Here is a 72,089-nt window from a genome sequence, read left to right on the forward strand (position 1 = left end):
ACTTCACTCTTGGAGGGCACACATAAAGTAGTGTGCACAACAGGACCCAGGGGAAGGAGCAGTGACCCCATAGGAGAATGAACTAAACCTACCTGCTAGTGTCAGAGGGTCTCCTGCAGAGGCAGGGGGTGGTTGTGGCTCAGCACAGGGACAAGGACACTGACAGCAGAAGTTCTGGAAAGTACTCCTTGCCGTGAGCCCTCCCGGAGTCCACCATTAGGCCCACCAAAGAGCCTGTGGTTTGCAGTGTTGGGTGGCCTCAGGCCAAACAACCAAGAGAGAGGGAACTCAGCCCCACCCACCAGCAGACAAGCACATTAAAGTTTTACTGAGCTCTGCCCACCAGAGCAACACCCAGCTCTACTCACCACCAGTCCCTCCCATCATGAAGCTTGCACAACCCTCTTAGATAGCCTCATCCACCAGAAGGCAGACAGCAGAAACGGAAAGAACTACAATCCTGCAGCCTGTGGAAAGAAAACCACATTCACAGAAAGATAGACAAAAGGAAAAGGCAGAGGACTATGTACCAGATGAAGGAACAAGATAAAACCCCAGAAGAACAACTAAATGAAGTGGAGATAGGCAACCTTCCAGAAAAAGAATTCAGAATACTGATAGTGAACATGATCCAGGACCTTGGAAAAACAATGGAGGCAAAGATCGAGAAGATGCAAGAAATGTTTAACAGAGGTCTAGAAGAATTAAAGAAAAAACACCTAGAAGAATTAAAGAACAAACAGATGAACAATACAATAACTGAAATGAAAAATACACTAGAAGGAATAAATACCAGAATAATTGAGGCAGAAGAATGGATAAGTGACCTGGAAGATGGAATGGTGGAATTCACTGCTGGGGAACAGAACAAAGAAAAAAGAATGAAAAGAAATGAAGACAGCCTAAGAAAACTTTGGAACAACATTAAACGCACCAACATTCACATTATAGGGGTGCCAGAAGGAGAAGAGACAGAGAAAGGACCCGAGAAAATATTTGAAGAGATTATAGTTGAAAACTTCCCTAACATGGGAAAGGAAATAGCCACCCAAGTCCAGGAAGTGCAGAGAGTCCCACGCAGGATAAACCCAAGGAGAAACAGGCCAAGATCATAGTAATCAAATTGGCAAAAATGAAAGACAAAGAAAAATTATTGGAAGCAGCAAGGGAAAAATGACAAATAACATACAAAGGAACTCCCATAAGTTTAACAGCTGGTTTATCAGCAGAAACCCTACAAGCCAGAAGAGAGTGGCACGATATATTTAAAGTGATGAAAGGGAAGAACTTAAAACCAAGATTACTCTATAAGGATCTCATTCAGATTCGATGGAGATATCAAAGCTTTACAGACAAGCAAAAACTAAGAGAATTCAGCACCACCAAACCAGCAATACAACAAATGCTAAAGGAACTTCTCTAAGTGGGAAACGAGAGAAGAAAAGGACCGACAAAAACAAACCCAAAACAATTAAGAAAATGGTAATAGGGACATACATATCAATAATTACCTTAAATGTGAGTGGATTAAATGCTCCAACCAAAAGACACAGGCTTGCTGAAAGGATACAAAACTAAGACCCATATATGCTGTCTACAAGACACCCATTTCAAACCTAGGGACACATACAGACTGAAAGGAGGCGATGGAAAAAGATATTCCAGGCAAATGGAAATCAAAAGAAAGCTGGAGTAGCAATAATTATATCAGATAAAATAGACTTTAAACTAAAGAATGTTACAAGAGACAAGGAAGGACACTACATAATGACCAAGAGATCAATCCAAGGATAAGGTATAACAGTTATAGATATATATACACCCAACATAGGAGGACCTCAATACATAAGGCAAATGCTAACAGCTATAAAAGAGGAAATTGATAGTAATACAGTAATAGTGGGGGGCTTTAACACCTCATCTATACCAATGGATAGATCATCCAGACAGAAAATTAATAGGGAAACACAAGCTTTAAATGACACAGTAGACCAGACAAATTTAATTGATATTTATAGGACAGTCCATCCAAAAACAGCAGGTTACACTTTCTTCTGAAGTGCTTGTGGAACATTCTCCAGGATAGATCACATCTGGGGTCACAAATCAAGGCTTGGTAAATTTAAGAAAATTGATATCATATCAAGCATCTTTTCCAACCACAAAGCTATGAGATAAGAAATGAATTACAGGGAAAAAAGCATAAAAGAACACAAACACATGGAGGCTAAACAATGTGTCACTAAATAACCAAGAGATCACTGAAGAAATGAAAGAGGAAATCAAAAACTACCTAGAGGGCCTCCCTGGTGGCGCAGTGGTTGAGAGTCCGCCTGCCGATGCAGGGGATACGGGTTCGTGCCCCGGTCTGGGAGGATCCCATATGCCGCGGAGCGGCTGGGCCCGTGAGCCATGGCCGCTGGGCCTGCGCATCCGGAGCCTGTGCTCCGCAACGGGAGAGGCCACAACAGTGAGAGGCCCGCATACCGCAAAAAGAAAAAAAAAAAAAAACTACCTAGAGAAAAATGACAATGAAAACATGACGATCCAAAACCTATGGGATGCAGCAAAAGCAGTTCTAATGGGGAAATTTATAACAATACAATCCTACCTCAAGAAACAAGAAAATTTTCAAATAAATAATCTAACCTTACACCTTAAAGGAACTAGAGAAGGAAAAACAAACAAAACCCAGTTAGTAGAAGGAAAGAAATCATAAAGATAAGAGCAGAAATAAGTGAAATAGAAACAAAGAAAACATAGCAAAGATCAATAAAACTAATAGCTGGTTCTTCGAGAAGATAAACAAAATTGATAAACCTTTAGCCAGACTCATCAAGCAAAAGAGGGAGAGGACTCAAATTAATAAAATTAGACATGAAAAAGGAGAAGTTACAACACTGCAAAAATACAAAGCATCATGAGACTACTGCAAGCAGCTCTGTGCCGATAAAATGGGCAACCTGGAAGAAATGGACAAATTCTTAGAAAGATATAACCTTCCAAGACTGAACCAGGAAGAAATAGAGAATATGAACAGACAAATCACAAGTAATGAAATTGAAAGTGAATAATAATATTCCAGCAAACAAAAGTCCAGGACCAGATGGCTTCACAGGTGAGTTCTATCAAACATTCAGAGAAGAGCTAACACCCATCCTTCTCAAAAACTTCCAAAAAATTTCAGAGGAAGGAATACTCTCAGCCTCATATTATGAGGCCGCTATCAACCTAATAACAAAACCAGGCAAAGATGTTACAAAAAAAGAAAATTACAGACCAATATCACTCATGAATATAGATGCAAAATTCCTCAACAAAATACTAGCAAACAGAATCCAACAACGCATTAAAAGGATCATACACCATGATCAAGTGGGATTTATCCCAGGGATGCAGGGATCCTTCAATATATGCAAATCAATCAATGTGGTACACCATATTAACAAATTGAAGAATAAATCTATATGATCATCTCAATAGTTATAGAAAAAACTTTGGAAAAATTCAACACCCACTTATGATAAAAAGTCTCCAGAAAGTGGCATAGAGGGAACCTACTTCAACATAAAGGCTATATATGACAAACCCACAGCAAACATCATTCTCAACAGTGAAAAACTGAAACCATTTCCTCTAAGATCAGGAAAAAGACAAGGATGTCCACTCTCACCACTATTATTCAACATAGTTTTGGCAGTCCTAGCCATGGCAATCAGAGAAGAAAAAGAAAGAAAATGAATCCAAATTGGAAAAGAAGAAGTAAAACTGTCACTGTTTACAGATGACATGATACTATATGTAGAGAATCCTAAAGATGCCACTAGAAAACTACTAGAGCTAATCAATGTATTTGGTAAAGTTGAAGGCTACAAAATTAATGCACAGGAGTCTCTTGCATTCCTATATACTAACAATGAAAGATCAGAAAGAGAAACTAAGGAAACAATCCCATTCACCATTGCAACAAAAAGAATAAAATACTTAGGAATAAATCTACCTAAGGAGGTAAAATACCTGTACTCAGAAAACTAAGACACTATGAAAGAAATGAAAGATGACACAAGAGATGGAGAGATATACCATGTTCTTGGATTGGAAGAATCAATATTATGAAAATGACTATACTACCCAAAGCAATCTACACATTCAGTGCAATCCCTATCAAATTACCAATGGCATTTTTTTTTTTACAGAACTAGAACAAAGAATCTTAAAATTTGTATGGAGACACAAAAGACCCTAAATAGCCAAAGCAATACTGAAGGAAAAAAATGGAGCTGGAGGAATCAGACTCCCTGACTTCACACTATACTACAAAGCTACAGTAATCAAGACAATATGGTACTGACACAAAAACAGAAATATAGATCATTGGAATAGGATAGAAAGCCCAGAGATAAACCCAGGTACCTATGGTCAACCAATCTATGACAAAGGAGGCAAGGATATACAAAGGAGAAAAGACAGTCTCTTCCATAAGTGGTGCTGGGAAAACTGGACAGCTACATGTAAAAGGATAAAATTAGAACACTCCCTAACACCATACACAAAAATAAACTCAAAATTGGGCTTCCCTCGTGGCGCAGTGGTTGAGAGTCCACCTGCCGATGCAGGGGACACGGGTTCGTACCCCGGTCTGGGAAGATCCTGCATGCCGGGGAGCGGCTGGGCCTGTGAGCCACAGCTACTGAGCCTGCACATCCGGAGCCTCTGCTCTGCAGCGGGAGAGGCCACAATGGTGAGAGGCCTGCGTACCACAAAAAATAAATAAATAAATAAAATAAACTCAAAATGAATGAAAGACCTAAATGTAAGACCAGACATTATAAAACTCTTAGAGGAAACCATAGGAAGAACACTCTGACATAAATCACAGCAAGATCTTTTTCAACCCACTTCCTAGAGTAATGCAAATAAAAACAAAAATAAACAAATGGGACCTAATGAAACTTCAAAGCTTTTGCACAGCAAAGGAAACCATAAACAAGACAAAAAGACAACCCTCAGAATGGGAGAAAATATTTACAAATGAATCAGTGGACAAAGGAGTAATGTCCAAAATATATAAACAGCTCATGCAGCTCAATATTAAAAAAACAAGCAGCCCAATCAAAAAATCGGCAGAAGACCTAAATAGACAGTTCTCCAAACAAGACATACTAATGGCAAAGAGGCAGATGAAAAGATGCTCAACATCACTAATTATTAGAGAAACGCAAATCAAAACCACAATGAGGTATCACCTCACACCAGTTAGAATGGGCATCACCAAAAAATCTACAAACAACAAATGCTGGAGAGGGTGTGGAGACATGGAACCCTCTTGCACTGTTAGTGGGAATGTAAATTGATACAGCCACTATGGAGAACAGTATGAAGGTTCCTTAAAAAACTAAAAATAGAATTACCATATGACCCAGCAATCCCACTACTGGGCATATACCCTGAGAAAACCATAATTCAAAAAGACACGTCCACCCCAATGTTAATTACATTAGCCGGGTCATCAAAGCAACCTAAATGCCCATCGACAGACGAATGGATAAAGAAGATGTGGTACATATATACAGAGGAATATTACTCAGCCATCAAAGAGAATGAAATTAGGTCATTTGTAGAGATGTGGATGGACCTAGAGACTGTCATACAAAGTGAAGTAAATCAGAAAGAAGAACAGATATATATTAACGCATATATGTGGAATCTAGAAAAATCGTACAGATGAACTGGTGTGCAAGGCAGAAATAGAGACACAGATTTAGAGAACAAACATATGGACACCAAGGGGGGAACGTGGGGGGTGGTGGGGGTGATGGTGGTGGGATGAATTGGGAGATTAGAATTGAGGTATATACACTAATATGTATAAAATTGATAACTAATAAGAACCCGCTGTATAAAGAAATAAAATTCAAAAATATATTGAGATGAAAACATGAAGATCAAAACATCTCTTTAGAACTGGATCTTTACCTTAAAGATGGAAATACCTACATATATGGCTGGGCTTGCCATTTTGCTTATATTCCAGTATCAGCTGTTGAGTATCAGCACAAACCAATGATTGAAGATCTTCTTTTATGTGAATGCTTGGCAACAACAGAAATGGTGCGGAAGTAGTCAAAGGATTGAATATCTTCTTTTGAATCATGTGATTTCTTTGGAAACAACTGTGTTGATATTTGTTCTGATGGTGCAAAAGCATTTGCTGAGTTAAACTGCTGGCACATATAAAAGCCATGGGTCCAAACCATGTTAATAGTCATCAAATTCTCCACCGTTACATATTGGCAAAAAAAAAAAAAAAAATTGCCAGTTTTATTTAAGAATGTCCTTGAAAAAGCAGTAAAAAGTATTTTTTTAAGTTAAATCTTAACCCTTGAGTACCTTTTTTATTATTTGGTGTGATAAAATAGGAAGTATGCATAAGCACTTCTACTGCAAACTGAAGTGTGATGTTTGTCAAGGGGAAGAGCGCTCATGCAGTTGTTTCAGTTGTAAGCTGAACTGGTCGCTTTTTTTCATGGAACACTATTTTTGCTTGAAAGAATGACTGACAGACAAAATTATAGTTATTTAGACTTGGGTGTTCAGTAGATATTTTATCAAAATACATCAAATGATATTTAAAAGCAAATATGAATTTTAAAAAATTATATAATGAAATGTTTCAACACTTAGAAGATCTGCACAACTCAGTGAACTGACACTCTAAATAATCAGTAAGGATGCTACAAAATGGCACATGGATGAATGATCCACTTCAAGTACAAGAGGGACCAATGGATTTTAATGTCACAGAGTACAGAAAGTTAATTGGCATTGCATCTAACCTTTAAGAAGCTACCACTTGTTGAGTTTTGGTGTACTAATAAAGAAGAATTTCCAGAATTATCTGCAAAGATTACTGAAATACCATTCCTTTTCCAAAAAGTTCCTTCGGGTTTTTCTGTAAAATGTTACAGAACGACCCGAAGGAACTTTTTGGCCAACCCAATATACGTGTGGTTAAATTTTCTCTATACACTTCACAAGCAACGTATGGCAACAGATTCCATATAGAAACAGATATGATGATTCACCTGTCTTCCTATAAGTCAGACATAAAAGAGATTTGCAAAAATATAAAATGATATTTTTCTCACTTTTTTGTTTAGAAGAAAATAAATTTATTTTCATTAAAAATGTTATTTATGGTAACATGTAAGGTACTTATTTTTATTTTAAAAGAAATTAACAAATAAATATTGTTTTTAAAAAGAACAAATGGGAATTTTTCTTACTTAGCATCCAGCGTTCAGCACTGTCACAGCTAGTCCCATAATCTCAAACATCCACCCTTGCCATTTAAACTGTTCAGGCTCCAGGGAAATGCTTCTTCACGTCTCTTGACTTACCTTTTTGACCCAAAAGGCAACTTCTCTGAATGCCTTGAAAATGTGTGCTTTCTGCAACTGTCAGTATTGGTGGTGGACACAGAATTGAAATAGAGGGAGGATCTGAACAGCAAGAGTGCTTAGGGGTAAAAGAAAAGACAAATTAATTAGCTTGTCAAATCCTTCCTCTCAGCACTCACATAGTAGAGTCTTACATATTAAACTATGGTGTCCTACCAATACTCAGTATCCATTTCTTCCTTCTCTTCATATTCTATTTTATTGTTTCAGAAGTAATCACAAATTTTTATGGTTATTGTAGCCATTGTACACGCTTGCTGACCATTTAGCCCTATGAAAACAGCCGTAGTAAATAATTTATATTATTCTTAAATTCTTATATAATTATAGACATAAGTGAAGGGTGATACTGAGTTTACATTATTGTATGGATCCAGACATTGCTTTAAAAGAAGGGTGAAGATTGGTGAAGCAGTAGTAATTTGATAAAATTTTTATTTGATGAAATTTGAAATATCTTGTAACATTTCTGTGATTACAAGTATTTATGATCCATTTTAATATTAAAGGAGGTCCTGAGTTTCCACTGACCCATCATCTGTCCCTAGCCTACAAATGAAAGACAGAGTTCACTTAGAGCAGGGGTCCCCAACCCCCGGCCAAGGACCGGTAGGAACTGGACCGCACAGCAGGAGGTGAACGGCTGGCCAGCGAGTGGAGCTTCGTCTGCCGCTCCCCATCACTCCCTACTGCTCTCATTACCACCTGAACCATCCCCACCACCGCCCCACCACCAACCCCCGTCTGTGGAAAAGTTTTCTTCCATGAAACCCGTCCCTGGTGCCAAAAAGTTGGGGACCACTGGCTTGGAGAGCAAAGATGTGGTAACGGATTTTTTTTCTTGAGGGAGCATATGTAGTGTACTGTGTGTTCCTTCTATCCTGCTGTCGGGAAGAAGTGATAGGGAGCATTCTCCTCAGTTCAGACTAACCAAGGGAGACTTCAAGATATGTCCCATTTGGTGGTGCGAGGTACATAAGGACTGATATCTGACTCTTGCCTATCAAACCTAAGAGCTGGATCAAACAGCCTGGCAGCAGAGCAACAAGATACCATAGTGAGAGTCAAGTGCATTTATAGTAGGGGAGGGGAAAAGTGGATGTTTCCCCAAACCGATGTGGATCCCACAAACATAGCTGGCCTGAGGTTGTCTTAAAAGGGAACCCACCCTGTAGGGCCTATAGGGGAGAAGGGACCCTAACAGAAAAAATGGGTTGCCATAAACCAAGAGCTGAGGGAGAAATCAATAGTGGCATCCAGAGGATACATTTCCAGTATCAAGGGAAGTGATGTCAGAGTTCCCCAGCAGGCAAATCCTTGAGGAACCCACAACTGTCCATCATGAGAGGAAGGACATGAACCTCTGCATCTAGTATAAATCAACACCAGATTTCAAATGCACCAACCAAGAGAGTAGGGTGGGAGATAAAGCCAAGACACAACTGTCATCCTGTCTTCCACCCCCTCTTCCTCTATCTCCATCAGTATCCTAAGTCCAATGCTGTCCCATGCTACAGGAAAGGAGAACCTTTCAGCTAGATTGGAGTTCTAATATCACAGAGAACAGGACTTTATAATACTTTGAAAAGGAGAATATCCATCAATTATTTATGTTATTATTTTTTAAACATTTTTATTGGAGTATAATTGCTTTACAGTGGTGTGTTAGTTTCTGCTGTACAACAAAGTGAATCAGCTATATATATACATATATCACCATATCTCCTCCCTCTTTCATCTCCCTCTATAAGTTATTATTAAAGCTATGAGAAATCCTTCAAGATTTCGCTTAAGGGCAGAGAAAGAACTATTTGTCAAAATGAGTTTAACAGGAAGTTTTAAGAAGGAATGTAGTTGCTTTTTGCTTGTCTTCTACTGAGTACATTGTGTTCAATAAAATTATTTTGCAGGAAACATCAGCTTGGAAAATGTATTAAAGGAAATAATGATTTTTTTTGCATTATGTTGAAAAAAACTTGGAATGTAAGGCAAATTTTGAGTTTTGCTTGTGAAAACATTTTAAAAAACCTATAAATAATACTATAAAGTTAATAAAATATCTCAACATGGACATTTTAGTATGAGTAAAACATGGACCAGGTAGAAGAAGAAACGCAGAACTTGAAGAATATTCAAGGCAAAATCTAGAATGAACCCAAACAGAATATTTACTCTTAAAGTGTTTGAAGATATTTATGAATTAATCAATAAGGGGAACTAAAAATGCAAATCAGAACTTCTCTATACAATATGCAAAGTTTGTAGCATATATTTCTGTGGTGGTTAAATCTAGAGTAAAATAAATTTCATGGTTGTATGCTTTTGTTTATCTACTGCTGTGGAACCAATGATACCCAAACGTAGTTTCTTAAAACAACAACCATGTTATTATCTTTAAACATTCTGTGGATTGACTGGGCTCAGTTGTGTTGTTCTGCTGTTCTATGTGATGTCTCCTGATGCTGCAGTTATCTTGGAGTTCAACTGAGCTAGAACATACAAGATGCTCACTCACATGGCTAGTTATGGAGGCTGGCTGGAAACTCAGTGGGGACTGTCAACTTGAGTGACTCCATTCTCTGCAATATGGCTTTTCCTTCTGCCTTTGGCTTCTCATGGCAAGTCCGTTGGGCCCACGTGGTAGTGGGAGGGTTTCCCAAGAGCAAGAATTCCAAGAGGAAGGAAACAGAAGCTGCCAGTCTTAAAGTCTAAGGTCAGAAGTCCCAGATTATCACTTGTATGGCATTCTGTTTGTCACATCAGTACATGGTCAGCCCAGAATCAAATGAAGGAGAAATAAACTTCACCTCTCCATAGGGGAGTGGCATGTACAGATAGAGAATAGCAGCCATCTTGGGAGTACAGAAACTACAGAGTGCAATTATTCTCAGAATCCTTCTTTGTTTTCATAAAGTTGTACCCCAGAGCCCCACAGGGTCCTGCTCAGTTCTAATCTCATTGACCATATTTCTGGATCTATAGCATTTAATTTAAAAACTTGTCTTCTTTACTGGAAGTTAAAATTCACATGTCTAACATTTGACAAACAACCAGGTAAAGTACATGTTGACCAAATTGTCGAGGCTGGCTAGAATCAAAATCCAGATGGAAAAAAATGGCCTAAAGTTACTTTATGCAGGCCTCTTTATGGACCAAGCATCATAAAATTAAAATCTGAGACAGTGTGTAAATTCTTTGCAGGCACTGGCCCTTCCTTGTTTTCTCCTTCCCTGGATTCTGCCTTTATGTATTAGTCATGGTTCTCCAGAGGAATAGAACCGTAAGACACATATGTGTATGTGTATTCATTCATTCATTCATTATAAGGAATTGGTTCATTTGATTATGGAGCCTGAGAAGTCCCACAATCTTCTGTCTGTAAGCTGAAGATTCAGGAAAGCCAGTGGTATAATTCAGTCCATGTCAAAAGGCCTCAGAGGGCTTCCCTGGTGGCGCAGTAGTTGAGAGTCCGCCTGCCGAGGCAGGGGACATGGGTTCATGCCCCGTCCGGGAAGATCCCACATGCCGTGGAGTGGCTAGGCCCGTGAGCCATGGCTGCCGAGCCTGCGCATCCGGAGCCTATTCTCCGCAATGGGAGGGGCTACAACAGTGAGAGGCCCGCATACCGCAAAAAAAAAAAAAAAAGGCCTCAGAATCAGAGGAGCCAGTGGTTTACATCCCAGTCTGAAGGACAGAGAAGATGAGATGTCCCAACTCAAGCAGGTAGGCAGGAAGCAAAAAAGGTGAATTCTTCCTCTGCTTTTCGTTCTATTCAGGTCCTCAGTGGATTGGATGTTGCCCATCCACACTGGGGAGGGCAGTATATTTTACTGAGTCTACCAATTCAAACGCTAATGACATCCAGAAACACCCTCATAGACACACCTGGAAATAACCTAGGCACGCCATGGCCAGTCAAGTCGGCACATAAAACTTACCATCACACTCTATGCTCCCACTAGCTGCTATTTGAGTTCAGCTTCTCTGATTTTCTTCCCTGGACCTTTGACACTTGCTTGAGATCAGTTTTAAACATGATTTTCCACTTGGTGATTGAATCCTTATATATAACATTTGATAATTGCCCTCTGGTTTCACACAACAGAACATGGCTAACAGGCACTCAATTTTTCCTCCAATTTGTTCTTCCTCCTTTTCTTCCTTCCTTCCTTTTCCCACTCCTTCCATTTCTCTCTTTTCTCCCTTCCCCTTTTCTTATTTTCTTTCTCTGCCACTCTTTATCCCTCTCTCCCTCCTTCTCTAGCTACTTTCCTTCCCTCTCAAATAATTTTTCACGCACTTAAGTATTCAGTGCACTACTTTTGGTACTTAGGACCCAATGACCAACAAGACAGATATCAGGCTTTAAGAAACCTACACTCAAACAATAAATAAATAATTTCAAAATTAATGATTTGGTTCTAAACGTAAGTACTATAAAGAAGCAAAGAACATAATGAAAGAACATGATAGGATTCTTGAGACAGTCTTGATGGGGGGGTCGTCTTCATGGAGTGAGTGACATAGAAATTAAAATCTGAACAATGCATTCATGCAAATTAACCAGGTGAACTCTAATGGAAATGGTTGTTCAGGCAGAGGGAGTAACATGCTAATATCCTAAGAAGACAGACTACGGGAGCATTTGGAACTGAGATTCAGTGTGGCCGGGGCTCATTAGAGAAAGGAGAGTGCTGAGAGTTGAGGCTTCAAAGGGTGGTAGGGGCTAAACAATGCAGTGCCTTGTAGGTGATGATAAAGCATCTGAAGGGAATTAAGTGGAGAGGGATTAAGAAGTACTTTGGCTGCGTAGTACTGAATGACCAGGCCTGACCATTAGTGGAAGGAGGAAAAGAAATGAAAGGATGAAACTCCCAATTTAAATGAAACTTTGAGATAATCTATAATCTGTGCTTACTCATTTCATACCCATTAGTGAATAATAGTTTTAAATCTTTCAAATTGAACACAACTGTGTTTTGTTTGTTTTTACTCTTACCTAGAGTATGCTCTGCCTCTATTCTTGACATATGAATCCCTGTCTGTGTTCTGAATTGAATTCAGAAGCCTCCTTTAACTGATGCATTTTTGGACTTCACATAAAAGAAAAGGAGGATCAAGAGAATGCTGCAGTACTGTTTGTAGTTCTCTGTTTATAAGAACATATAGCAATCAATGTTTGTACCCCATGGAAGTATGGTTTCAATTTTGTTCTTGAAATCGGAGAAGAGATGTGTTGCCAGCACATATTTATTCCTGCAAAGCATCTTCTTATTTCTAGCATGTACAGACGTCCTATGAAGTTTTGCTTTCGATTTTTTCAAGTTTAGTTTCATTTTGATGTGATGAACACCTGATAAATGACAGCATTTGTTACGATGAGAATATCAGCTGGAATGCTGTGCCAACAGAGATGGTGGATAGATACCAATTGTGATGAGTCTACTACGAATATCAGCTGCTGAGTTATTTATTGAGATTTTATTTGAACATACTGGCTGACTTTCAAAACTGAAAGTTGAGTCAAAGCAAGGGGCCAAGATTTTGAGGCTGAGTGTTTAGAACTTGTTGCATTTTGAACTGTGTAGCTTATAACCAGCTTATTGAATTATACAGCAGAAAAAGATGATTAATAATTATAACTTTGAAAATTCCTTATAAATGTGACAGACTCATTTACCAAAAGTTTAAAGTCTTGAAGTTTACTTATGACCAAAAATGTAGCCTATAGTCCTTTGTTGGAATTCGTGTTCATACTTTTATTTTTTATCGAGCAATTGTGGAGAAACAATAATATACAATCCAGCATTGCTACAAAGAACACTAAAATTTGAAATATATCATTTTGGTGAATGCACTCTGGGATACAAATGTTCTATCATGATAAATGGGTTAAGGTCATCAAAGTTGGCCTTGATATTTGGGTTTCTTCTAACTACTATTGTATTCAATCCTACTGTTTCTCTTTTATCAACAACACATTTTATTATTGTTCCACTTTATTCAACTACAGTACCCATACATTTGGAAGTCCCAGAAAAAAATTCCTGTATGGCAATTTGATATCGAGAACTCAAGTTCTCGATATCAAATTCACTGTGTGAAAAACATTTAGAAAAGCTTAGAATCTGAGTGGATATGAAGACTTTGTTAAGCTTATCCACCACAGTATTTCTTACTATTTCTCCAAAGGTTATGATGTTCATATTGCTGCACAACTGAGGATTGATCTTCAGTTAAGGTTAAAGAAATGTCTCCTCAAATCTGAATTCTGTTCTCATTACTCCACTGAGGTTGTTTTCATAAAGTTCATCAATAATAGTCTATTTGTAAAATCCATTGAATTTCATAATTTTTAGCAGCATTTTTCAGTGTTGACCACTTTCCTGTCCACTCCTTCCCTTTTTCCTACTCTGTTCTCTCATATAGAAAATGGGGTTGTTGTTAGATTTAAACAAGTTAATATACGTAATCTTAAAGTAGTATCTAGCACATAGTAAGCACATAATACCTTTTAGCTATTATCATTGTTTTATTATTACTTGACTTCCTATCATGCCTGTGTTTCCCTGGAAGCAGAGCTGGTATGAAGGCAGTTTATTGTGAAATGATCCCAGGGAAGGAGTGAGGAACCAGAGGAATAAAACAAAAAATGAGGAAAAACTAACACAAAGATATATTATCAGGTTGGCCATCTCTTTGGGAGCTTAGGTAATACATTTTTAAACTGACTACATTTGTGCATTGTCTGTCATACCTTAATGGTCAAGATATCTCCATGAACGTTAACTTCTTTACACTTTTGGGCAGAGAAATTGTTAGTGCCAATCTGGTTTAGTGTGTGTCAGAGTAAGCAAGAAATTATAGGACCAGAGCACAGGCTGAAGTGAGGAGCTTTCAGGTTGCAACTTGAAAAGCTGGTCAAACACTGTGCAGAGCTGGTCACTGCTACAGTGGCTGTAGTAAGAGGCGTGGCCAAGAGTATTTTAGGTGACGTTCAAGAGGTGTCCAATACACACATTCTCCTGGGTTTTCTCTTACCTCCTTGGTTACCCTTCCTCCCCCTCTTCACATTATAGATTCCTTATTTTGTAATGTTTTTTTAAAAACCAAATTTTGCAATACAATTCACAAAAAATCAAATATACCTATTTGAAGTATACAGTTGGTTGGTTTTGACAAATGCTTACACATCTATGTAGCCACCATTCTAATTGAAGTCATAAAACACATCAGTTCTCCCCCAAATTCTCTCTTGCCCCTTTGTAATCAATATCCCAGCCCTACCTCCAGGCTATCGCTGATGAATAAAGATGTTGAGCATTGTTTTGTGTACATATTGGTGATTATTTTCTTTTGTGAAATATTTGTGCAAATATTGTGTCCACTTTCACTTCAGTTATTTGTTTTCTTATTACTGAGTTGTAAGGAGTCTTTATGTATTCTGGATATAAGTCCTTTGAATATTTCCTATTGTGGCTTGCCTTTTTATTTATTTTTAGCAACGTTTTTCAAAGAGCAGAAGTTTAAAATTTCAATAAAGTCTGATTTATCAATCTTTTATCTTATGGTTCTCCTTTTTGTGTACAATCTAAGAAGTCTTTGCCTAGCCCAATAGAGCAAATGTTTCTCCTCTTTTCTCCTAAGAGGAAAGTTTTAGCTCTTATAATAGGCCTATGAAGCATTGCCAGTTAATTTTATATATGGTGTGAGGTAAGAGTCAATACTCCCTTATTTACTGTTTTTTTTTAAATATGGCTATTCCATTGTTCCAGTACTGTATTTTGAAAAGATTACCCTTTCTGCATTGAATTGCCTTGGAATCTTTGCAAAAAAAATCAATTGACCATAAAATGTGGATTTATTTCTAGATTCTTTATTTTGTTTCATTGGTCTATATGTCTAATCTTACATCAATACCACACTGTCTGTATTACTGGAGTTTTATAGTAAGTGTAGAAGTCAGGTAGAGTAAATCTTTTAACTTTGTTGATCCTTTAAAAAATTGTTTTGGCTCCACTAGTTTAGTTCCTTTATGTTGTCAGAAGAATTTTAGAATTTGTTGATTTTTACAAAAAGCTGGCTGGTATTTTGGTTGAGATTGCATTGACTCTATAGACCAATTTGGGCAGATTTGACATTTTAACAGTAGTAAGTCTTCCTGTCAATAAATGTGGCATGCCAATCCATTTACTTCATGTTTCTTTAATTTCTCTCAGCAGTGTTTTATAATTTTCAGGTACAGGTCTTTTATATATTTTGCTAACCTTATCCTAGCTATTTTATGGTTATGCTACTATTATAAATGATATTTTATAATTTTGAATTTCCACTTTTTTGATAGCATATACTCATACAATTGATTTTATATATTCTGATTTTGTTTCATAGGACTTATATCTTATAGCCTTACTAAATTCACTTATTCTCATAGTTTTCTTTCTACATACTCAATTATTTCATTTGTGAATAAAGACAATTTTGCCTTTTCCTTTTATATTTGTATTCTTTAAATTTCTTTTTCTTGCCTTATTTTCCTAAGACTTTTAGTACAGTATTTATTAGAAGGAGTAAGATTGGGCACGCTTGGTTTGTTCCTGATCTTGGGGTGGGGGAGAATTGAGTTTTTCACCATTAAGTTTATATTAACTATAAGATTTTTTTAGACTGTCTTTATCTGGTGAGGGAATTTTCCTTTTAGTTCTAGCTTATTGAGAGTTGTAGCATTAATGGGTGTTGAATTTTGTCACAAATTCAACTGCAATTTATAGGCAATGCCCAATTTCAATACTGGCTTTCCCTTTTGTTTTTAAATAAAATAGTTACTTAATAGTTATATTATTTAGATATTAAAAAGTACTAAGTACTCCAATTCTTTATCTTCCCAGTTCCCACTCTTTCTCCATAGATAGATACTTTTATTAGTTTCCAGTATAAGCTTTCTGAGTTTCTAAAATGTATATTCTAATTTTGCTCAACTTTTTAAACACACAGCAGTCTATAAAGTGGTTTTGCACATTGCTTTTGTTCACTAAATAGATCTTGGAAAGCTTTCCTTATGTAGTCCTGCTAGGGACTGAATGTTGTGCTCCCTGTTTCATATGTTGAAGCTCTAACCCCCAATGTGATGATATTTGGAGGTGGAGCCTTTGGGGGTAATTAGGTTTAGATGAGGTTATGAGGGTGGAGCTTCCATAATGGATGGTGTCCTAGTAAGAAGCAGAAAGACCAGAGGTCACTCTCTCTCTCCACCTTGTGAGGATACAGCTAAAAGATGACTGTCTACAGGCCAGGAAAAGGGCTGTCACCAAGAACCGAATCTACTGGCACCTTGTTCTTGGACTTCCCAGCTTCCAAAACTGTGAGAAATAAATGTCTATTGTTTAAGCCACCCAGTCTGTGGCATTTTGTTATAACAGCCCAAGTTGACTAAGACAGTGCATAGAGAGATTCCTTACTATTTCTTATAGCTACTAGTGTTCTACTGTATGCATACAGAAGATGAGTGCCCTTTGATGGAAATGTGGTTTGTTTCCAATCTTTTGTTGTTTCAGGAATACCGCAGTGGATAACCATGTATATATGTCAATTCCTATAATTAGTAGCCCAGTTCAAAGGGTACAAACACTTGTAATTTTGATAGTACAAATTTGTATTAACTTTTAATTTTTCATTACCATGAAATGATGAGACTTTTGTTTGGATGTGTTATGAGAGAGCTCTGTCCTACTCGTGTCTAGATTCCACCCTTCATTTATCATTCTGCCTCCAAGTCATGTACTCTTTCTCTTTTAGTTTCAAAAATGTGTCTCAGGCTAGACAATGTCAGAATGATTACATTATTTTATCATGATTTTATAGTTACTGTAAAGAATTCATAATCCCTTGATCTGCTATTGCTTGGAGTTCAATATCAGTCACATTTAATTGCATTTTTATGACTAAAGCTACTATTGTTCCCAGATTGCTACAGAAAATATATGTGCAAAATTACAACATAAAAAGATTTGTACTCTTCTCCAACACTCAAGTTGGAAAATATCTGCTATGAAATTTAACCTTCTTTCTTTGCACTGCTTTCTCTCTTTGCATGATTTCTCTCTGTCCTTGAGAAAAGGATTATATAGATTCACTTGGAGTAGAGCAAGGAAGAAGAAGAGTTACAAGTTCAGTACTATTTAGTTGATTTCCCACATTTTGAAAAAAGAATTGACTCTATCTTATTCTGTCAAAAACAATCTCATTGGCTGTAGAATCAAAGTATGTTTTATTGACCTGTTTATGTACGCTGGGTGAAGATCACACCTACTTTTGTTGTCTAATAAAAAGGAATGATGGGGCTTCCCTGGTGGCTCAGTGGTTGAGAGTCCGCCTGCCAATGCAGGGGACACGGGTTCGTGCCCCGATCCGGGAAGATCCCGCATGCTGCAGAGGGGCTGGGCCCGTGAGCCATGGCCGCTGAGCCTGCGCGTCCGGAGCCTGTGCTCCGCAAGGGGAGAGGCCACAACAGTGAGAGGCCCGTGTACCACAAAAAAAAAAAAAAAGGAATGATGATGGGAACTTTAACAAGTCCAGTAGATTGGAGCTTCAAATACTACTTGCCTATGTGAAGGGCTGACTCTGGATTTACTTATATTAAAATAAATGCTGGCTTCATTTTCTTTTACTCCCTCTGGAAAAGAACTAGAAATGGTTATGCTGGAAACAACACTACAGATGACCAGTAAATCCAAACAAATAACAAACTTTGGTAATACTTTATTCTGCTTTCTCGAAGTTTATGGTAATCAGCCCTTTTCATTCCATTCCTATCTTTTCTATCTTTGGATGCACCTCTGAAGAGAGTACAAAAGGCAGAAGGGGAAATATATGACAGAAGAATAGAACTCACTGACAGAAATTAAATGTGTGTTGCAATCTCTTGAAGGAACAGTATGCAAAGCATTCTTGGGTGACTTTAACTTGAGCAAATAACAATGCTGTAGAAATTTAAATAATTAATAATATTTAAAGAAATACTATAGGAATGTAAAGCATCAAAGTAGCTCAGACCCTATGATAGATTTAAATTTCTCTCAAATATTTTTGGATGTTGGTGTGAGGGAGCAGGAAGACATTTAGGGCTGGAGACTCAGTAGAGCAATACATTCCCTCCTACTGCATTTAGTTAGAATGAATGTGTTCTATTCATTTATTACAATCTTTTAATGAAACATACTTAATTGGAATCTTTTGTATATCCCTTTTGTGCTAATATATTGAGTTAGTTGATTGGTTAGCTGACTTGAAAGAAATACTGGTTAAGAGCAGTGGCTTTGGAACTAGAGCCTGAATTTGAATTTTGACTTCCCTACTTATTAACTAATCAGTTGTCTCACATATTCTCCAGTTTCTCAGGTGCACAATTTCCTCATTGGTGAAACAGACATAAAAATACCACCTTCATAAGGTTATTGTAATGATTAAGTGAGATAATATATATTAAACATTCAACATACTTTCCTGGCAAATAATAAGCACTTAATGAATGTTAATGAAAATGAAAAGAACAAAAATTATTTTTGATCCCAGTATAGGTACACTAATTGAATATGAGGAAATATGCTTAGAGATAATTACTTTAACTAAAACAGTAGAATACATGGCAAAACTTTATATATATATATATATACACACAGAAACACATATACAATTATGCATATATACAAAGTAGTGGAGAAAAAATGCTTTTGGTAGCATGAAATGAATACACTTAATCCATTTATCTATGTTTTACAATTACTGATTCTAATATTTGTATCTGTCTCTATATTAGCACATTCCAGAAGGATAAGCAATATTTCTAGCTATGCATAATCAGAAAAATACATCTGCATGTACTTTAAGAATCCATTGGGGTGCCTGGTTCCCTGTGGTATAATGCTGTGTGTACAGCTTAGACTAGAAATCTTTCAGGGATAGCATCATAACACATCCCATGATTTAATTCATTTTCTGGCTGGCATCGTTCCCAGTGGAGCAGGATAGACACACACACTAACATGGCTATTGAAACAGGTTAAGATGAATCATCTGAAAATATATTAAGGCTAGGATTAGTGAGGATTAGTAAGGCTAGGATTAGTGAGAAAACCTACTAATTTTCATTTAAATGTTTTGTAACATCACGATATTAGACTGTCTGTTCAGGAACATACCACCTGCAAATTATATTTCTTTTTTAAAATCCAAAAAGTTTAACTTTGGAGTAGATGATAGAGAGCTAAAAGGAAGTGGGGAAAACTAAAAACTTATAAAGAATAAGTTTTAAATGAGATGACTGAAATTATCCAGAGAATAATTTTTATCAGTAAATATACTTTTCACCCTTTCCTCTTGATTCACATAAATTTAATAAAGAGAGTTTAAAAAATGTATGCTGGCCTGCATTTTATTATGTAATAACGTTTGCATGGTACCGCTTTTCTGTTTCTCACTTCATCAGAACTGTTTTTCATTTGGTTGGACCTCCTCAGCTGTGACAGTGTCGGAAAAAAGCATCTGTAGTTGTGCAATCATCTACTGAAAGCTGTTCTGTTTCCATGTAGCTATACATCTCTTTGAGACCAAATGGGAGATGCTTAATGTTAATAAATAGGCAGTTTCTGCATAAATAAACACCAGGCCCTGCAATCCACAGACTTAATTATTTTTTTTCTGTGCCAAGCCAAATGGACTCATAAAACAAGTGATAAAGCTGTAAATTGTGTACTTAGTTACAAATGTATTCAGAATAAATATGGTTTCTATTTGTAAATACAAATATCGTAGTGCTATGGGATTCAAACTTAATCCATTACAATAGAGAAAAATACAAATATATGACCCTTGTGCATAAAGTACATTCCTAGCAAAGTACTGCAGCAATGGATAATACGTTTGTCTTTGTTTTAGATGCCAAAAATGTGGTTCAGAGTTCTGGGAGATATGTCCAACTCACCTCCTTTCTGGCCTCTCGCTGTCCCCCTACAAACTTCAATATTTAATCTGATCAAATGGGAACATTATATGATGATTTTCATACAAGTTGCATATATTTGCACGTATTTAAGAATACGGTCTTTAAAAAAGTGATGGTGCTAATTTTTAAAAAGAGGATGTTTTATTCTTCTATGAATATAGAAACTCAGGACTAAAATAAAGAAGCAGCCATGTTAGCTATTATTTTCTTTTGCTATGAGAATAATGTTTTACTGCTGTTAGAACAATTTGTACAAATACTCTCTTTTGTGCATTTTTTTCTTATTTCTTACAGTGAGATCATAAAATCGTGATTGACCACAATAATAAATGGTTGCCCTAGATTGGGTTTTGATGTCACAAATTCACCATTTCACTTTAGGATCAAATAGATGGAGAACTCAAACTAGGAGGAAGCAAAACCCTGTTTAAATATAAATAGCTTTGACAATTGTCTCGGATAGTTAAAAGGATTATGAGAAACATATGAAAGGTAATAGATACATGTTTGTTTGACAATAGAGTTTGAAGTTTCTTCTGTTCTGAATGTTCTACTTTGCAAAGAGAAAATGTAAATTTGAAAGATAAATTATTATATTTGATTTAAGGAATTTTTTTCTATTTAACAACAAAAGCTACTTTATAATGATAAGATTCTGGCAAACTATTGTCTTCTTTCCAAAAATAAACTACTTTAAAATAAATGTCTAATAAAAATACTTTTTAATTTTAGCAGTATATTTGGACAAATTAGCACTTCAAGAATATCCATTTATAATTAACATAAAATATAATTTAAAAAATTAAGTGCATTAAGAAATGTAAGGTCCCCATTAAGAAGCCCCACATGTTTTATGAAGTCCTGGTAGACTTCAAGTGGCTCAGCTGGCAACCACCTTCCACTCAGCCTATACTGGATACTTACTATTTACATTGAACTATCCCCCTCCAACCAGAATCCAGCATCCTTCCCGCTAACTATGTAAATATAACTATAGCGACTCCTAAAAAGTAGTTTGGTCACTAAAACCACTTCTGCACCAGCCATAAGCTTTTCATGCCTAAACTGAAAATTGAATTCATTTCTCAAATCAAATGTTACTTCTTCTGTGTAGCTTTCTTCAATTTTCTAATCCCACCTCAACTGAGTTAAATTTAGGTCTCCCTCCTGTACAATCCTATTACATTTTCCCTGGACACACACACACACACACACACACACACACACACACACACACACACACTTTCACTGGAGCCATGCCCATATTTTAGTGTATATCCTGAGTTTGCCTGGTCATCTCCTGTATGTGATCATGGAATGACATGGAAAATTTCTTATTGTACACTCATTAAATAAAAAAATCCAATTAATATGTGATGAGTAAGTGAGTGAGTAAATGAACTGATGAAAAGCAGTTACGAGAAAATTAATTTGGCACCCTAAATCACAGATAAGTTACTCATCCTATGAACTCTTTTTTTAAAATTTAATTTCATTTTTTTAATACAGCAGCTTATTAGTTATCTATTTTATATGTATTAGTGTATATATGTCAATCTCAATCTCCCAATTCATCCCACCACCACCCCCCTCCCTGCTTTCCCCCGCTTGGTGTCCATATGTTTGTTCTCTACATCTGTCTCTATTTCTGCCTTGCAAACCGGTTCATCTGTACCATTTTTCTGGATTCCACATATATACGTTAATATATAATATTTGTTCTTCTCTTTCTGACTTACTTCACTCTGACAGTCTATAGGTCCATCCACATCTCTACAAATGACCCAATTTCGTTCCTTTTTATGGCTGAGTAATATTGCATTGTATATATGTACCATATCTTTATCCATTCGTCTGTTGATGGGCATTTAGGTTGCTTCCATGTCCTGGCTATTGTAAATAGTGCTGCAGTGAACATTGGGGTGCATGTGTCTTTTTGAATTATGGTTTTCTCTGGGTGTATGCCCAGGAGTGGGATTGCTGGGTCATATAGTAATTCTATTTTCAGTTTTTTACGAAACCTCCATACTGTTCTCCATAGTGGCTGTACCAATTTACATTCTCACCAACAGTGCAAGAGGGTTCTCTTTTCTCCACACCCACTCCAGCATTTGTTGTTTGTAGATTTTCTGATGATGCCCATTCTAACTGGTGTGAAGTGATACCTCATTGTGGTTTTGATTTGCATTTCTCTAATAATTAGTGATGTTGAGCATCTTTTCATATGCCTCTTGGCCATCTGTATGTCTTCTTTGGAGAAATGTCTACTTAGGTCTTCTTCCCATTTTTTGATTGGGTTGCTTGTTTTTTTTAATATTGAGCTGCGTGAGCTGTTATATATTTTGGAGATTAATCCTTTGTCCGTTGATTCGTTTGCAAATATTTTCTCGCATTCTGAGGGTTGTCTTTTTGTCTTGCTTATAGTTTCCTTTGCTGTGCAAAAGGTTTTAAGTTTCATCAGGTCCCATTTGTTTATTTTTGTTTTTATTTCCATTACTCTAGGAGGTTCATCCTATGAACTCTTGATCTTCACTCTACGTGAACCTGTTTCTAGACTCACAATCTAAAATTCATTTAATAGCAAAATGAGAAATATAATTCAGTTCAGCTTGCTATTTAAATATGAAACTATATTGCTTATATGATAATGTTTCTAAATTCTGAGAGAATTAAATGGACTTCACCTTTTACTCTTTCTATGAAAAGTATCTGAATCCAGAAGCAAGTAATAATGGAGAAATTATTCATAAGATGATTCCATGAATACAGTGTGTCTTAAGTATTTATGAGGCTCTTTGAAAAGAGTGTTCAAATTGTTGGAAGTTTGGAAAACAAGTGCTTGCTCCTTTGCAACTTCCAGTCTTTTTTTGAATGAGAAGAGTAACAAACAGGTAATAGCAGATATATATTTTTTAAATATTTGGATTTAGGTAATTAATGCTCTTTATGTCCTCTTATGTTTTTGTTTTTGTTGAGAAGACATTTACATATTTTTCTTCCTACTATATATATATTTTATAATTCTCTCATTAACAATTAATTAGTTTATCTGAGTTTGCTACATTGACCTTTAATCCCCCCAAAGACCTAAAAGAAGCAGGAACATCAGTCACTTAGATATCACAAAAATCAAGAAACTGAAAAAATATGCTTATTGTTTTTCATTGCTACTGTCATTTTCATTCCTTTGAACATTTAATAGTGGAATGTCTAGTTTTATTCTTTGTCCATGCCTTTAGAATAATTGTAGCTACTTTTAGTATTAATGGTAGTCTATGCCTTTAAAATTGAGCTTAATCCTATTTATTTGGGTTTAAACACTTTAAGATCCCAGATACCATATACACTTTGTGAAATTAATAATCAAGAATCTGGGCTTCCCTCGTGGCGCAGTGGTTGAGAGTCCGCCTGCCGATGCAGGAGACACGGGTTCGTGCCCCGGTCCGGGAAGATCCTACATGCCGCGGAGCGGCTGGGCCCATGAGCCATGGCCGCTGAGCCTGCGCGTCAGGAACCTGTGCTCCGGAAAGGGAGAGGCCACAACAGTGAGAGGCCCGCATACCGCAAAAAAAAAAAAAAAAAAAAAAAGAATCTATTGTGTTTGATTAAAAGTGATAGAAACAGCTCTCAAACTAGCTTAAGTGAAAAAGGAAATTTATAGGAAAGATGCTGGGATAGATCACATAAAGGAAGGTATCAGGAGCTAGGATAGCCTGAGGGATGTCAGAAACTCTCTGCCTCTAATCTGTGCTTCTTTCTGGGTTTTAGGGACATGGCTGCAGGGAGTTCTGGGGTCTCAGACTTTGAGCTTCACAATCAGGGAGGAAAGAATGATTCTTATCTTCTCTAGCAAAAAAATCCTTGGGAAGAACTCTGACTGGCTCACCTCACCGCATATACCCATCCCTGGACCAATCGCTGTGGCCACAACTAAAGCAAATTATAAGTGATCCAGCCTGGGTCACATGATAACCTCTGTGGTCAAGATATGAGACCGGTTTTCAAAGGATGATGACAGGGATACCAGGCCATCAGTGGCAATAGCCACTACAAAAAGAAACCAGTCACTTTTATTTTATTAACCTTTTATTCCTCATTCTGTAACATCTTACAGAGATTATAGAAAAAATGATGATTTGTATCAGGTGTCAAATATTTGTAATGGTATTATTAATTTAAAGGTAGAAAGATTGTGTCTGTACAACATTTAAATATTTGCTCTGGCTAGGGTTTATTATGAAAAAGAAAAAGAAAAAAAGAAATCACCACTATTGAGGCCAGATGTTAAAGAGAAAATTTAATTGAAACATTAGAATGTAATGGGTTATGTGATTTTAAAGTGAGATGCCAGGCCAAGATGAAATTTTTCAAAGGAAGTGTCTGTAAAAGGATGTCTTGACTGTGAAAACCCCTTATTCTCATTGGAAATATAAACAGTAAAGAAAGCAGAGAGGGAGAGGAGATTAGTGAAAAGGATTTTTTGAACAAAATTATGATTCCCTCTTCATCTTGAGAGAGGATTTCTAACAGGATTACTCAAAAAGGCTGAGCTATGGCCCTGCAGTTAGGGAGTCACAGGGAAATAAAGAGGGTAAGGGAGTGGTTGGCTGCAATAAAAGTCACACTATATTAGGTATGTGGGTTTAAGGATGCCTGAGTGTTTTCTGCACATTGTATGAGGTTGAGAGAGAGAGAGAGCTGGAGCAGATGCTTTATTAGATACTGTACAAGCAACATCCATGAGAGGCCAAACAAGCCTCAAAAGAAGTTAGAGGTGAATCACCAGACTCATTATGGCAGAGAAGTAAGCAACCACTGAAATGGAGCGCATTTGCCCTAGTCAAGGGAACTGCGGATAAGAGACCACCTGGAATGGGGAGAGGTAGGCTAGGGCATTTCAAACAAATATAAAAGTTCCCCGGAGGAGAAAGTGTTGACTTTGAACATCTGCCAGCCCTTGAGAAAGAGAAGGCAAGTTAAGACAGTGGCAGTCAAGTAAGAATTTTCCTGCCCCCAGCTCATCCCCTGTCCTTCCTCTCACATTGTCTCTGGAGGGAAGGTTCAAAATCATGGTTAGCAAGATGGAGGTGTAGGAGAGACCTAAAGGGAAGAATCAGAGATCAAAAGATACAAAATTAGTATCCCTCCCTGCTTTACTGGCTTCTTGCTTATAACAGGCCTACAAGCTCCATCTGGGGGACTGGAAGTAGCTCTAATTTTAAATGTGATCAGATACTTTGACTATAGCAAGAGACTGGTTGTTCTAAGTATCAAATCTAGGGTTTGATTACAGAACCAGACCCGGAGTGGTCATAGTTCTTTTTATTATCTGAAAGTGAGAAGAACAGTCATGGGCTACTTGTGCTTTATTCCAGAGGCAAAGTGAAGAGTTCATATCACTGAATAAATTTTAAGGGAGAGTGGGTGGGGAAAAATGTATATATATATATATATATATATATATATATATATTTTGCGGTATGCGGGCCTCTCACTGTATGGCCTCTCCTGTTGCGGAGCACAGGCTCCGGACGCGCAGGCTCAGCGGCCATGGCTCACCGGCCCAGCCGCTCCGCGGCCTGTGGGATCTTCCCAGACCGGCGTACGAACCCATGTCTCCTGCATCGGCAGGCGGACTCTCAACCACTGCGCCACCAGGGAAGCCCGAAAAATGTATATTTCTGATTACAATCTTTGAGTTCTGTTTTTTCCCCTTTCTTTCTTTCTTTCCTTCCTTCCTCCCTCCCTCCCCCTCCCTCTCTTCCTCCCTCCCCCTCCCTCTCTTCCTCCCTCCCTTTCTTCCTTCCTTCCTCTCTTCCTTCCTCACTTCCTTCCTCTCTCTCCCTTTCTTTCTTTCTCTCTCTCTCTTTCTTTCTTTCTTTCTTCCTTTCCTTTCTTTCTTTCTTTCTTTCTTTCTTTCACAGAGATGGTTCCTTAACTGAATTTTCAGGTTCTTAGGCTATACCTAACCAATCAATTCTTGTGAAGTGGTATCTTTTGTTCTATTTTATCAGGTCTGATACAGATAAATTCTGTGTATTACATTATTTGTGTCTATGTGTATCAGTGCATTTATATTTTATATTCTTTATCATTTAGCTTACCAGGTGTCCCAGTAAAATAATTATAGAAACAGCTTTGTTGAACTTAAAAGTTATTTGAGAGTCAGATTCATATTATAAAAGTAATAGAGAAAAATCAACCACTTATTAGAACTTGCAAAATATATTTTTACAGATTAAAATGAAAAACAAAATGCCATTTAAATGTTTTAATTGGTTTCAGTTTTACAACTGCAAGCCAGATGGTTTCTTTTCAAGTAGTTTATAATGTCTTTGCCAAATAACTGAATTACCAGAGCAGCTGTGATTATTAACATTTACCTAAACAGAAAAACATGTCTGCTATTTGTTTGCTAAGAGAGTACCTGCTTTGTAAAAGTTTGGCAAGCAAATCATGACTCTACTCTGGATAGCATAGTATTTTAATAAAATAGAGAGCAGAGGTAAAAGTGATGCACATATTAACTCATATCCTAAAATGAATGCTGATTTAAAATTTGAACTTATTTATCATGTGTCAAAACCAAACAATCTCTTGTGGATTCTTCCAATTTTATGATTCTACAATTGTAAATTTTATTTACATTTTTAATTTGAAGAAACTGCTTTAGGCTTTTTAAAACTCTGTTAATAATTCTCTTTAACTGCTTGTTAAAATGTTATATTCTGGAAGCAACTGGTCCTTACAGAAATATGTTTCTGATTTAAGCTTAGGTTTTCTAACTCTAAACTTTTAGCAAATGTAAATTTCTAGATACTAATTGTGACTGGAGTACTGAATGCAAATTCAATTGTGTAAAAAAAAAAATGATAAACAGAAACCTCAATTAAATAGAGATGGGAGACCAGAACGGGAAGCTCTCATGCCCTTTGACAAAAACAGAGCCCAACAGGAAAAAGAAAGAATCCTCTTCTTTCCTAGCAAGGACTCAGCCAATGAAAAGCCATGGACTCTGTTTTCTACAGCCCTCCCAACTTCCTTTTTCCCCCTCTATAAAAGTGTTCTCCTTCCCTTGCCCTGAGGGGATTTGCGTGCAGTTCATCATGATTGCAGACCCCAGGTTGCAACTCTCTGCTCATTCCAAAGAAATCCATCTTTGCTGGAGAAATATCTGGCAGTCTGTTTGTTTCAGGTCAAAACAATTCTCTTTAGAGCCAATTAAGGAAGGAGACATTTAAGGGGAAGTAATGGTGAGAATTGTTTCAGTTCTTTTATCAAAAAGATACATTATCAGGAAAAATTCTGATTAGAAAATGACATTGTGAATATTCCATGACAGTCCTTTTCCAACCAGAATTTTCCTTGGTAATTTACTGTTTATTTTTGTAAATAAGCAGTAAGTTGTAAACAACTTATTTTGTCTCACAAGTCTATGGTCGGCTAGGCATTTTTACTGATCTGGGTTTAGTTTGGCTGATCACAGTGGGGTTCTCTCAGACATCTATCTCTAGTCAGCTGGAGGCTCTGAGGGGCCTGGTTGGTATAGGATGGTCAGCATGGTGATGACTCAGCTCTCCTCCAGGTGTTCCTCACATTCGCAAGCTAGCCCAGGATGTTCTCATAGCAAGAGCAGCAAGAGAGTGAGTCCCGATGCACAAGAACTTTTCTCATCTCTGGTTGTGTTCTGTTTGATAACATTTCAGTGGCCAGTGTGAGTATTGTGTCTAGCTCAGAGTCAAAGAGTGGGGCAGAATGCCCTGCCTTTGATGGGAAGAGTAAAGAATTGGGGCAATCAATGCATTCAAACAGTTCATATAGGTTTATACTTTGATAGCTCTCCTGGGTATGATGTATTCAATACTATAATTTGCTTAATAATTTCTCTATTTATGGATGTTCAGATTGATTCTACTTTTTTTTGCAATTACAGCCAATGCTGCCATAAAAATCTATGTACATACAGCTTTATACACATGTATGAATTTTAAAAATTATCAAATTTTAAACATACAAGAATATGTCCTCACCACTGAGATTAAATGGCTTTTCATATTTTGTCCTACTTGTTTCAATCTTTGCAAGTACCTTGTTTGTTTGTTTTAAGAAATAGGAATAGCTAAAGCCCCATCACTTATCCTTCCCTCCATTTCTAGAGGCAATGACTTACCTTGAAGTTGGTATGTCATTCCAGTGTGTGCTATATATGCCTTTTTATTTATGTAAAACTATACTGCCATTTTATATTTGATCATTTTTATATGTGTTATCATGCTACATGTAAGTTTTTGCAGCTTCAATTTTCATACATTATATTTTAAAATTTATCCTTATTAATACATGTAAATTTATTTCAATAATTTTAATAGCTATATTGCATTATTCCACTGCATGAGTAAACCAGTTATTGAGATGTAGTTGTGTTTTCCCAAAGTTTTGTTGTTGCAAAGAGTGCTCATATCCTTGTGCATGTTTCTTTGTGCATGTATGTGAAAGTTTATCGAGGGCAGAAACCCAGAATAATTCTGGTTTAGCAGAGTATGTGCATCTCATTTTGCTTTTTTTTTTTTTTTTTTTTTTGCGGTACACGGGCCTCTCACTGTTGTGGCCTCTCCCGTTGCGGAGCACAGGCTCCAGATACACAGGCTCAGTGGCCATGGCTCACGGGCCCAGCTGCTCTGCGGCATGTGGGATCTTCCCGGACTGGGGCACGAACCTGTGTCCCCTGCATTGGCAGGCAGACCCTCAACCACTGTGCCACCAGGGAAGCCCAGGTATTTCCCCCTTTTAAGATAATATAATTCATGTTTAGAGAGATTAAGCCAGTTGCCCAAATTCTCAAAGCTAATAAGTGACAGAGGTGTACTCTGATTCCAGTTTATTTGACTTCAAGATCCATTTTAATCTCTACTCATACTGACTTCCAGTAAAACCTCCAGTGTCAGAGGCTGCTTGTTATTTACACGTTCTTTGGTTTTTAGCTAGGTACATTGTAGCTACAAATAGCATTTTGTACCCCAACTTACATCTTGGTGTGGTCATGTATCAGAGTTCTGTCCAGAGGAATAGAAATGATATGGTATGGTTGACCCTCAGTTGAGGGGGTGGAGTTGGTTCCAGGACCCTCCCCTCCCCACAGATACCAAACTCCCCATGCTCAAGTCCGTTATATAAAATGGCACAGTACAGTGGGCTGGCTCCACGTCTGCTGATCTGGAGGGCCAACTGTATATTTGACTTTAAGATACGGACCCTAAAGAAAGGGGCATGTGCTTCATTTCCACTTAATCCTTTGTTCTTGCTGGAGCACTGATGTGCTTACAGAAGATCAAGTTTAAGGATGTGTCCATGTTAAAAAATCAGTTTTCCATAATGAATAAGACATTTTTGTTACTGCCTTTGCTAGTCTCATAATATAGTTAACCCTTGAACAATGCAGTGGTTAAGAGCACTGACACCCACCACAGTCGAAAATCCCGGTCACTACAGTAGGTAAATTATCCTTATTGGACGTTTCACATCCACGGATTCAATCTAATTGTGTAGTACGTATTTACTGGAAAAAAATCCATGTATAAGTTGACCTCAGTGTTCAACCCATGTTGTTCAAGGGTCAGCTGTACGAAAAACCTCATTTAAATCAATTTTTAAAATATAAATCACTTGGACTAGATTTGATCAAAATTTTAAAAAGTGGATTCCTCTCTCCATTTTATTATAAATTTATTTTCCTATAGAGAAGTAATGTCACCACATTAAATAAGTAAGAAATAACAGAGAAGAAAATGACCCATAAATTGATACCCTTTATTCACATTTTGTGATTTTTCTTCTAGCCATTTTTAATAAACTTTTTTTAAACAAAAGATATAAAGCAAATTACATATTTCTACCTGGTGATTAAAATCATTATTTTAAGTGAGTGCATGGCAGTCCATGGAAACACTACATTTATTTAACTGGGCATTTTATGTTGTTTCCAGTTTTTTGGGTGATAAATTTCATTTCCACCATATACTGAATATGTAAGTTTTAGAAAGTTACCTTTGGGTCTCTCTTTCCTTCCCTGTAAATGAAGATAATGATGGTACTTACCTCTAAAGGCCTAGAGAAGATTAAATTCACTCTTGCTTGTTAGGTGTTCAGAGCAATTCCTGACACATGGTAAATACAAAGAATAAAACTTCTTTTTTTATTATATATTTTAAGGCTGAGATGACTGAAGAAGACAGACTTGATGAAGTGTAAGCAGAAACTAACTTTATCCCTTCTCTCGTTCTCCCTCCAAACGTGATCTTTTTTTCTTTCTTAGATGGAAATCTCAGGATTTTACTGTCTCTCTTAGGTAATAAACTAAAAGCCCCTCTGTTTTTGTTTGTTTGTTTGTTTGTTTTTTGCGGTACGCGGGCCTCTCACCGCTGTGGCCTTTCCCGTCGCGGAGCACAGGCTCCGGGCGCGCAGGCTCAGCGGCCATGGCTCACGGGCCCAGCCACTCCGCAGCATGCGGGATCCTCCCGGACCGGGGCACGAACCCGCGTCCCCTGCATCGGCAGGCGGACTCTCAACCACTGTGCCACCGGGGAAGCCCCAGCCCCTCTGTTTTGATGATAAAAAGTCTAGTCTAGTCTCATAATCATCCCATCATTGCAATTCAATCCAGAAGAAAAATAAAAACTTTGAACTCTTACCCAGTTTAAAGCTTCTCTCTCCCTTGTGCCTGATCCAGACTGGGAAGCCTGGAGTGGGAGAGGAAAGTGTATTACTTTCTTCATTATAGCCTTGCTCTCTTTCTCCTCTAACTTTCCAATAAAAGTTGCTAAATAATAAGTAATTTGTAAATTTCCTCATTTTCTTAAAAATTCTTGTGTTGTTTTTTTTCTCCCAGATAAATGTCATGGTTTTTTTAGGGATTTAAGACAAAAAGTATTACCTGGCAATAAATGGTTAGTTTATTCTTGTTTTCTTGACAATTAACCAATTGATGTCATTTAGCTTTCTTACAGAATTCTTATTAATTTATTCATGGAAAGCGTTGCCAGTTTGAAAACTGTCTGGAGTCATGAAATTAAAAAAAAATCCTGATGATTTGATACGGGCCCATTACCAGCTGAGTAAAATTGTTAGACTGCAGTATTTCTCTTCTTTTGCCCTGTCCTGTTCCAAATAATGTTCTAATAGCAGTTATTCTTCATAGTGTATAAACTGATAATAAAATGTTACAGAAAAATTGTTAGCAATGTAGATCTTACTCTAAGTTATGATTTTTATTTCTACTTAGCATCTCCTAGCAATATCCATTTCTTATGGATTAGTATGTCCTACTTCGAAGGCATAGTTTATCATGGAAAATACATCAAGAAGTCTAAGTTTTCTGGCATTCATAACAAGAATTCGTTTCAAAGCCAATATCTTTCATCAATACTGGAAAATAGATTTGTGTCCCTGTAACCACTCCATATGCAATCTAAAAAATGAGGTAATCAGTGGGGGGAAGAGGGGAAGAAGAGATGTACTTAGCTGAGCTAAACATTTGAAATATGAATATTAATTAAGAGACTATACGAGTTACGTGAAAATTTCCAAATCTCCTGGAGTAATTTGTCTTACAAACCACTGGACTGATAAAAAACTGAAATAGTGCACATTCCAAAATTTTGTGAAATTCTGTATCTCGCACATGATGAATGAAGCCATGACAGAGCTGTTTTAAAGTTACAGAAATTTTTGGCAACTGTGCTTCATCTAGCTGATTAAAATTTTTATTTTAATCATTATTATAATCAACATGATATTTTAAGGACCAAACAACACAATGTGTCAAAACCTTTTGCAAACTATGATTCAGCCTAAATAGTGTTAGTTACTGTCAACACTTTTTGTAATGTTTTGCTGATAAGCACAAAAGTACAAGTCAGAAATAATCTTCTAAATCATTCATTTCATTTAAAATGATCAAAAAATGTTGATTCAGAGTAATACATTACCTAGTAACATATTCCATATGTATGCATTAGTACAATTTATGAAAAGTAAAATCAAATTGTTTTCCAAGATTATGTCAAACAACAGAAAGTATTGTCAATTAAGTTTTTAGGTTTTCTAATGTAAATAATTTTCTTTATTTTAATGTATTTTAAATGAAGTACTTTAATGAAATTTTTAATGTATTTTAATGAAATTCATTCAGTAAACACTTAAACCATATACAACATCAATTACCTAAAATATGAAACATCTTATTATTTCTTGTTTTAAGTATGTTTATTACAGAATATTGGATAACATTTAAAATAATGAAACAAAATTATCCATATTCCCAATACCTAAAAACTGTTCATATTTTGGTATGTTTCCTCCCAGTGTTGTGTGTGTGTTCATGCATTCAATATTCTTTGGATCATATTATAATTAATTTGGTATGTAGGTATTTTTTTCCCACTTGGCACTAACATGGACCTTCTTCTAGGCTATTAACAACTTTCATAAATGTCATTTTTAATATGGCTATAATAATACTTAACTGAAAGTATGTACCCAAATTTACACATTAGACATGTTTAAAAAATATTTTTAAAAACTCTGTGCATAAAATGTACCTTATATTTAGGGGTAATTTCCTTAGGACAGATTCTGAAAAACAAGTGCATCATTGTTTTAAAAAGAATCTTAATAGACACCAACAAATGTCATCAACAAAAGACAAAAATTCTCGATAGCTTAATATAATTGTTTCTCATGTACAGCAAGTCCTTAGAATAGCATGAGAGGAGGAAAATCCTTCAATAACTTTCCTTGGATACATTTTATTTTTGTCTTCCCAAGGTAAACAGCAGTATCAAAGAGGCCTTGCCCTTTTCAGATGAGGGCAAAATTTACATTAGAAGAAGAACAAGTTGGGATAAAGAAGGATGTATTGATCCTTCTGGTGTCAAGATCCTGTCCAGATCTTGTCCTTCCTATCTAGACTCCCTTTTACTTTCCCTGGATCTGGGGTCAAGTGCTGTCATCACTCAAGGCACTTCCAGTTTTGGGAGAAGATTCTAGTTGTGTGGGATAGGGTTAGCTGCCTCATGAATTTTAACCCGTTGAATCGAAGGAACTTAAATTACTGAAAAACTGTAAAAGAAAAGGAGGCAATTTTGAAAATTTAGGTTATGATGAAATTTTCCAATGTTTTCCTCTGTGATTCTTTAGTAAATGAAGGTGAAAGTCTATAAAAATAAAGAAAAAACTTTATTTTAGGAAAGCAATTAAGCAGAAGTTAGATGCTTCTCTTACACTTAAAGACAGTATGACATATCAGAAAATTAAAACACTGAGGTTAATGCCTTAAATTTTCCACAAAAATTCTTTTACTTTGAGCCACTCAAACTCTCTGACCATTTAATTTCATGTAAAATAGAAATAACAACATCCATACTAGCCTTACTAATGTCATAGTTTTGTTAAGATCAAATAAGATAATGTACAAGGACATACTTCATTACAGGGATAAATACAGTTATTACCCTCATATTCTATTCAACTATTCTTTTAAATATGTAAAAAATGTAAAAACAGAAGGTATTTTCATTGTAAAAGTTATGAAAAATTGCAGATAAATCGAAAATTCTCTTTGATTCCTGTTCCTTGGCTTCTACCGACCTACCAAACTATTGCAGAGAATTACTTGTTAGAGTTACCTATTAGTTTGCTCTAACAGCACTGCCCACTATGGTAGCCACTAGTGACACATGGATATTAAATGTAAATTAATCACATTTAAATGAGATTAATATTGTTAGTCACACTAGCCATATTTCAAATGCTCAACAGCCACGTGTTACTATATTGGACAGAGAAGATAAACACATCCATCACTGAAGAAACTTCTACTGAACAGCCCTACTCTAGAATTAAGTCCAGGAAGAGAGCCTGTGGTAGGCAGAATAATGCCCTTCTCCCCCAAGATGTCAATGCCCCAATCTCTAGCATCTGAAAGTGTTAATTAGAGAATAAGAGAATGTGAAGATTTGATTAAGAATCTTAAAATGGGAAGATTATCCTGGATTATCTGGGTAGGCCCAATGTAATAACAAGGGTTCTTAGAAGAAGTCAGGGGGATCAGAGTCAGAAAAAGATGTGCTGATAGAAACAGAGGGTAGAGTGATGTGCTTTGAAGATGAAGGAAGGGGCCTTGCCTCAAAGAATGGAAGTGGCCCCTAGAAGGGGGAAAAGGCAAGGAAACAGATTCTCCCTTAGAGCCTCTAGGAGGAAGGCTGACACCTTGATTTTAGGATTTCTGATCTGCAGAACTGTAAGATGATACATTTGCTTTGTTTTAAGCTATTAAGTTTGTGATAATAGCAATAGGAAGCATACACATGACAATATGTGCTTCCATTCCCCCCTTTATGCACATTGTCTCCAATTATTTCGATTATATAGATAGAGCTACAAAAACGTTTTTCTATATGCAGGAGCTAATATTAGATAATGAAAACTGCTACAGAGAAAAATAACCCACTGAAAGTGTTAGGATGTTCAGGTTGGCAGGGATATGTGCAGTGTTATGTTGGTAAATGTTTAACCACTTGCTTTCCAGAAAAAAACAAAATTTGCCAGTTCCCATGGCATAAATATTTCTACCATGACCAATTTCTAGCTACTGATGTAACGTCACTGAACACAAGAGCTGGGAACATATGTCAGTTTCTGCACAGTACTGGATCCGGGTATGTGTGTGCACATGTGTGTTTCTAAGTACATATGTGTGGAGTTCCTATTTTAAATAGAAGGTCTTTGTGATACTGACAGAGACTTGAAAAAGATGATGGAGACACTTATGAAGATGAATGGGGAAAAATATTCTTGGCAGAGGGAATAGTAAGTGTAAACACCTGATGGGAGAGTGGTTGGCATATCTGTTGGATTTCAGGTATGTCTGAGAGCAATCAAGGAGTCTAATATAGCTGGAAGAGAGTGAGCTGCTGAATTGTGGGAGATCAGGTCAAAGAGTTAACTGTATATTTGTAGGTTTCTTTGCATTTAGGGGACAGATAACGCTTCATAAGTCATTGCAGGGACTTTTATTTTGAGGGAAAAGGAAGGAGATTGGGGAGAAGAGTGACATAATCTGAGTTAAATTTGGCTCTTCTGTTGATGATAAATAGAAACAGACTGAGACACAGGAGGGTGTTGCACAAGTGAGAGGTGATAGTGGCTTGGCCAAAAGTGATAAGATACTGCAAGTAGAGGGGACAGAATTTGCTGAAAAATTGAATATGGGGGGAAAGAAAGTGAGGAGCCAAGGTTGACTCCAAGATTTTGGCTTGAGTAATTGAAAAGAAGAAAGTGTTATCAGCTGTGACTGAGAAGATGGTGGGAGAATCAGTTTGGGGGTACAGGGGTGTATCAAGAGCTAATTTTGAATGTGTTAAATTTAAGATGACTTAAAAAAATTCCAGCTCAATGAAGAATTGGATATACATGTCTGATTAGGGAAGAGAATCAACTGGAGATGTACATTTGGTACTTAAAGCCATGGTACTGGATGGAGGTCATAGAGGGAATGAGTGTAGGTAGAGAAGAGAAGAAATCTGAGGACTAAGTCTTGGGATACCCCAGGATTTAGAGATAAAGAACACAAAGAAACCAGAAAAGGAGACTAAAAGGCCATCAGGTAGGAGGAAAACCAAAAGAGAATAGTATCCAATTAAAGAAAATGTTTCTTGGAGGAAAGAATCATAAAAGCCAACAAATATTCCTGGTTAGTCAAATAAACTGAAGCCTGAGAAATGACCACTGGATTTGAAAGTGTTATTGATCATGTTAAGCGAAATAATTTTGGTGGAGAGATAGGTACTAAAGTCTGATTGCAGTGGCTTCAAGAGAGAATGGGAGGAAAGGATTGGAGACATAAAATTTAGCCAATCCTTTCTAGTTTTTCTGTGAAAAAAATGAGAAGAAAGTTGCTAAATATAAGATCCAGAAAGAGTTTTCAAAAGGTTGGAGATATTATAGCATGTGTTTGTGCAGATGAAAAGAAAATTCAGCAAAGAAGGAAAATTCATGAAGCAAAATAGGGGAGAATTGCCAGAGAATGTCCTTAAGAAAGGGAGTGAACTGGGATCTAGGGCACATGTGGATTAGTTGGCCTTAGATAGATGGTTCATCCATGGGAGCAGATGGAGATTGATGGGTAGATGTGGTATTGGGAGCATGTGGAAAGTCTCTATGGGGTGCTTCTATTTTGTTATTAAAACAATGTCATCAACTGAGGGTTAGGATGGGGTAGGGAGTGTAGGGAGACTTGAAGAGAAGGGTGAATGAATGGACTTCAGAAATAGCAAAAGACTGTAGGCTGTACTTAGAGGCTTAATAAAATGGTCATGTACTTACCTTGAGACCAGACACAAACTTGCATGTTTTTGTTAAGACAACATCAATGTACAGATGCAAATACAGAATGGATTGAGATTTTTTTTTTTTTTTTTTTTTTTTTTGCTGTACGTGGGCCTCTCACTGTTGTGGCCTCTCCTGTTGCTGAGCACAGGCTCCAGACGTGCAGGCCCAGCGGCCACGGCTCACGGGCCCAGCCGCTCTGCGGCATGTGGGATCCTCCCAGACCGGGGCACGAACCCCTGTCCCCTGCATCGGCAGGCAGACTCTCAACCACTGCGCCACCAGAGAAGCCCTGGATTGAGATTTTAACATAAGCAGGGTTGCGTTTTTGTCAATTGAGTATGAGGGAAAAAAAAGAGCCTGACTAGAGAGTTAAGGATATATGCAAGAGGATATTATGGTGATGTACAATAGACCACAGGAAGGAGAATAAAAAAAAGATTAAGGTTAGGGACATGGTAGAGACAGAGAGGACAGTGATCCAGTAGCATGTAAGAATTGTTGAAGTGGGAATACTGGAGGAAGTGAGTTCCAGAGATAAGGTTGAAGAGTAAGACAACTGAATTGAGAATATGGAAAGGTATTAGTAATGACAAGGCCTAGTGTATGACCACAGATGTAAATGGCTCATAGGATAAAAGATAAGATTATTGGCAGAGAGGAGGTCTTGAAAGTGGGAGGCCAGATAGAAGGATCTATGTGGATATTGAAAGCACAACACAACAACTTCTACAGCATTAGTATTAGAGGTAATTACAAATAACATCACAGTGATATCAGAGTGGTCAGACTAACAGTGTTCCAACATGTCTTGAGTACTTGTTAGAAATGCAAATTCTCAAGTCCCATTGAGACTTACTGAACCAAGAAACCAAGGGGTGGTGCTTCAGGTGATGCACGATGACATCTGAGAACCACTTACAGGGGCAGCACAGAAGATGGAAGAGTTAATTTGCTTGGAAAAGAAGGATTCAATGAAGTAGCATTTAAACTACAACAGAAGTTATTGCAAGGTTAAATGTAAGGGCCTTAAAATTAAAGGGAGCAGCATTTGTAAAGAAAAGCTTGAATCATGAAAAGACCTCAGATAAGATAACATAAAATTACGTAAAAGTGAAAAACGTTAGCTAGTAATATCAGAAAATCATGCCTTGCTAGGAAGCCATTGGTTCTTCAAGAATCCTGATGAAACATCATAGACTTCTTTCTATTCATCTACTTTTTCTTTCATTGGTATTAGGCTCAGTAGAGAATGAAAGCTGGGACAGTAAGTGTGGCTGCTTTGGCATATCAACATTTTCCACAATTTCCCAACGTCTCTATCGAACACTGGAGAAATTGTTTCAAAGAGCTAGTGCTAAAGGCTAAAGCCGCAATGCTCGCCCGTCTATGACGTCACGGGGCGCCCACCGAGGGTGTAGTCCATCAACAGCTAGACACCGCGGGGGGGGCGGGGCTTGAGCGTGCTGACGTCACTACCGGGCGCCAGGCGCGCTCAATTGGCGGCGGATTCAAACGTTCCGGCCCGGTCTCAGGGCCTGTAGGAGAGTAGGAGTCGGGGTTCTCGGTGTCCCCGAGAACGTGAGCTGCAGTGCGGCGCAGGGAGGGCCTAGGAAGCTTAGGCAGCTGGTGCCCGAGCCGGAGGGAGAGGATGGCGCTCTCGACCACAGTCTCGCAGAGGAAGCTGATAAAGCGGAAGGCTCCCCGCGGTTTTCTAAAGCGCGTCCTCAAGCAACGGAAGCCTCACCTCCGTCTGGAGACAAATTGCGACCTACTGGTAAGATTTTGTCCCTTCTAGGACTGGAAGTGGGGTGGAGACAGGGGAAATAACCCCCAGCCTTTATTTTGCCGCCCCCAGCCAATCTAGCTTTCAGGCCTACGTTTGAGGTGTTCGCAGCAACAGCTGGGCGGGTTTGCCCCAGCCTGCCATATCAGTTAGTATTCCTGATGCTGAGTTGTTTTGGGGCCCTCTGAAATGTAGATATCCTGACCTTTTTTTTACAGGAGGCTATTAGCCACATCAATTTAAGGAGAAAACTAACGTTAAGTTCCTGCTTATAGTTTTTCAATATCGCTATTAAGGAGCACAGCCTGGTACTGTGCTTAGTGTAATTTGCAAAGGTTCGAAAGATACATTAAAAAAATAGATTTTGGAATTCAGGCTGGGTTATTTTGATTTAAATATTGTAAAAGACATTACTGCCATGCCTTTCAAAAGTGCCTTTCTCCTTGCCTTCCTTTCTTCCCCTTTTTTTTACGTTGTTAAACAAATATATTGCCCTATTTCCTCTACTTTAGCTTATTTACTAAAGAACCCTGATCCAAAAGTTTATTTGTAAGTAGTCTGCTCCCAAATGAATTCGTTTTCCTAGACAAATAGAACACCTGTTTAGTTTTCAAGCCCAACCATTAAAAGTTTATCTGACTCATAGTAACTGCAGCATAATGCTCACATGATAAATAACCACAACCAAACCACTGTGTAATATTTCTGTTTTGAAGTAAATTAAGAGTTTTTATGTTGAATGCCTGGAATATATATCCCTCTAGCAGAATGAACACTGTTTCCCTAGGTTTAAACCATAGGAGGCACCTCCTGTGGTTTGTTACAAGAGCTCTTTGAGTAAAGGAGCCACTACAGGTGGGCGGCTAATTTCCCCGAGATCAAGGATAAAGAATTGTGGATAATAGGGATATATGGCACGGAGGGTGGCTTCACAATACATCATTCCATCTCTTCTTAAGCTACATTGTCGTCCCCCCCCCACCTCTTTTCTCTACAGCCTCTGCCAGCTCTCTACTGCCTCCCCTAATTTTAGGGTTTCTATTTTTAATAAATTACTATAGAATTGTCTTCACTTTTCCTTTCTCTGAGCCAAAACAACTGTTTTTTTTCCTTGGAAAAGTAGACCTTCTAATATCTCCTGTCCTTTCTTGTTCCTTTTTTAGACCCTGTAAGAAAAGACAATATATACTGTTTTATTACCCTCCTTCCCCCAAGGTGGTGATTAAGGTGGCACAAGTGAGCTGTATTAAAGTGAAATTGATTTTCAAAAGAATTTTAGGTAATTTATTCTGAAGTTTTCACTGGTGCTGGGGTTCTTTCAATAAATGGTGGGGGGAGGAAATGTACCTGCTCTAGAATCTAGGAGACTACCAGCTCGTGTAGATTGTTGGGCAGAAATTTCTCAAGTAGTCAGATTCCTCCCACATCCACACTTGCCTGCCCCAGGTGATCCCTGGACAGGAGGACTCTATTGTGGAGTGGGATCCAGGTGGTACAGGAAAGAAGGGGAGGTGAGATTCTAAGCATTTGCAGTGGAAAGGGAATGGAAGTTCTTTTTGCTACCGTCTATTACTAGATTGTATGCTTGTCTTTGGCTTTCATAATTTCTCCTTCACCGTCTTGTATATGCCATGTATCACTCTGGTTTCTTTACTTATGGTTTTCTGCTTGCCATTGGTACTTAATTGTCTTACACAGCAGGTGTCCCACATCATCCATAAACTTCTCTACAATTAAGGTAGTCTGTTTTGTTTTCTGAACTTTGATAGCTGTAAGAGTGTACATCATACAGTGTAGCTACTGGGACCCTGACACTATTCTCTAAGTTCTATATGTCAGTGTTGTCTCCCAGTGCGGTATGCAGCTTCTTGAGGGGAAGGAACCACACATATCTCCTTTTGTGTCTTCCATTATCTTTAACACAGAACTCATCTACTTTTATGATGTCTCTGCATAAGATATTTCTTCTGTTTGAAGATGTCCTCACTCTACTCCGCTTCTCAAACTTCAGTTAGTTCAAAATTCAGTTCAAATGTCTGTTATTCAGTGAAGCCATCCTTCATGGTCTTAGAAAGCATCAACCTTACCTTCCAATATCATCTACTGTCACACATTTGTCTTTAATTAGGTTTCATTCTCCCATCGGACTGGGAACTTTGAATTGGGAACTTGTTGTATTCCTGGTGTTTAGCATAATACCTTGAACGTTCTGAGTGTACAGTTAAAGTTGGGAGTGATGATGACTATGTGGATTGATATTTCTAACATTTTACTTATAACTTCCTTGTGTTACTTCATATTCTTCTGCACTGGCTTTTTATTGTTGTTTTATTTTATGACTTATTTGATTGTATATCACCAGGGCCAATACTAGTGAGTGTATATTAATCTCAAATTGTTCGGCTTTCTTGTGATTCAGTTTTTAGGTTTATCACTAAGGAATATTGTGCAAATATCTGGGTACTTACAGTTTATGTAAAACTCAGAAGTGCTGTGAGGAAGTGGGGAAGAAGTCAGGCTAGCCCAGTCTTTTGGTCACCTGAAACTGTCAGATGGATACCTCTTTGTAAATTATCTTTTGGTTTACCTTTCAAGCAAGCTAATTTTTTATTTTTCCAAAGTGTAAGTTCTTGATGGAATGGCTTTCAGGGTTGAATGTCTAGCTGAAACCATAAAATTTGCTTTTGTTCTGACCATTTTAATTTAAACCTTAGTGCACTTGAGTGACACCACTCAATTAACTGTTTTATTACAGAGAAATAGGTTGTTTAAAAAAATTCTGACATAAGAAAAAGTAATATTAATTCAGTATCTATGGTTCATGCCCATGAAGAGTAAAGGACTCAAGCCTCAAAACAGAGTGTGGTTTATTTGGGATTGGCTAAAAATTTTTTTTGCCTAATTTGGGGAGATATGGATGGATCTTTTGTTCATGCAATAATAATTGACTACCTACTGCATATTGGGCCATGGGCTAAAGGTCACTGGGAATATAATGTCTGGGAAGATAGACATGGTTTAGCCCTTATAGTACATTGAAGAAGACAGGTGAGGAATTGCTGCCTAATGTATGTAGTATGTATAGTGATAAGTTCAGGGTGCCATGGATCTATATAACCTTACATATTGGGAGGAATTGGGCTTTTCAGAGAAGTCTGTAAACCAGTAGCATGGCTGTAGGCAAACTTATATTTGAATACTGAAAGAAGTTCAAAAGACCTAGTATAGAACTGAAAGTTGGGAAAGGTGAGAGATGAAATTAAAAAAGCCTAGTCAAGTGGGGTTTAGTACTAAGGAATTTGGAATTTTTCTTGAGGCATCTGGAAGATATTTAACTTTAAAAGTAAAAAATACAGATTAACGGAGGAAATTGAGCCATGTTATGGAGTACTTTTGTTGCAGAAGGAAATGGTATATCATTGGAAGTTTAAAGAAATTTTGAATGACATGGTATATTGTAGAGAATCAGGATTGGGTGATTTAGCTCAGAGTTCTTGTGAGAATTAAACAAGACAGTGCATCAAAAAGTACCAAAAGAATATCTCCTTCCATAGGTTCTTTATCATGTTAAATTTAAATTCCCAAACTCCTTTGCTTGCCCCAAATATCACTAAAATATTCTTAAACATCTATAACAATCCACTAAAGATTTCTGCATAATAATTTAAAGCACCACATTACCTAATTTTTTAACATTTGGTGAACTGTTGGGGAGAGTTAAGTATTGTGTGTTTTTCTTTAATTTTATTTTTTTATACAGCAAGTTCTTATTAGCTATCAGTTTTATACATTAGTGTATATATGTCAATCCCAATCTCCCAATTCATCCCCACCCCCACTTTCCCCCCTTGATGTCCATACATTTGTTCTCTACATTTGTGTCTCTACTTCTGCCTTGCAAACTGGTTCATCTGTACTATTTTTCTAGATTCCAAATATATGCATTAATATACAATATTTGTTCTTCTCTTTCTGACTTACCTCATTCTGTATGACAGTCTCTAGGTCCATCCATGTCTCTACAGATGACCCAGTTTCGTTCCCTTTGATGGTTGGGTAATATTCCATTGTATATATGTACCACATCTTCTTTATGCATTCGTCTGTTGGTGGGCATTTAGGTTGCTTCCATGACCTGGCTGTTTTAAACAGTGCTGCAATGAACATTGGGGTGCATGTGTCTTTTTGAATTATGGTTTTCTCTGGGTATATGCCCAGTACTGAGATTTCTGGGTCATATTGTAATTCTGTTTTTAGTTTTTTACGAAACCTCCATACTCTTCTCCATAGTGGCTGTATCAATTTGCATTCCCACCAACAATGCAAGAGGGTTCCCTTTTATTTACACCCTCTCCAATATTTGTTGTTTGTAGACTTTCTGATGATGCCCATTCTAACTGGTGTGAGATGATACCTCAATGTGGTTTTGATTTGCATTTCTCTAATAATTAGTCATGTTGAGCATCTTTTCATGTGCCTTTTGGCCATCTGTATGTATTCTTTGGAGAAATGTCTATTTAGGTCTACTGCCCATTTTTTGATTGGGTTGCTTGTGTTTTTAATATTGAGCTGTATGAGCTGTTTATATATTTTGGAGATTAATCCTTTGTCCGTTGATTTGTTTGCAAATATTTTCTCCCATTCTGAGGGTTGTCTTTTCATCTTGTTTATAGTTTCCTTTGCTGTGCAAAAGCTTTTAAGTTTCATTAGGTCCCATTTGTTTATTTTTGTTTTGATTTCCATTACTCTAGGAGGTGGGTCAAAAAAGATCTTGCTTTGATATATGTCAAAGGGTATTCTTCCTATGGTTTCATCTAAGAGTTTTATAGTGTCTGGTCTGGTCTTACATTTAGGTGTTTAATCCATTTTGAGTTTACTTTTGTGTATGGTGTTAGGGAGTGTTCTAATTTCATTCTTTTACATGTAGCTGTCCAGTTTTCCCAGCACCACTTATTAAAGAGACTGTCTTTTCTCCATTGTATCTCCTTGCCTCCTTTGTCATAGATTAGTTGACCAACCATAGGTGCGTGGGTTTATCTATGGGACTTCTATCCTGTTCCCTTGATCTGTATTTCTCTTTTTGTTTCAGTACCATATTGTCTTGATTTGTAGTATAGTGTGAAGTCAGGGAGTCTAATTCCTCCACCTCTGTTTTTTTCCCTCAAGATTGCTGTGGCTATTCGGGCTCTTTTGTGTCTCCATACAAATTTTAAGATTCTTTGTTCTAGTTCTGTAAAAAAAAAAAAATGCCACTGGTAATTTGATAAGGATTGCATCAAATCTGTAGATTGCTTTGGGTAGTATAGTCATTTTCACAATATTGATTCTTCCAATCTAAGAACATGGTATATCTCCCCATCTGTTTGTGTCATCTTTGATTTCTTTCATCAGTGTCTTATAGTTTTCTGAGGACAGGTTTTTTACCTCCTTAGGTAGCTTTATTCCTAGGTATTTTATTCTTTTTGTTGCAATGGTGAAGGGGATTCTTTCCTTAATTTCTCTTTCTGATCTTTCGTTGTTAGTGTATAGGAATGCAAGAGATTTCTGTGCATTAATTTTGTATCCTGCAACTTTACCAAATGCATTGATTAGCTCTAGTAGTTTTCTGGTAGCATCTTTAGGATTCTCTATGTATAGTATCATATCATCTGCAAACAGGGACAGCTTCTTTTCCGATTTGGGTTCCTTTTATTTCTTTTTCTTCTCTGATTGCTGTGGTTAAAACTTCCAAAACTATGTAGAATAATAGTGGTGAGAGTGGACAACCTTTTCTTGTTCCTGATCTTAGAGGAAATGGTTTCAGTTTTTCACTGTTGAGAATGATGTTTGCTGTGGGTTTGTCATATATGGCCTTTATGTTGTTGAGGTAGATTTCCTCTATGCCCACTTTCTGGAGTGTTTTTATTATAAATGGATGTTGAATTTTGTCAGAAGCTTTTTCAGCATCTTTTGAGATGATCATATTGTTTTTATTCTTCAATTTGTTAATATGGTGGATCACACTGATTTTTTTTTTTTTTTTTTGGTACGTGGGCCTCTCACTGTTGTGGCCTCTTCCGTTGCGGAGCACAGGCTGAGGACGCGCAGGCTCAGCGGGAATGGCTCACGGGCCCAGCCGCTCCACGGCATGTGGGATCTTCCAGGACTGGGGCACAAACCTGTGTCCCCTGCATTGACAGGCGGACTCACAACCACTGCGCCACCAGGGAAGCCCCACATTGATTTTTTACTGAAGAATTCTTGCATCCCTGGGATAAATCCCACTTGATCATGGTGTGTGATCCTTTTAATGTGTTGCTGGATTCTGTTTGCTAGGATTTTGTTGAGGATTTTTGCATCTATATTCATCAGTGATATTGGTCCGTAATTTTCCTTTTTTGTCGTATCTTTGTCTGGTTTTGGTATCAGGGTGATGGTGGCCTCGTAGAATGAGTCTGGGAGTGTTCTTTCCTGTGCAGTTTTTTGGAAGAGTTTGAGAAGGATGGGTGTTAGCTCTTCTCTAAATGTTTGATAGAATTCACCTGTGAAGCCATCTGGTCCTGGACTTTTGTTTGTTGGAAGATATTTAATCACAGTTTCAATTTCATTACTTGTGATGGGTCTGTTTATATTTTCTGTTTCTTCCTGGTTCAATCTTGGAAGGTTATACCTTTCTAAGAATTTGTCCATTTCTTCCAGGTTGTCCATTTTATTGGCATAGATTTGCTTGCAGTAGTCTCTTAGGATGCTTTGTATATCCGTGGTGTCCGTTGTAACTTCTCCTTGTTCATTTCTAATTTTACTGATTTGAGTCCTCTCCCTCTTTTTCTTGATGAGTCTGGCTAAAGGTTTATCCATTTTGTTTATCTTCTCAAAGAATCAGCTTTTAGTTTTATTGATCTTTTTTATTGTTTTCTTTGTTTCTACTTCATTTATTTCTGTTCTGATCTTTATGATTTCTTTCCTTCTACTAATGAACTTTTAAAATTTCAATTATTAACATGTTTTTGATTAGATATTTCAAATTAAATATCTGGTTACAAAATCTTTATACCTTGGATTGTAGAATGAGAGATGACTAGCTTTAAATACAATATTTGATATGTTTTTTTAATCTGGGGCAAATTTTAAATTACATTGGAAACTTAAATTTATTTGGAATGGGAAACAGGAATATTTTTTCTTAGTAGAGACCTACCTAAGTTTTGATGTAATGATCCTTTAGAGTAATGTTATTGTCTATGGCCTTTCGTCAGCTTTACATAGACTTGTTTCTTGTATTGTAATAACTAAGTCTCTTTTTTATGGAATCTTAAGATGGACATATATTAAACTTAATTCTGTTACTTTAAATAAAGGTTAATTGATGTAATTGCAGTAGTAAATAGTACAGCATTAAAATTGGGGCTATTCTTTTTATTTTTAAATTTTTTTATTTCTTGTAAATTTATTTTTACTTATTTATTATTTTTGGCTATGTTGGGTCTTCATAGCTGCATGCGGCTTTCTCTAGTTGCTGTGAGCGGGGGCTACTCTTCGTTGCGGTACGTGGGCTTCTCATTGCGGTGGCTTCTCTTGTTACGGAGCACGGGCTCTATGGCACGTGGGCTTCAGTAGATGCAGTGCGTGGGCTCAGTAGTTGTGGCTCGTGGGCTCTAGAGTGCAGGCTCAGTAGCTGTGGCTCATGGGCTTCGTTGCTCCACGACATGTGGGATCTTCCCGGACCAGGGCTCGAACCCGTGTCCCCTACATTGGCAAGTGGATTTTTAACCACTGCGCCACCAGGGAAGCCCAGGGATATTCTTTTTAAAAGTCATTATTTCAAAACATCAGTGTTTGAGCTTAAAAATCCTTCTGCATTTTCTCTTTTAAAGGTGCATCTGAACTGTTTACTCTTTGTTCATCGATTAGCAGAAGAGGCTCGGACAAATGCTTGTGAGAATAAGTGTGGAGTCATTAAAAAGGAGCATGTACTGGCTGCAGCAAAGGTAAGATCTGAATTTCTTTTCTTGAGCACTGTTGCCTTAAAACACCACCTAGTTCGTCACCTCTGCCTGGTTTAGATTCCTTATTCAGTTTTGTTGAGTGAGTTGATGCTTGGCTTTTCATGGGTTTTAATTACAGAGTTAGGTTTTTTTTTATTATGTATATTATGGATTTCTGATGGAAAGATTCATGGCCATTGCTTTATTGCCATTTAGGGGGAAATAAGTGTTTGACTGCTAATCTGTGTGATATGTAGTAGCCTATGTATAGCTAAGAAGGTTTATTACCTTGAAATTTATCAAAACTTTCTTCTTGATCATTTTGAGTTTACCTAATGATTTTTCTACATTTGTTTTGAGATTTGAGTGACTTCTGAATCATATTGCTTATATAAGCAGAGAAGATTGCTTCTTACTGATATTTCTGTATAATGTAATAGTGTGATGCCTAGGGCAGAGTTTTTTCCATATATGTTCCCAAGATTACTTTCACTTGATGTTAATAGATGCCCCAATGTAAAAGGCTTCTGGGGTCAGATAAGTTTATATAACCTAACATACTATACCTCCTTGAATAGTCATAATGTTTCGTATAGAGAGCTTGTTTCTGTAACAATATGCAAGAAATTGGCACATGGTTGACTGGAGGATGATGTGTGAGAGAGACTCATTTTTGACAGTTTACCTCTTTATAGGCTTTTTTTGTTTAACATTTAATATTTTTGAAATAATTATAGACTCACAGGAGGTGCAAAAATAGTGTAGAGAGTTCCAGTGTACCTTTTATCCAACTTCCCACAATGGTAACGTCTTTATATAACTATAGTTATGTAAAGTTATGAAAGGTTATGAGAAATATACCAGTAATTTGTTGAACTCTGTTTAATTTAGCATTTCGTAAATTTGGGTGTATAATATACTTAGAATTTTGTAAATTCATTTGAGTACATAGTATTCTTTTGCAGTCCCTATACTAACTTCTTGTAGAACAGAGAAGTACTGGCCTAGGGTATAAACCTATTTGGTGACCTCTGTGGAAGCCTAAAATGGGCATGCCTTGGCATTTTTTAAGGGGCTTTAAATTCTCTTACAACTATAAACATTTCAACAAGTTTCTGTACTATTAAAGTTGATATAAGTGCTTTCTGCAGGTAAAGCAAGGCTTAAGAACTTGAAGAGTGTATGTGTGTGTCTTAAATTTAGGGTTGGTTTGTTTTTATTAATGAATTATAAGTGTACTTACCTAAAAGTAGGTAAGTTCTTTAAAATATTTTTGGATATATTCTGGTCTCTAATGTTCCTTGTCTTTTACAACTTAAGATCTCATTTTGTTTAATTTCTCTTATGGGCTTCATGTCTTAAAAATTATCTGCCTAACAAGCTTCTCAGCTTGAGATGACTAGTCTTGGTCTCTGATATAATTCCAGCCTAAATACAAGAAATTTGGTGTTGCAGTGGATTTGTATTGCTCTATAGTTGTTAAATGCCTGATTCATAATAGGTTTTTCAAGTTTTGGAACATTCCTTAACTCCCCGAATTACTAAATTGTCTATAAACCTCAAGTTGGGAGCCATTAATCTGGACACTTTTGGCACAATTGAAGAAATTAACATCTAGAAGTGACTATTATAAAACCAGATTTTGAGAATCTAGGCATGTTTCACAATCTTTGAGAGAATTATACTATTTTAGAGAAGTCTAAAACCGTTTATAAGGCAAAGGTTTCCCTAATCACATTCCAAATTGGGTTTTATAAATTCAGAGACTTGCATACTGTACACATAGGACTTTTAAACTTTTTGTTGAGGAATTGTGTTTTATTTGGCATAGGTATAATATGAATCTTCATTTTCTCCCCCTCACAGGTAATTCTAAAGAAGAGCAGAGGTTAGAAGTCAAAGAACACATTTTTGAAAATTATATGATGTATTATTTTAGGTGGTAACAGATCGTGAAAGCACTTTTTATATAGCAGTTAATATTGTGTATTAAAATATGGCTAGCTGAAGGATGTGTGTGTTTGTATGTTTTTTACTGGTATTGAAATATCTCAAGTATACACATAGAGCTATATAAGCTTTGTTTTTGACGAATTGTTTCATTTTAAGTGGCCTTTAGTTCATTCTACTTCCCTTTTTGTTGGTATTGCAGATGTTTTACATATCAAAATGAAATCTTAAGTGTGTGAAGTAGCTTGAAGAGATGTATTTCTTAGAATTAAGTTTATAAGTATTTAGATTTAGCCACAGTTAACTATGGAATCAATTTAATCTATGAAGGAAGACAATGTGCAGTCAAATCTAGGTGTATTTTAAATATTTTAACTGTTTAATGCCTTTGTATAAGCAATGCAGTCTACTTTTATTTAGGCCAATAGTGTAATAATATAATTTCTCAACTGTAAACACCAGCAGGGTGTTTTCAAAAACCTATTTCCCTCCAAAACCAAAAAAAAAAAATATTACAGAGCAAATTGACGTATTTTCTTCAAGTCACACAGAGTTAATAGATGGGTATTCTTGGGGAAACCCCCAAGAAATTTTTTAGAATTTTTTGCATATCATCTAATAGTTGTGTTTTTAACTTTTTATTTTGAAATAATTATAGATTGCAACTTGAAGTTGCAAAAATAGTACAGAGAGGTCCACATGTACTCTATATCCAGTTTTCTCCCAGTGCCTACATCTTAAATAATTACAGTACAATATCAAAACCAGGAATTTGACTTGGTACAGTGTGTGTATAATTCTGTACCATTTTAGTACATTTGGAGATCTGTATAACCACCACTACAGTCAAGATACAGAATTATTTCATCATCACAGACTTCTCCATCATGCTGTTCTTTTATAAATTACACCCAGCTCCCCATGTCCACTGCACACACAACACTCCCCTTCCTATTTCCACCATCCCTAAGCCGTGGCAACCACTAGACTGTTCTCCATGTCTATAATTTTGCCATTGTGATGCAATCATACAGGTATTACTTTTGGGAATTTGCTTTTTTCACTCAGCATAACTCTCTTGATCCTCCAAGTTGTTGCATGTAGCAATTTGTTCCTTTTTATTACTGAGTCGTCATATTCCATGGCATTTATGTACCACAGTTTGTACAGCTATTTACTCACTGAGGGATATTTTGATTATTTCTAGTTTTGGGCTATCACAAATAAAGCTGTTGTGAACAGTTGTGTACCAGTTTTTATACAGTTTTCATTTCTCTGGGATAAATGCCCAGGAGTGTGATTGCTGGGTTTAATGGTAAGTATGTGTTTAGTTTTTCAAAAAGAAATGGCCAAAGTATTTTCCAGAATGGCTGTACCATTTTGTATTCCCATTAGCAGTTTATGAGAGAGTCATTTTTTCCTCCTTCTCATGAACATTTGGTATTATTTTTTATTTTAGCTGTTCTGCTACGAATGTCTAATCATGGTTTTTAATTTACATTTCCCTAATGGCTAATGATGTTGCACATATTTTCATATGTTCGTCATCCATTTTTTCTCTTTAGTAAAATGTTTCTTCATTCCTTTTGCCCATTTTCTATTTGTTTTTCTAATGTTGAATTTTGAGAGTTCTCTAGGTATAGGTCTTTGGTCAGACACGTGGTTTGCAAATATTTTCTTCTATTCTGTAGTTTGCCTTTTATCCTTCAACAGTATCTTTCAAAGGTCAATGATATTCACTTTTGATGAGGTCCAATTTATTTTTTATTTATTTATTTTCATGCTGTTGATGTCATGTTTAAGAACTCTTCACCAAGCCCTACATCTTATAGATTTTCTCCTGTATGATTTTTAAAACTTACCCTTTTTTGTTATAGCAGTTTTTTTAAACATCTTTATTGAAGTATAATTGCTTACAATGTTGTGTTAGTTGCTGCTGTATAAAAAAGTGAATCAGCTATATGTATACATATATCCCCATATCCCCTCCCACCCTCCCTATCCCACCCCTCTAGGTGGTCACAAAGCACTGAGCTGATCTCCCTGTGCTATGCGGCTGCTTGCCATTAGCTATCTATTTTACATTTGGTAGTGTATATATGTCAATGCTACTCTCTCACTTCGTCTCAGCTTACCGTTCCCCGTCCTCGTGTCATCAAGTCCATTCTCTATGTCTACATCTTTATTCCTGTCCTGCCCCTAGGTTCTTCAGAACCATTTTTTTTATTCCATATATATGTGTTAGCATACAGTATTTACTTTTCTTTTCCTGACTTACTTGACTCTGTATGACAGATTCTAGATCCATCCACCTCACTACAAATAACTCAATTTCGTTTCTTTTTATGGCTGAGTAATATTCTATTGTATATATGTGCCATGTCTTCTTTATCCATTCATCTGTCAGTGGACATTAGGTTGCTTCCGTGTCCTGGCTATTGTAAATAGTGCTGCAATGAACATTGTGGTACGTGACTCTTTTTGAATTATGGTTTTCTCAGGTATATGCCCAGTAGTGGGATTGCTGGGTCGTATGGTAGTTGTATTTTTAGTTTTTTAAGGAACCTCCATACTGTTCTCCATAGTGGCTGTATCAATTTACATTCCCACCAACAGTGCAAGAGGATTCCTTTTTCTCCACACCCTCTCCAGCATTTATTGTTTGTAGATTTTTTGATGATGGCCATTCTGACCCTTGTGAGGTGATACCTCATTGTGGTTTTGATTTGTATTTCTCTAATGATTAGTGATGTTGGGCATCCTTTCATGTTTGTTGGCAACCTGTATATCTTCTTTGGAGAAATGTCTATTTAGATCTTCAGCCTATTTTTGGATGGGGTTGTTTGTTTGTTTGTTTTTGATATTGAGCTGCATGAGCTGCTTGTATATTTTGGAGATTAATTCTTTAACAGTTGCTTCACTGGCAAATATTTTCTTCCATTCTTAGGGTTGTCTGTTCATCTTGTTTATGGTTTCCTTTGCTGTGCAAAAGCTTTTAAGTTTCATTAGGTCCCATTTGTTTATTTTTGTCTTTATTTCCATTTCTCTAGGAGGTGGGTCTAAAAGGATCTTGCTTTGATTTATGTCATAGAGTGTTCTACCTATGTTTTCCTCTAAGAGTTTTATAGTGTCTGGCCTTACATTTAGGTCTTTAATCTATTTTGAGTTCATTTTTGTGTATTGTGTTAGGGAGTGTTCTAATTTCATTCTTTTACATGTAGCTGTCCAGTTTTCCCAGCACCACTTATTGAAGGGGCTGTCTTTTCTCCATTGTATATTCTTCCCTCCTTTATCAAAGATAAGGTGACCATATGTGTGTGGTTTATCTCTGGGATTTCTATCCTGTTCCATTGATCTATAGTTCTGTTCTTATGCCAGTAGCATACTGTCTTGATTACTGTAGCTTTGTAGTATAGCCTGAAGTCCGGAAGCCTGATTCCTCCAGCTCCATTTTTCTTTCTTAAGATTGCTTTGGCTATTCGGGGTCTTCTGTGTTTCCATACAAATTGTGAAATTTTTTGTTCTAGTTCTGTGAAAAATGCCATTGGTACTTTGATAGGGATTGCACTGAACCTGCAGATTGCTTTGGGTAGTACAGTCATTTTCACAATGTTGATTCTTCCAATCCAAGAACATGGTATATCTCTCCATCTGTTTGTGTCATCTTTATTTCTTTCATCAGTGTGTTATAGTTTTCTGCATACAGGTCTTTTTTCTCCTTAGGTAGGTTTATTCCTAGGTATTTTATACTTCTTGTTGCAATGGTATATGGGAGTGTTTCCTTAATTTCTCTTTCAGATTTTTCATCATTAGTGTATAGGAATGTAAGAGATTTCTGTGAAGTCATTTTGTATCTTGCTACTTTACCAAATTCATTGATTACCTCTAGTACTTTTCTGGTAACATCTTTAGCATTCTCTATGTATAATATCATGTCATCTGCAAACAGTGACAGTTTTACTTCTTCTTTTTGAATTTCGATTCCTTTTATTTCTTTTTCATCTCTGATTGCTGTGGCTAAAACTTCCAAAACTGTGTTGAATAATAGTGGAGGAAGTGGGCAACCTTGTCTTGTTCCTGATCTTAGTGGAAATGGTTTCACTTTTTCACCATTGAGAATGATGTTGGCTGTGGGTTTGTCATATATGGTTTTTATTATGTTGAGGTTACTTCCGTCTGTGTCTACCTTCTGGAGAGTTTTTATTATAAATGTGTTTTGAATTTTGTCAAAAGCTTTTTCTGTATCTACTGAGATGATCATATGGTTTTTATTCTTCACTTTGTTAATATGGTGTATCACATTGATTGATTTGCATATATTGAAGAATCCTTGCATTCCTCAATAAAGTGGGATAAAACCACTTGATCGTGGTGTATGATCCTTTTAATGTGCTGTTGGATTCTGTTTGCTAGAATTTTGTTGAGGATTTTGGCATCTATGTTCATCAGTGATATTGGATTGTAGGTTCTTTTTTAAAAATTTTTTTGGGGACATCTTTGTCTGGTTTTGGTATCAGGGTGATGGTGGCCTCGTAGAATGAGTTTGGGAGTGTTCCTCCCTCTGCTATATTTTGGAAGAGTTTGAGAGGATAGGTGTTAGCTTTTCTTTAAATGTTTGATAGAATTCGCCTGTGAAGCCATCTGGTCCTGGGTTTTTGTTTGTTGGAAGATTTTTAATCACAGTTTCAATTTCAGTGCTTGTGATGGGTCGGTTTTATTTTCTGTTTATTCCTGGTTCAATCTGGGAAGGTTATCCCTTTCTAAGAATTTGTCCATTTCTTCCAGGTTGTCCATTTTATTGGCATAGAGTTGCTTTTAGTTATTTCTCATGATCCTTTGTATTTCTGTAGTATCAGTTGTTACTTCTCGTTTTTCATTTCTAATTCTGTTGATTTGAGTCTTCTCTCTTTTTTTTTCTTGATAAGTCTGGCTAATGGTTTATCAATTTTGTTTATCTTGTCAAAGAACCAGCTTTTAGTTTTATTGATCTTTGCTATTGTTTCCTTCATTTCTTTTCAACTTATTTCTGGTATGATATTTATGATTTCTTTCCTTCTGCTAACTTTGGGTTTTTTTGTTGTTGTTCTTCTTCTTTCTCTAATTGCTTTAGGTGTAAGGTTAGGTTGTCTATTTGAGCTTTTTCTTGTTTCTTGAGGTAGCATTGTATTGCTATAAACTTCCCTCTTAGAACTGCTTTTGCTGCATCCATAGTTTTTGGGTCGTCATGTTTTCATTGTTTTTTTGTTTTTGTTTTTGTTTTTGTTTTTGTTTTGCGGTACATGGGCCTCTCACTGTTGTGGCCTCTCCTGTTGCAGAACACAGGCTCCTGACGCGCAGGCTCAGCAGCCATGGCTCACGGGCCCAGTCTCTCTGTGGCATGTGTGATCTTCCCAGACTGGGGCATGAACCTGTGTCCCCTGCATCAGCAGGCGGACTCTCAACCACTACGCCACCAGGGAAGCCCTCTAAGTATTTTTTGATTTCCTCTTTGATTTCTTCAGTGATCTCTTGGTTATTTCATAGCATATTGTTTAGCCTCCATGTGTTTGTATTTTTTACATTTTTTTCCTGTAATTGATATCCTTATAGCATTGTGGTTGGAAAAGATACTTGATACAATTTCAGTTTTCTTAAATTTACCAAGGCTTGATTTGTGACCCAAGATATGATCTATCTTGGAGAATGTTCTACGAGCACTTGAGAAGAAAGTGTTTTCTGTTGTTTTTGGATCAAATGTTCTATAAACATCAATTAAGTCCATCTTGTTTAATGTATCATTTAAAGCTTGTGTTTCTTTATTTATTTTCCTTTTCGATGAACTGTCCATTGGTGAAAGTGGGGTGTTAAAGCCAACTACTATTATTGTGTTACTGTCGATTTCCCTTTTTATGGCTGTTAGCATTTGCCTTATGTATTGAGGTACACCTATGTTGGGTGCCTAAATATTTACAATTGTTATATCTTCTTGGTTTGATCCCTTGGTCAATATGTAGTGTCCTCCTTTGTCTCTTATAACATTCTTATTTTAAAGTCTATTTTGTCTGATTTGAGAATTGCTACTGCAGCTTTCTTTTGTTTTCCATTTGCATGGAATGTCTTTTTCCATCCCCTTACTTTCAGTCTGTATGTGTCCTAGGTCTGAAGTGGGTCTTTGTAGGCAGCATACATACAGGTCTTGTTTTGTATCCATTCAGCCAGTCTGTGTCTTTTGGTTGGAACTTTCAATCCATTTACATTTAAGGTAATTATCAATATGTATGTTCCTATTACCATTTTCTTAATTGTTTTGGGTTTGTTATTGTAGATCTTTTCCTTCTCTTGTTTCTTACCTAGAGAAGTTCCTTTAGCATTTGTTGTAAAGCTGGTTTGGTGGTGCTGAATTGTCTTAGCTTTTGCTTGTCTGTAAAGCTTTTAATTTCTCTTTTGAATCTGAATGAGATCCTTGCTGCGTAGAGTAATCTTGGTTGTAGGTTTTGCCCTTTCATCACTTTAAATATGTCCTGCCACTCCCTTCTGGCTTGTAGAGTTTCTGCTGAAAAATCAGCTGTTAACCTTATGGGGATTCCCTTGTATGTTATTTGTTGTTTTTCCCTTGCTGCTTTTAATATTTTTTCTTTGTATTTATTTTTGATAGTTTGATTAATATGTGTGTTTGTGTTTCTTCTTGGATTTATTCTGTATGGGACTCTCTGAGCTTCCTGGACTTGTTTGACTCTTTCCTTTCCCATGTTAGGGTAGTTTTCAACTATAATCTCTTCATATATTTTCTGAGTCCCTTTCTTTTTCTCTTCTTCTTCTCTGATGCCTATAATTCAAATATTGGTGTGTTTAGTGTTGTTCCAGACGTCTCTGAGACTTTCTTCATTTCTTTTCATTCTTTTTTCTTTCTTCTCCTCTGTGGTAGTTATTTTCATTATTTTATCTTTCAGGTCATTTATCCGTTCTTGTGCCTCAGTTATTCTGCTATTGATCCTTCTAGAGAATGTTTAATTTCATTTCTTGTGTTGTTCATCATTGTTTGTTTGCTCTTTAGTTCTTCTAGGTCCTTGTTAAACATTTCTTGTATCTTCTCCATTCTATTTCCAAGATTTTGGATCATCTTTACTACCATTACTCTGAATTCTTTTTCAGGTAGACTGCCTATTTCCTCTACCTTTGTTTGATCCGTGGGTTTTTACCTTGGTCCTTCATCTGCTCTGTATTTCTCTGTCTTCTCATTTTGCTTAACTTACTGTGTTTGGGGCCTCCTTTTCGCAGGCTGCAGGTTCATAGTTCCCGTTGTTTTCGGGTTCTGCCCCCAGTGGATAAAGTTGGTTCATGGGTTGTGTAGGTTTCCTGGTGGAGGGGACTGGTGCCTGTGTTCTGGTGGATGAAGCTGGATCTTGTCTTTCTGGTGGGCAGGACCTCGTCTGGTGATGTGATTTGGGGTGTCTGTGAACTTAGTATGATTTTTGACAGTCTCTCTGCTAATGGGTTGGGTTGTGTTCCTGTCTTGCTAGTTTGGCATGGGGCGTCCAGCACTGTAGCTTGCTGGGTCTTAGCGTTGACACGAGATCTCTGGGAGAGGTCTCGCCAATTGATAATACATAGGGCTGGGAGGTCTCTGGTGGTCCAGTGTCCTGAACTTGGCTCTCCCACCTCAGAGGCTCAGGCTTGACATCTGGCCAGAGCACCAAGAACCTGTCAGCCACATGGCTGCTGGTCTTGGAGAGTCTCCTGGAGAGACTGGGGGTGGCTGTGGCTTACTCTGGGGACAACAAACACTAGCCGAGCGGCAGCCACAGTCAGAAGCTCCTTCTACCCTCCTATATTATATTTTTACAATTTTCATAGTTTTACATTTAAATACCTCATTATTCAGCTGTTCCAGCACCATGTTGAAAAGAGTATGTTTCCTCTTTTGAATTTTTTCTGTACTTTTTTTACAAATATGTCAGTCATAGTTGTGTGGGTCATTCCTAGGTTCTCTGTTCCCCTGATTTCTTTCAGACACTCCACCAGTAACACGTAGTCTTTATTACTGTGGCTATACAATCAGTCCTGAAATTCGGTAAAATAATTCCTCTCACTTGATTCTTTTTCAGAATCGTTTTGGCTTTTCCAGTTTCTTTGCCTTTTGTATACATTTTAGAATAATCTTGTTTGTATTTACCAAAGAACCTTGCTGGAATTTTGATAGGAGTTGCATTAAACCTGTATATCAATTTGGGGAGAATTGGCATCTTTATGCTATGTTGAGTCTTTCAATCAATGAATAAAATAATGAAAAAATGAAAAAGGAAGCTCACTATGTCATTATTTTAAGGTAGGTCTGCTGGTGACAGATTTTTGTTTTCTTCCTCTGAGAATGTCTTGATTTCTCTTCATTGTGAAGCATATTTTCACTGGATAAAGAATTCTGCGTTATAACTTCTTTTAGCACTTAAAAAATGTATCACTTCCTTCTGGCTGTCATGCTTTTTGATGAAAAATCCGTTGTAATTTAAAATGTTTTTCTTGTGTAGTTAATGCATTGTTTCTCTGGCTACTTTCAAGAATTTTTTTTTTTTTTCTGTCTTTAGCAGTTAGAAGTTTGGCTACGATGTGTTTTGGCATAGATCTTCTTTGGGTATATCCTATTTGGAGGTGACTCTGAATCTTTGTGTTTGTTTTTTGCCAAATTTGGGGAATTCTCAGGCATTGCTTTTTTTTGGAATACCTTTAACCCATCATCTTCTTCCTCTCCTTTTGGGTCTCCGATGACACAATTGTAAGATGTTTTTTTTTTTTTTAATCCACAAACTCCTGGAGCCTGGGTTTTTTTGTTTTGGTCTATCTTCTGTTGTTCTGATTGGATAATTTGTATGTTCTATTTTTCTAATTCACTGATTATTTCTTCTGTCTTCTATATTATACCTTTGATTTATTGAGTTTTTTTTCAGTTATTGTAATTTTTAGTTCTCAAAGTTCCATTTGTTATGTCTTTTATATCTTCACTGTGCTATAACAGATTTTCTTATGCCATTCTGGTGGATGAAACCACTGCCTTGTTACTGCTGTTGGGAGTAGAAGTCCAGGTTCTCCACTGAGCCTCTGACAACCAGCAGTGAGGATGGAGGGGGCTCTCTCTCCTTGCTGCTGCTGGGCAGAAGTGGGAGTTCCGACTCTCCACTAGGCCTTTGCTCATACCATCCTGGTTGGGCCACTTTGTTACTGCTACATACCTGTATCCCACTGATGTTGTAGGGGGGTGGCCATGTTACTCCTGAGCAATGGTGAAAAGTCCCCACTCCACTAGTTTCTGATACCACCCAATGGGGAGGGGAATGGACAACTCCTTGTTTTACCACATCCTGAAAGTAGAATACCGGAACTTATGTTGTCTTTGTTGAAACTGTGAGGGTATGTGCTTGTTACCGCTGAGTGGTGAAAATGCTGCCTTTCTGGTAGGTCTCTGATACTTCCAAACAAGGGAAGGATGGGGTGCCTTGTTACTGCTGGGTGTGGATGAAATTCTGGGCTCAGGATGAAATTCCTAGTTTCCCATTTGGCTGCTCTTACACCACCCTGGTAGGGGGGTTGAGAGTGCATCATTATGGCCTGGCAAGAGTAGAAATCTAAGCTATCTGCTTGACCATTGCTGATGGGGGTGTGGCGTAGGGGCTGCAGTTTTTATCTGGTGTTTGGTTGGAACAAAGTGGTTATTGTCTGAAAATATTTTGTCTTATTAGGATGCCCCTTATTCTTTGGTTAGAGTAGATTTGGGGGGTGCTTTTGTTTTCCCCCTCTTGTCTGTGGCCATTGGCGTTTCTAAGTTGCCAGCTTTTCTAGTATCCATTCTGATATAGGAAAAAAAAACAAAAAGAAAACCCAGGGAGCTCAGCACTGTATTTTTCCTTTGGTCCTAAGTTTGTAGCTAGTCCTCTGTCTTGACTTATATTACATATATATAGATATAATATGTTTACTCTATCTTCTTGAAAATAGGAGTCCTAATAGTTATTTAAGTAAAGACTTTAAGTAAAATATTTTATTCTTAATAAATATTATGAATGGAAAAAAAGTCATCTGCTTGAAAATAGTCACATAAAATGATCTCATTAACCCCAGTGCCAGTTTGGAATTTGTCAGAGTTTTATAGTATACCTTTGGCCCTGATGAACGCCAGAATACCCAAAAGTACTGCTTTTGTGGTTGGTAGATAGGCTTGAGAATGCTAATTAATGATTCACAAACCCATTTAGATTTATTTTGGATATAATCCCACCTAGAATGTTAATATTAGAATAGATAATTCTTAATATCATTAATATTTAAATCATTACTTGCTAGGTAAATCAGATTTTTGTCCTGCTTAACTTGTAATTTGTGTTCTGGTTTCCTCAGAGTTTTAAAGTATTCTGAAAAGTGCCCAACATGGAATTTGCTCTTGATTTTATTTGATGATGATATGTAAAATCATTTTTTTTTGGAATTACATAATTATAATTGTTTAGCACAATTTGGAAATATTATAAAATGAGAGTTCTAGGATATCCTATTATAAGGAGATTGAGTTTCTTGAAATGTACTTACAAAATAATTTCCCTTTGATATTAACTGAAACTTTTTTCTTTTGAAAATTGGGTCCTCCAACTGTTAAGCAGCTTTGGCTTGCTCCTTTTGATATTCTTTATGTTGGAAAATGCCTCAGCCCTTCCCAGCATTATTTATTTTCCTCTGTTGTACTGTCTGGTGTGCATTGGCAGATGTGGAAACCTACCACCAGCTTGAAGTAGGAATTTATCTTATACATTTTTTAAAAAATGTGCCTAGCATCCAGCACATAGTTGACTAGCATTTCTTTCCTCTATTGTCCAGCACATGGCTTGGACCACATAAGTTCTTTGAAGGAACGTATCACATTTTATAATATAAATTAGTGGGAAATTGTATTTGTCCTCCTATCCATTTGAGGGGGAACATATCTCTTTCAGGTACAATTATAATTCTTTGAATGCCTCCCACTTCACATGTTTAAGTTCCTTAAAACCCAACTTACCACCTCCTTAGTAAGCCTTCTCATATCTATCCATTGAATTCCTATAGCTTTCCTTTATTTAAGGCATGCATCATTTTTGTTGTACTAGTAAACCAGTGTGCACAGGACATACAGAAACAAAGCTGTAGGCAAGATAAGGTGAACCTTAACTCTGGTTATTTTATTAATGTGTGCAAATCTGAACTCAACCTCTCCCTCAAACCCTTTATTTCCCATTGCACTACATGATGTTGCCATTCTTGCAGTTATCTAAACTAAAAACCTGAGATTTATCCTTGACTCATTCTCCTTCCCTTATTCAACCAAATAGGTCACTAAGATCTGACTTTGAATCTTAAGTCTGTTCCTACCTCTTTCCATCCCCACCACTTCATTTCAGACTCTTCATTCAATATCTAATACAGGAAATATGTACCTAACACCTGCATTATTACAGCATCCTATGTGGTATCCTTGACTCTAGTTTCCTACCCTACCTTCATCCAGTCTCTAGTCCATCTCCACAGTATTGGAATTGTCTTTCAATAAAATGTAAACCCAATCATGTCATGTTTCTATTGAAAATCTTTCAGTGGTTTATCATCTTAGATTAAAATGAAACTTCTGAGTCTGATATATAACACTTTGTGATCTGGTACAGACTTAAGAGATAATGTGTATATAGGCAGGGATTATTTTCTGTCAAGCTTTCTTTGGAGGTAAGTGGGTTAGTGAGCAGAGAACCAGGTAGTATGCCAGGGAACTCCAAAAATTCAGAATATGGAGAACTTTATCACGAACTATCCACACCCATCCTAGTGGCCTATCTCTCTGTAATTTATGTAATTTTCACTAGAGAAGAATTCCCCCACCCCTCGCCCGCCCTGGGATAAATTTTCTGAGAAAAAACTGTCCCACATTTAGATCTTCAATTAATCATTTTGTTATTGCCCCATCTCAGTCATCCTCCTTTGTATATGGCAATCTGGACTCAGGAGAGACCCCAGAGTTCTGCTTGGGTAGGTCAGCTGCCTCTGCTGCAGCACCTTCTACTCCTCTTGTTCCTTGTAGCTTCTTTCTTGACTCAGCCTCAGCACTCATTATGTCCTCCTTGCATCTAGAAGTTTCTTGAACTCTCTTGAAGTCTACATCTTAGCTCTTCAATTTTGGTTTATACCTTTTTATACTTTATTATTTTAATGGAGTCTAAGGAGGGAAAGAATATATGTGTGTAGTACATCTTGGACGGAAAGCCTCGTGGATTCTTAGTTTGACATAAAAGTTAATAATTCTTTTAAAGCATTGTTGTGCCAAGATTTCAGTGTCTTACTTGTGATATAAATACACATTTTTGATATGAAATTATTTAATGTAAAGATAATTATAGATAAATATTAGGATTTCTTGTGAGTGTAAATTTGAAAAAAAAACCATGCAACTAGAATCTGTAATACTCAAGTGTTTTGTAAACATATGTAATAGCAATCTTATTTTTCACTTGACTTTATTTTAAAATAATAGCTGAAATAGGGAATTTTGTTTCTAGGACAATTAGAACTAATGTATTTAGAGTTAGTATCTTCCTTGTTTTATTATTGTTCTGATTGAAGTATAGCTGATTTACAATATATTAGTTTCAGGTGTACAACATAGTAATTTAACATTTTTATAGATTATACTCTATATCTTTATAGATTACTCTCCATTATATATAGCATTATAAAATAATGGCTGTATTCCTTGAGCTGTGTAATATATCCTTGTAGTTTATTTTATACGTAGTAGTTTGCAGCACTCTATTCCTAAACTGCTTTTAGGCCTTGGTTGCTGAACATGAGGGTAGATATGGGACCTAAGGATGGGTGTTTGGTTTCTCCATTTCTTTGGTATTTAAATCTTCACATTCAGTACAGAAGACTGGATTTGTTTCATGACAGCATGCTCCCTAATCAGTGGTTTTCAAGCTTAATCAAGCTTCAGAATCACCTAGAGGACTTGCAAAGTATAGATTGTTGGGTCCAGTTCCCTTCAGTTTCTGATTTGATAGATCTGAGGTGGAGCTGAGAATCTGTATTTCTAACAAGTTCCCAGCTGATGTTAATGCTGCTCATCCAGGGACCACACTTTTGAGAACTGCTCTAGATCAAAAGTTTTATAAATAAAGCTTTTTTGGAATATAGGCACACATGTGCCTATTATCTATGACTGCTTTCATGCTACAAATCATGGCAGAATTGAGTAGTTGCAATAAATACTGCATGTCCCGCAAGCCTAAAATATTTACTGTTTGGCCCTTTACAGAAAGTTTGCTACGCCTGTTTTAGATAATTCTCCTACGCCTGTTTTAGATAATTCTCCTAATCTGACTATATTGCGTAAATTCAAGTTGCCAAAATTTCAGATAAAAGAAGAGGAATTGCTACTCCAGAGGCTGCTTTCCTTGCTAGTTGTGCTTCCATGGTTGCCCAAATACGTATAAATTTGTATCTACCCAGCTCATTCATTTAACAAACACGTGGCAGTAGGCTAGCCACTGGGTATTTAAACCAAATACACTAAGAAATGGTTACTAGAGTTTCCATCAAGTCGATAAATGAATTGCCCCTCTCTACGGATAGATATTCATTGTCATTAAAATCTTTCATTTTATATGAGACATATAGTCAAATCTTGTTATCCAACGAATATTTCTAAATATTATCAATAAAACATAATGGACCCATTGACATGCTGCAGTTTCCTCCTTATTTATATTAGCTACATTGAAGTGCAGTACTTTCCTGATTCCATGTGGTGAGGGATACAGTTTTGAGATACTCTTATTATCACATGTAAAATCTGTTTGCCTTGTTTTCTTGAGATATTGTCACCTCTGATTATGTGCAATTTCCTTTTCTGAGTCTCAGAGTTCCCTGTGTCTGACTAGCTATGAGTTTTCTTTGGTTAGTATTTGTATAAATATTTTCCATCATGATACTTTGAAACATTCTATATTCTTTAAAGTGTATCTCTCGTAATTGGCATATACTTGGGTTTTGTTCTTTTTATCCAATATGATAATATTAGTAATGGGGGTATATAGTCCAGTTACATTTAATGAGAATACATTTGGGCTTATATTTAGCATTTTACTATTTGTTTTCTATGACCCAGCTGCTTTCAGTGCCTTTTTCTTTTTGGTCTTTTGAATTTTATGATTCATTTTACCTTCAGTTACCTTAGTTATATATTCTTATATGAGGGATTATAATATGCATCATTGGCTTGTTATATTATATATCCTTTGTTAATCAGCTATTTGTGCAGTCTTTTACTACAGGCTTTAACGTGAACCTTTGACTATCTGTAGAACCTGAGAACACTTTAACTCCATTTATCTACTTCTGCCTGTTAATTTTACATATGTTAAACCACATAAGACATTAGAATTATTATTAGTATTACTTGATACTACCAGTATCCAGTAAGTATTTATATCTACCTTCATATTTACCATTTTCTTTGCTTATCATTTCTTCAATTTCATTTTTTTCAACCACCTGAAGAGCTTCCTTTAATATTTTCTTTAGTGTATGTTTCTTGATAATAAATTCTCTCAGTTTTTGTCTGAAAAAATGTTTTACCTTTAAATTTGATATTTTCATTAGATATAGAATTCTAGGTTGGCTTATTATAACACAAATATCAATATTCCATATCTTCAGGCATCCATATTTTTTTGGGATGTTTGCAAGTCTTAAAGCAATATATCTTTTTTCTATTAGTAAAGGTTTTTCTTTCTGGTTTTCAGTAATCTTACTATGACTAATTTTCCTAGGTTTTGTTTTGTTCGTTTTATTCTGCTTAAGGTTTTTGAACTTTGTGAAACTGTGGGATAATGTCTTTCATCAGTTTTGGAAGATTCTTGGCTGTTTTCAAATATTAGTTCTGCCCCATTTTCTCCTCTTCTGGGAATCCAATTATGTATTATTATTAGACTTTTGACTATGCCTCATATCTCTTACACTCTTCTGTTTTTTACATTACACTTTTTTTCCTTCAGTTTGACTGTTGTCTTTGAGTTCACTAATTTTGTCTGCTCTGTTTGATCTGCTCTCAGACCCATCTAAGATGTTCTAAATTTCAGATTTTTTCCCCCTTGCGTGCTTTATCTGATGACATTCTTAATATTTTTTAAATCTATTTTGCTTATCCTTTATTCTGATATGGTAATTATATTTAAGGTGGTGTTAGTTAATGCCAATATTGGATTATCTCCTTTGTTACTTGTTTTTTCACTTGGTTTTTGTTCATGAGGTCCTGTCTCATGACATGCCTAATAAATTTTGCTCAATTGGATATTTTGTTAAAAAAAAAATTCTCCTTGGGGTCATTCTTTCCTCCACTATGCCAACAGTGATAGTGGATCACCTTAATCTAATCAGTGGCTATGTTGATTCAAGGTTACGTTCTAAAGAAACTTAGTTCAGCTCTTGATTACCCTTGGCCCTCCAGGTCCTTTAACTGGGGGCTTGGTGTGTGTGTGTGTGTGTGTGTCCTCCTGGAATGTGCTGAATGCTAATCTTTGACACAAGAGAATGCCAATTGTGTGTGTGTGTGTGTGTGTGTGTGTCCTCCTGGAATGTGCTGAATGCTAATCTTTGACACAAGAGAATGCCAGTTGTGTGTGTGTGTGTGTGTGTGTGTGTGTGTGTGTGTGTGTCCTCCTGGAATGTACTGAATGCTAATCTTTGACACAAGAGAATGCCAAAAACTCTGCATTACTTTTCAGAGTCTTTTCCATGTAGGACAAGAATTCTGTAAATGTCCTGAAGGGAAAACTCCCCTTGTAATTGAAAGTCCTAGATTGCTGTCGAAAGCTCTGCTACAGCAGTCTGGAGTCTCAGCCTCCTTCCTTTGCTTAGAATTGGTAAATGCCTCCAAGGTAAAATCAGCTGCAAATCTTAGCTCACCTTTTGTAACGTTTTCAAGTTTGGAGTTGTAGTATCTCCCTTTTTTGTTACCTTAGCAGATCTCATCTGTCTTCACATAAATGGTTTCTTTATATTATCTAGTTTTGTTTTGCTCTCAGAGGGAACACTGTTTGGCCATAAATGTATTCTAACTAGGGTGACCACCTGTTCCAGTTTGTCCAACTGTTCCACTTTAACACTGATGATCCTGCATCCCAGGAAACTTCTTTCCCAGGCGAACTGGGACAGTTGGTTACCTAATTCCAAGCCATCCAGAAATAGAAGTTAGTAAATCTAATTTAGTATGAAACTAATATGTAGAAAGGTGTTTTTAATAAAACTCAAGTGAAAAAGACTAATTTTCACACTGACATTGTATGTTAAATTATTAAATTGTTTTAGCCAATATTTTCATGAATAAGATAGTGTTCCAGGAAAATGCAAATAATTACCATTTATAAATTATACCTACAAAAGATTTTTAAAAACCATGTAATCATTATCTTAATTGTTCCTAAGCAAAAAGTTGGTAATATCATTGGTTTTGTTTTTGAAATAGTTTTCTTTTTCTCTCTAGAGTTGGAGTTGTTTTATAAAACTAATTTTATTATCTCCCCATTTTATTTATTTATTTATTTTTACTCGAAAATCTTTGTCTATTGATCAGAAATGTCTGTGTGCAAATAAAAGTTCAATCTGGCCAGTATATCCTGTGTTAAGGCAATCTTAAGTCTATGAACCACACGTGATTATAATACTCCTGAGCTCTCTAATATTTTAATTGTGTTTGTATAAGAGGCCAAAAGAGAGAAGCTGTTTTATTGATAACTTTTGTTAAATCTGTTGCATTCAGTTTTTCTGTGTTCTTCTGTCTTCACCTCTGAATTTTTCCCCTATGATTTTCTTTAGCAATTGTGCTGAAAACAAGCTTTTCAGAGTTAAGATTCATACTAGAATCACTGTTCTTATCTAAAGGTAAATATAATAAGGAGAGAAAAACTACTGGGAGATGTTTCAAGAATATATCTTGGTGAAGTTGGGACAGTTTTGGCTTGTATAGTCAAATTTTATTTTAAAAAATAAAACAGAAATATATTTTAAAAGAAAAATGGCCTATATCTATTAAGTCTCATCTTGAAGATTCTTTGTTGGACTCACAGCTGGCCATCTATAATGGAATAACCAGAGACCGTGTCCCAGGTACCATATTTGGCCTACAGAGAAGTTTTGTTTGACCCATGTAGTTTTTAAGCATTGAATTAGTCGATTACATTTTAATAATTAAATTCCACATGCAAATTTAATTTCTGGCTTCTTTTGAAAAATTGCACAATATGGCAATAAAACAGCCACAGTCAGTTGGACCTAAATAACTTCTTTCAGATGAAGACATTCTTTGGTTCACTCCACTTAGTCAGGCCTGCCTTACTTATGTTAACTGCTGCATTTCTGTAGTTATTTGAGTTCACAGTCCATTTGAACACTTAAAAATTGGCACTTCTTTTGACATTCCTGGCCAATTTTAATGCATGCTCTAGCTATGACTCAGTTATGTTCTCTTTCTCCGCATGGTATTTTCCAAAATTTTCTCAAGTTTCTGGTAGCACTTAGCTTTGTATCATTGGTTACAAAGCTTGCTCAATTACAAGTTCAATAGTAGCAGCCAGGTTGTTAAAGAATCTGGTCTTGGGCAATAGAAGTAGGGCAAAGTATTTGAGCCCGTTCAAGCATATCTCCCTTCAACCTCACCTCTCCCATCCAAAAGGAACTCAAATATCTTAAGATTTCCTGTATCCATATAAGTTGGATCAAAACTCATGTCCAATTTGCAACTCCAAGGGAGTTTCTTAGACTTCCTTCATATGGTGCACAGATAATAGTGCTATATAGGATTTGCTTTTCTGTATATTCAGCACCAAAAAGGACCTTCTCAGATTGTACTTACCTCAGTAATGTCTCTTTTTCCTTTATAATGCTGTACCAGGAACCATAATAGTGCACACTATTTGTCCTACATTCAGTCCATTGCATCCTGAGTCTAGGAGTTTGACAGGCATGGTGAAATGCACTCTAGACTTAGTTCTACGCTGCCTCCTAGAGGCATGTGGTACTAAATCTGAGGTCTAGAATTCTGCATGGTAGCCCTGCAGAGTGTACTACTGTGTCTGCATCAATTAAGCACTCAATTATATACATACTTGTTGAATGGATGAGTGATATACACCATCGCTTAAAACCTTAAAACCCAGCCACTTTTGGTCTCATCTTTGCTGTGTCACATTTAAAGGAATAGAAACCTGTCTTAAAAGTTTACCTGAAGGTGACTTTAGGCTTTCTTAAAGGCACAGTATTCAGTTTTCTGTAGCATTTTACCCAGAAAGCTTCTAAAGTTTTTCTTCAGATTTCACTTTTTCTATTTATGAATTCTGAAAATTTCTGCTTCTTTCACTCTCACCACAGGACTGTCACACCATTTTTTCCTCAGTGTTTAATAGTTCTTCCTCTTCCCCTCCTGCACTGAGCTTCCAGGCATCCCAATTCCGGTGACCACATGACCCTTTATGTCTCGTGCTATCCCCACCCACTATCCATTCTAAATGTAACTTTCCTATCAAGGTTGCTTTGCTCATGAGAATCAGCTCTCTTGTGAATGCGTGAATAAAATTTTACACGTTATTACATGTCAAAGAAAACTTGTATCAAGGAAATTTAGTGTCCTTCTTATCTCGTTCCCTTCCAAATCTCTTTCACCCACTTGACCAGGATTGAGAGGCATGAAGAAGAATTACTGAAATACTGTGGGATGTATAAAGTAAATTTAGTATCCAGGCAATTGTGACTGAGTTAAAGCAGCTCAGAAGACACTCTGTTGGTATGATGGTTGAGGTATTTTTGTTTTTACTAGAAGCCTGGAAGATAGATATTATTTACAATTATGTGCTTAAACGTAAATCAGGAAACTAAGATTCAGAGAGAAGTAATTTGATGCTCATAATCACTCTCAAAATTGCCTGTGCTGGACAATTTTCAAACAGACAAAAAGGCTGAAGAAGAAGATCCTGGTGAGTCTTGAGATCTGAGTGATATGAAATGACTAGAATTTCTTAATTTTCAGGTAGAAGCACAGATTACGGGGGTGGTAGCATTATAATGAACTTAGATCACCTAGCCTAATCTTTAAATATTGTAAACTTGGGGTTCAGGGATAATTAAAATGGAATTGTGACTTAATTATACATTTTCAGAGATATATGTGAGTTGGGATCAAACCACAACTAGGATAGCACAGTGTAAAGAAACAATGTTATCTGTGTGTATTTATGATGAAAGAGGCTATTCAAAGCTACTGTTTAGGGATTTCAGTAATTGGTTAAGCAAGAAAAACATGTCTTTTTCTTCTCCCTAACTCTGATCCACAAAGCATTAAATGAAAATGAGCATTTTTATGTTTTGTGGCCATATGTGTTTCTTTTTCCTGTATTTTGTGGGTGGTGAAATACCTTAATTTTGAAGTCCAGATTTCTGATTAAGCAATTTGTTCTTAGTGGGCTTTTAAATCAAATTTTATATCTGAGTTTTGAGAGTTAAGGCTGCCAAGATTTAAATGAGGAGCAAAAACGCTCATTTTGATCCCTGCTAACATTAAATTGTAAGACTTTGCAGTTGTAAAGTTTAAATACTAAAAATAATTCAAATTTGAAAATAAAGTTGCTATTTTAAGAAATATTTTCTATGCAGAGAAAAACAATGCAATCTGATGTATGTATAGTATAGTTACATTTGATTTGTATTATAAGTTCAAGTTAGAGCCTTAAAGATAATTTTTTCTCTTATAAAATTTTACTCTATAGTTATTTTAAAGAAATTACCTTAGTCTTTATATTATGAAGCCCAAAATATAAAAAGAATACATATCTTTCATTAGTTTCCTTACATAGTTTGGTTAATATCATAAAATAATGGCAATTTTCAACACTATATAAAATTTTTACTTATTTTAGAAAACTTAACTGAGGTTTTATTTGTAAGTTAAACTGTGAAAGTTTCTATTTTTAAAATTGTCATATAGTATTTAAATATACTATACTTATTCTTAGCTACAAATTCCAGTATAAAGTACTTGAGGAGTGGGAGGGGGTGTATTGGTGAGACAGATTGGTACATTGATTAAATGCTCCTAACCCTGAAATTCGTGCATAGAGCACCCTGTACTGTGAAAACAACTGTTCTTAGATTTTTATTGTAACTGGACCATTCAGGTTGCCCAGAGGGAAAGAACATTCCTATTGTAATAAAATGAACTCACTTATTTTCTGTGGTCTTTGTATATTTTTGGTCAATTCAGATTTTAAGTGGATTAAATTAGGTATTAATGAACCATACTTGCATGGTATCTTTGAAATCTAATAACATCTTTGAGTGTCACCTTGTGAATAGTTTCTGAATTTGTTAATGTATACCATACACTCAAATAATCATGTTGGACATGTTCATTTATTTAGTACTTGCTGTATACTGAGCACTCAGAGTGAAAGAGAGACAGTATCCCTGCATTCAAGAAGTTTATTTAATTGGGAGTATTTACTATGTAGAATTTACTTAAATATTTGCAAATAAAATTTTAGAAATCAAGGTCATAGTAATCACAGAGATCACCAAATTCAGACTTGGTGGAAAAGGATAATGGGGGGTTGAAAGTTGGCAGAAAATACATAGGAAATGGCACAGACAAGGAGGAAGGAATAAACCATAAGATGAACCCAAGTTTAGAGTGTAGGGGCATGTATGATGAGATTGAAGAGATTGTCTGGAAGATTTCCAAATGGTGGAAAACTTGAGCCAAGAATTTTAGAGTCGGTGCAGGGGATAGTGGGTTGTCAGTGAGGTTCTTTGAATGGGGTTGTAAGGAAAGAAAATGGTGTTTTGGAGATTATTCTAGTAATTGTGAGTGGGTTAAGAGATAATGGACAGTGAAACTACTTTGAAATGGATCAGATGTGAAATGATTCCACAAAAGGCTCAAAGCTCTGAAATGAAGAGGAGATACTAGATCTGGAAGAACTCACAAAGGAAAAAAAATTATATAAAGTCTTTAGTGTCTAAAAGTCATTTCAACATTTAACTAGTTAGGAGTAGACATTGGTAAATTATAACTGATTTAAACCATGATCTAGAGGACTTTTGGGCATGTTAAGATATAGGCTATAGAAATCCCAAATATAGAAGCTTAGACAAAAAGGGGGAAGAGAGCAGTTTAGGAAACTGCAATGGCTTAAATATTTCATCAAGGTCCTGGGATTTTTCTGTCTTTCCTCTCAATCTTGGGGTGAAGGCCTTTCTTCATATTCATGCATATTCCCGTAGTTTCAAGATAGCTGCTGTATCTCTGGATATCACCTTTGTGTTCCATACTAGAAGAAAAATGAAGAAACAGGATGTTGCCTGCATCAGGAGAGAAAAAGCTTTTCATTTTATTGACTTGAACTTGTCATATGACTACCTCTGGGTGAAGTAGAGTCTGGAAAAAATTATTTTTTTAACTTTACTGAGGAATAATTGACAAATATAATTGTATATATTTAAAATGTACAACATGATGATTTGATATACATTGTGGAATGATTACCAATAGCAAGATACTTAACATCCATCACTGTACATAGTTATATTTATTTATTTATTTATTTATTTATTTGGTGCGAATTCTTGAATGCTTAATATCTACTTTCAGCAACTTTCAAGTATACAGTACTGTATTACCAAGTATAGTCACCACGCTGTACATTAGATCCTAAGCACTTATAGCTGAAAATTCGTACCTTTTGATCTATGTCACCCCATTTCTCCCTTCAGCCCTGACAGCTGCCATTATATTCTCTGCTTCTATGAAATCGGCTTTTTAAAAAAAAATTTATATTCCACATATAAGTGATAATACATTATTTGTCTTTATCTGGCTTATTTCACTTAACATAATGCCCTCTAGATTCATCCATGTTTTCTCAAATGCAAGATTTCATTCTCTTTATGGCTGAATTAAGTATATAAAATTTTCTTTATCCATTCATCCATTGAAGGACATTTAGGTTGATTCCATATTTTCGCTGTTGTGAATCATGCTACAATGAGCATGGTGTGCAGATATCTTTTTGAGATGCTGATTTAAATTCCTTCAAATATATGCACAGAAGTGGAATTGCTGGATCATATGGTAGTTCAATTTTTAACTTTTTTGAGGAACTGCCATACTGGTTTTCATAATGGCTACATCAATTTGCATTCCCACCAAGAGTGTTAAAGTTGCCCTTTTTTCCACATCCTTGTCAGCATTTGTTATCTTCTTGCTGATAATAGCCATCCTAACAGGTGTGCTGTGATATCTCATTTTGGTTTTGTTTTCTCTTTCCCTGGTGATTAGTGATGTTGGGCACTTTTTATATTGGCCATTTATATGTATTTGGAAAAATGCCGATTCAGGTCCTGCCCATTTTTTCATGGGGTTATTTGGTTTTTTTGCTATTAAGTTGCATGAGTTCTTTATATATTTTGGATAGTAACCCCTTATTAGATATGTGGTTTGCAAATATTTTCTCACGTTCTGGAAGTTGCCTTTTCAGCTTATTGATGGTTTTCTTTGCTGTGCAGAAGCTCTTTAGTTTGATGTAGCCCTACTTGTTTTAGCTTTTTTTGCATGTGCTTTTGGTGTCTTATCCAAGAAATCATTGCCAAGACCAATGTCATGGATCTTTTTCCCTGTGTTTTCTTCTAGGAGTTTTATGGGTTCAGATCTTACATTTAAGTCTTTGATCCATTTTGAGTTAATTTTTGTGTGTGGTATAAGAAAGGGGTTCAGTTTCCTTCTCTTGCATGTGGATATACAGTTTTTCCAACACCATTTATTGAAGAGTCTATTCTTTCCCCATTGTGTGTTCTTGGTGCCCTTGTCAAAAATGCCCTTGACAAATGCCCTTGGCTATATATGCATGGGTTTATATCTGGGCTCTCTCTTCTGTTCCACTGGTGTATGTGTCTGTTTTTTTTTTTGCTGATACCATACTGTTTTGATTACTATAGATTTGTAATATAGCTCGAAATCAGGAAGTGTCATGCCTCCTGCTTTGTTCTTCTTTCTTAAGATTGCTTTGGCTTTTGGGGGTCTTTTGCAGTTCCATACAAATTTTAGGATAGTTTATTCTATTTTTTTGTGAAAAATACCATTGGGCTTTTGATAGGGCTTGCACTGAATCTGTAGATTAATTTGGGTAGTATGAACATTTTGACAGAATTTCTTCTTCCAATCCAAGAACATGATATCTCTTTCCATTTGTTTATATCTCCAGTTTCTTTCCTCAATATCTCATAGTTTTCAGTGTTCAGGTCTTTCACATCCTTGGTTAAATTTTATTCCCAAGTATTAGTGTTTTTGGCACTTTGTTTCTCTGAACACAATCAAGGTTTTGTCATTAAAGGAAGAAGAGGCATGTATTAGGTATGTGTCTCTGGCAGAAGAGCTATTTTGTAGAACCCACTGATTCTACAAAAAAATGTATGAAATCATTAAATTAAAAACCTTTACATATTAGGCTGGCATTCTT

The 72,089-nt window shown here is 36.5% G+C and overlaps 1 protein-coding gene across 1 annotated transcript; it reads left to right on the forward strand.

The window, feature by feature from the left end:
- The first annotated feature begins 38,319 nt into the window (after nucleotides 1-38,319).
- CENPW (centromere protein W) lies at nucleotides 38,320-49,753 on the forward strand. Its single transcript, XM_081250862.1, has 3 exons — nucleotides 38,320-38,620; nucleotides 46,483-46,596; nucleotides 48,460-49,753. Exons 1-3 carry the CDS (start codon nucleotides 38,495-38,497, stop codon nucleotides 48,484-48,486), a joined length of 267 nt encoding a protein of 88 aa, XP_081106988.1. The 5' UTR covers nucleotides 38,320-38,494; the 3' UTR covers nucleotides 48,487-49,753.
- The last annotated feature ends 22,336 nt before the right edge of the window (nucleotides 49,754-72,089 follow it).

Source organism: Mesoplodon bidens (assembly GCF_964165515.1).
Source record: "Mesoplodon bidens genome assembly, chromosome: 12".
Taxonomy (NCBI): domain Eukaryota; kingdom Metazoa; phylum Chordata; class Mammalia; order Artiodactyla; family Ziphiidae; genus Mesoplodon; species Mesoplodon bidens.

Bases quoted from the DNA above. Each gene is read 5' to 3' on its own strand.
- CENPW (XM_081250862.1), top strand. From the start codon at position 38,495: ATGGCGCTCTCGACCACAGTCTCGCAGAGGAAGCTGATAAAGCGGAAG. The intron at 38,621-46,482 runs GTAAGATTTTGT...TCTCTTTTAAAG, and splicing joins AGACAAATTGCGACCTACTG to GTGCATCTGAACTGTTTACT. The intron at 46,597-48,459 runs GTAAGATCTGAA...TCCCCCTCACAG, and splicing joins ATGTACTGGCTGCAGCAAAG to GTAATTCTAAAGAAGAGCAG.